This window comes from Zootoca vivipara, chromosome 12, assembly GCF_965207765.1.
Source record: "Zootoca vivipara chromosome 12, rZooViv2.hap1.1, whole genome shotgun sequence".
NCBI lineage: Eukaryota > Metazoa > Chordata > Lepidosauria > Squamata > Lacertidae > Zootoca > Zootoca vivipara.
Genome location: NC_142595.1, coordinates 16,290,116 through 16,362,204, shown reverse-complemented (window position 1 = coordinate 16,362,204; position 72,089 = coordinate 16,290,116). Strand labels below are relative to the sequence as shown.

The 72,089-nt window shown below is 45.6% G+C and overlaps 2 protein-coding genes across 2 annotated transcripts; both read right to left on the bottom strand.

The window, feature by feature from the left end:
• Positions 1 to 4,061: 4,061 nt before the first annotated feature.
• On the bottom strand, positions 4,062 to 13,375 carry LOC148683803 (uncharacterized). Its single transcript, XM_088655807.1, is given in 4 exon segments — positions 4,062 to 4,390; positions 4,393 to 4,735; positions 5,306 to 5,469; positions 13,351 to 13,375. Coding segments are annotated over 4 exon segments (861 nt in total).
• Positions 13,376 to 44,023: 30,648 nt separating this feature from the next.
• Positions 44,024 to 69,779, bottom strand: KCNA7 (potassium voltage-gated channel subfamily A member 7). The gene is made up of 2 exons (XM_035135946.3): positions 68,668 to 69,779; positions 44,024 to 47,128 (listed from the first exon to the last, which is right to left on the bottom strand). Exons 1-2 carry the CDS (start codon positions 69,244 to 69,246, stop codon positions 46,247 to 46,249), a joined length of 1,461 nt encoding a protein of 486 aa, XP_034991837.1. The 5' UTR covers positions 69,247 to 69,779; the 3' UTR covers positions 44,024 to 46,246.
• Between the last annotated feature and the right edge of the window lie 2,310 nt (positions 69,780 to 72,089).

Sequence of the window (72,089 nt, the reverse complement as noted above, 5' to 3'; positions counted from 1 at the left end):
ACACACACATGCATGCAGGCTGTGGAGGAAAGGAGGAAAGGGGATGAGCAACGAGAAGCGGGTCATATACCGTAGTAGGACCTGCAAGTAGTACTCCAGGGGGTGACAAGCAGCAGCATGCAAAGTGCTGAAGCACTTCCGTATGACTACTGTCCACAAACCAAGCCCTGATTCTGCAGCTTGTGCATGAGGACTAGAAACTTGCATTTGCTAAAGTGAAAGCCAGGATTCTAAGGACTGTGTGAATCCTGTATCTGCCTCGGCGCAGGCACCCTAAGACCTGGTGGAATGCAGACTGCCCGGATTTCAATTCTCACCACCCCCACAAACCTCTACGCTGAAGCCACCTTTCCACCCCATCTCCCCCCCAGGAGATTTTAGAGCATTGCCTAGTTTGCAGCCCTGAGCCATAAAGCGCCCGGGAGTGCGAAAACATCGCAGCACCTGCCCCCATTCCTCTCTCCTACTGAAAGGGAGGGATCTGGCTTCCTCATCTGCGTTAGCAACACTTGGATGCCTTGCCCTGTCAATCAAGCAGCTCTGAATTCACCCTGAAGTGAAAGCAGATGCCTTGGTGCAATTGCTGCCCCAGGAAACCAAGTCTTGAAGCTGGAGGGAACCGGAGTAATTCAGAACCTGAGGGTGCTCTTGGGACAAAAGGCCGCGGAGAGGAAGGCCTCTCAGCCTTTGGATCGCGTGACTAAAGAATCTCCGAGAGACTTGGGCTAAGACGAGATGCAATTTGTTCCAGAGAACCCAGGCGTCCTGACATCTTTTTGACCCTCGAAAAGAATTCAAATAGCTTCTACCTACTAAGCTGGTGACTGTGGACAACCATTTTTCCTCCGGAGGGTTGTTTTCTTGTGTGTGTGTGTGTGTAGCAGGTAAGCTACTACTAGGTGAAGCCAAGGCTGGTGACGGGTGGAGCCAGAGCTGATGATGAGCACAGACAAAAGTGTTCTGGATTAACTAATCCACAATAAAAACAGCTCAGCTACTCTTCTGGAAAGCCAGTGAAAGTAATTCCTTTCTTAACTTTGATCTGCAACACACACAAACATAGATATATGGCAGAAACCTACTAATCCGTTGTCAGACAGCTGGGGTGGAGAGCTTCTTTCCCCCAAGCCATACAACAAGGGTTTTGTGTGTGTGTGTGGTTGTTGCTTTTTATTTATTGTCTTGTTTTATCAAATAAAATACTGCCTCTTCCAAATGTTCCCAAAGGAGGGAACAGGAAGGAAGGAATTCGGGGAGGAGAACGGAGGCTGCAGGTTGCCTGGCTGGGGTTTAAGGAGGGCGTATTTTTTCAGCCGGAACTCGCTGGAACTCAGTGCTGGCACAACAAGGGAGGCATTAGTGGCGAGTTCGAGCACCTCTTTTTCTAGAAAAACAGCGCTGGCTTTAAGCTATGAGGTTGGGCACCCAGGAATCTAAGCCACTCGGCATAGTAATTCACAGGTGCCAACTCTTAGGAGCCGAGCTCCCTTCAGCCCCCCTCCGCCATAAAATATTTAAGGGGCAAGGGCCCCCCCCCAAAGTTGATGGCCATTGCCATTCACATGCTATGTGCGCTGGTCGATTATGTGGGGCCTCCAATATTTTATTCAAGTTGGGATCCCTGCTAGGTGTCCTCCTGCTCTCACTCAGAGCAAATTAACCCACAAGCCATTGGGGCTGTGTAGACTTTTAACAGCTGAAAGCACAGCTCGATGGCTTGCTTTCCCCTCCATTTCTATCAAAGCTGCTTGGGCGGGAAAACACACCAAAAGGCAGCATTTCGTAAGAAACTGCAGGGCAGTTACCGGATGGATATAGAGTGTGGCTAACACCACGTGTACTATTAGGATTGCCACATTTTCCAGGACCTTTCAGCGATTTCCACCCCGGACACTGTTTCCGACTGCCATCTTCCGGCTATGTCGAGGAAATTCTGGAAGTCTTGACAGCTCTTATGTACTACGCTTCCCAAACCAGTGATGGGAGGGCACTGGTAAACAGGACTGGGTACACAGCCTGGTTCTCAACTGATGTATCAGGATCCAGTCTTCCATCCCAGCTTGACCTAAGCTGGATTGCAACAGCAGCATTGCCCCCTAACAAAGATATGGTAAAACAACAACAATAACAAGAAAAAATGCATGTTTTGGGCTAAATGTGGTGCTGGGACCTGACCTACTGGAGACTAGGCCTTATTCAGGAAAAAAAATCATAATGAGTCATAATACTCAGTTCCCACCCTGTTGTGACCTGGGTGGGACCCCTTTTAGGACGAGAAGATAATTGTTACACTATTATTGATTGATTGATTGATTGAATTTATATACTGCCCTATACCCGGGGGTCTCAGGGAGGTTCACAAAATAAAATCAAGATATAAAACCACAAGATACATAATAAAAATTAAAAAAACAACCCAATAGCGCCCCCCCCCAAAAACCCACATTTTAAAAGGGCATAGGATGCAAATCAGATCAACCAAAGGCCTGGGTAAAAAGGAACGTTTTTGCCTGGTGCCTAAAGGTGTATAATTAAGGTGCCAGGCGAACTTCCCTGGGGAGAGCATTCCATGTGTTTATTCCCCATGAGCATCTATTTTCTCAGACAACTGACTGATTCTACAATATACAAGAAAAGGAGTCTACAAAGATACAAATCCTCCTGTGCATCTCTGCATGGGAGAGATGTTCAAACTCTTGTACGGCATCTGCTCTAAGTCCTGTCCCATTCACAAAAGCTTGGGTCTTGCCTGTGTAACTCTGGGAAACAGGAGGGAGGGTAGAGGAAACTTTAGGCCCGAAGGCACAAAATGTAGCCACCTTGCTGAAGCTAAGCAGGGCCAGGCCAGGTCAGTACCTGGGTGGGAGACTGCGTGAGAATAGCATGTTGGTCAGGGATGCAAGCGTAATGCAAAATAACCAAGCTGTTATTTTGTAATTCTTGCCTCTACAGTCCAAGAGTAAATCTTAGTTAAATGGAATATGAAACCACTACCTTGCTGAAGCTAAGCAGGTCTGGTCTGTTCCTGGATAGGAGATACCCTACATGTATGTCTTGGGATCCGCAACGGGAGAATTGTTAGAAAATTAACCGAATAGTGCAATGATATCTGGAGATTGTTCTTCAGCATTTCTCTAGCCCACCTTGCTCTGGAGCTGCAGCAATCAAACAGTATTTGATTGCACCAGGAGCCTGCCTCTTCCCAGGTAAGCCCTGGACGGAGATTGCTGAGATCCGAACACGCTGGCCTTTAACCCCCCTCCCAATGCTAGCAATCTGGGTGGTTCCTTCCTAGTTCCTTCCTAGGGGGATTTCTGGTTTTCAAAGGCTAATCCACCTTTCCTGGGTTCTGCTGCTCTGGGAGAAAAGGGGCGAGATTGTGTGTGTGTGTGTGTGTGTTTGTGTGTGTGTGTGTGTGTGTAAGGGGGTGACCCTGGCTTCCCTGAGCTGTTGCACCACCCTCTTTTCCAGGGAACCCAGGCGTCCTGCTTTCCATCACCAGCAGGTAATCCAAACCAGGCGGGTGAAGGGGCGAACATGCAAGGGATATTTCCGCCTTTCCGTTCGTCTTCTCTCCAGCTGGTTTCCATCTAGCCCAACTCGTAGGCAAACGTGTGTGTGTGTGTGCGTGTGTGTCTATAAGGTGGCATATTTCCCTTGACCATGAACTTGTCCTCCCCTCCCCCTTTACCTGGGTGGGATGGACGGGCAGCAAAGTGGGGGCCCAAAACCCCTGAAAGGCTTCAGAGCTGTCCGGACTCCTGGGTTCTTTCAGAGGGGAGTGAGGTCTAATGTTGGGTGGGTTGTTGGGGTGTGTGTGTGTTAGGGCAATCCTGGATGCCTGGGTTCTCTGGAGTAACAGTCCATTGCGCGTGGGAGGCTCCGGGAGAGCATGGTGGGATCCCGGACGCCTGAGTCCTAGGCAGAAAGGTGCATGCGTGTTGTGCTGGGAGGGGGAGGGCTGGGATCTCGGGCGCCTGGGTTCTTTGAGAGGGAAGTCAAGTCTAGTGAGGGAGTGGGACCTTTAAACTGGATTCCCCCAGCTTAGGAAGCTGGGTTCTTTACGAGTAACCGAGGGACTGGCTAGCTCTCTCTCGCCCATTTGCCTCCTTACCTTTACGCCCTCGCTGTGCCCCGGGCCATCGTCCTCCTGCCCCCTGCCCTCCTGCCCCTCTTCCAGCCAGACGGGCGCCTTCAGGTTTCCACACGCCCAAGGGGAGCCACTGGCCGTCGGGATCCCATTCCCCGCTTTGCTGTTCAAGCGAGCGCAAAGGCTGCTGGAGACGACTTGGAGATTGGAAGGGGGGGTGGAGAGAGGGAGAGGGAGGCTCCTCCGCTCCCCAAACAGGAGTGTGGTGGGGGGAGAAGGGGACGGGACGGCGCGGAGAGCAGGGAAAGACCCAGGTGGAGGAGGACCGGAGGAACTGGTTTGGAGGTGCCGGAGAAGGAAGGAAGGAAGGAAAGAATGAAAGAAAGTGAAGATCGGCAGAAGGAGGGAGCGGGGTGTTGGAATCTGGACGGAGGGCAGACCGTCGAGGCTGCGCTGCGCTCTTCTTCCCGCTTCTGGAGGCTTCCCTCCTCCCTGCAGCTTGCCCGGTCTTGCCCTCCCCGACGCCCGCCTCTCCCGCCGCGCCGCGCTCGCTCTCCGAAAGGGCCCGCCAGGCGCCCGTCGAGTCCCAGACGTGACCTGGCCCCGCGCACGCCCGCCTTCCAAGACTGCGTCTTTCACCGCGGACTAGTCTCCCGCCCAGAGGGTTTCCTCGAACTCCCGGCGCCAGGGCTGAGCGGGGGCCGGTGCGGGGGAGGAAGTCCGAGAAGAACCCCCCCCCCCCGGGGACCCCGCCGAGGCATCTAAGCTAATGTCTTCCTTCATCTTTCGTCGCCCCATCGGGGCTCGGCTTTCCGAGAGAGAGCCCGTGAAATCTCTGCAAGAGGAAGAGGGCGAAGGAAGGAGGGGGGGGGGGGAAACCAGCCTGGGGAGCGCCGTCGGTTAGAGCATCATGGTGCTGAAAACGCCAAGGTTGCAGGTTCGATCCCCACCTGGGACTGCTGCATGTTCCTGCATTGCAGGAAGTTGGGTCCTTTCCAACGCTACAATTCTGTGGTCCAGAAGAGGAGCTGAGGCAGGCAACAGCCTTGAAGACGACGAGAAGTGGCACAGTGGCACCCAAACCCCAATTTGTGAATGCCAGCCCGGTGTTGATAGCAATTAAGGTTTCGGATTAGGAGCCTGAGGACCAAGGTTCGAATCCCCACTCAGCCATGGGTTTGTGCCGGCCGCTTGCTATCATCCTGACCTACCTACCTCACAGGGTTGTTGTGAGAATGAAATGGGGAGAATGACTATGCCGCCTTGAGGTCCTTTTGGGGGTACAAATGTAAATGAATACAGTGAAGCCTGTAATGCTGGTCGTTTGGGCCCCCTCAGGGACAGCTGTGGGCAGGATTCCTGCAGTGCAGGGGGTTGGACTAGATGACCCCAGGGATCCCTTACAATTCTATGAATTCTGTGGATTCGAATATAATGTGCAACCTAGGCAGCGGCTGCTTCCTCGCAACCAAATCTAAGAAAGGAAGGATAAGGAAGACGGACTGGTTTATTACAAAGTGAGCTTTTGTGGGCCAGCATTGACTTCATCCGATGTGTGGAGCGATATATACTCAGTTAGGAAACAGAGTTTGTGTAAGCAGCGGGCCCATGTGCCCCTGAAATGTACAGGGCACAATCGGTGCGAGTTCTGTGTAAAGCATGTTCTGTGCGTATCTTGTATGCATTCAAGCTTCACATTAGAAATGACGCAGCCCGTGCCTTGTGCATTTCAGGGCCATTTAACCTCCGCAGTTGACAATGTTTGCCTCTGTTCCCAAGTGATGTGCAGCACATAGCTAGGGACACACTTTATGCCAGGGCTGGGGAGCCTGTGGCTTTCCAGGTTTTGCTGGACGACAACTGCCATAATCTCCAATCTTTGGCCACAAGTTCCTGCACCCTCATGCTTAATGCATCTGAGGCAGAATGGCCGGCCCTACCATTGGGGTGAGACAGCCGCCTCAGGCAGCTGGCTGATTTTGGGTGCCTATGAAAAGGCTGCATATAGTTATTTACAGTGCTTATCGTAGGCAGAAACAAGTGTCACTGAGTTCAATTAGGCTTACTTCCAAATGAGTGTGTATAGGTTTGCAGCCTGAATTTATTATTGCTGCATTTGTACTCCCAGGGAGAGGTGTGGTTTTCTGCCCCAGGGGTCAACATAACTTGGCCACCCAGGGGTATTATGCAATATTGCTAGGGGACTGTGCAGTTGGGGGGGGGATTTGGGAAGAGAGATTGCCATCCTCCTGCCAAAGTACAGCAAAATGTCTCTGATCAGTCCTGTTAGAAGGGGCAGTGGTTCTTGACATTTTATGGCCCATTTGAGCTCTCTCCATTCCTCATTTTTCCAATCTGAAATTCAGTTCTTTACATTTTGCAGCAGTTACCCATCCCCAAAAGTTTTCATGCCACTCTCTTTTCATAAACACGTTTCCGTATGCCGTCTTCATTCAATATACTCATTTGCATGCACACTTCCCCCCAACATATTCATTTTTGTAAACGTTGGCTGGTCGGAGAACTGCATCACAAAATGCAGTCATGTGCAATTTTTTAAAAGGTGGTGGTGTTTCGGTCTTCAAATTATTTCAGAAAGTGTGAATTGGATCGATTCGGCTTCAAATACAGATGGAATCGAATTTGTCCTCCATTCCGTTGTAGGGAGTAAGGCTGCAATCCTAAACCCACAAACCTTGGAAGCAAATTCTTCTTCCTCTTCTTCTTCTTCTTCTTCTTCTTCTTCTTCTTCTTCTTCTTCTTCTTCTTCTTAAAATCTTTATTAATTTTCAAAATATACATTACATAAATAAAAACAAAACAATATTTAAACATCAATGAATAAATAAAACTTCAATACATATTGTGTGTTCATTGTTTGAGTCTTTATTTACCTCCCACCTCCCCCCCCCCAAGTACTGTCTCCCCCTCTACTTCTCAGCCTTCACTATGCTATGCAGTAAATTTTCTATTTCCATCTACGCACTATGATTTTTTGATTATTGGTAATTTTGATCCTCCTTGATTCTTAATCCTCAATTTCTTTTCTTTTTTCTTTCTCCCCCCACCCCCCTTTCTAGCTCTCATTTATTTGAGCCTTTAATATTCTGGAAAGAGATTGGGCTTTTCCACCTGGCACTTAATATATTCTATAAACAATTTCCAATTTTCCCCGCTTTCTTCTTTCTTTATTCCTTTTACTTCCTCCAATTTTATTGCCATATTGTGATACATTAATAATTTGGTTTGCCAATCCTCTTTACTCGGTATTTTTTGGGACTTCCAATCCTTCACTATTAATTGTCTGGCTGCTGCCATAACATATCTTTTGGTTTAATATCTTCTCCCAACATTCCTAAAAGAAAGATCTCCGGATTTTTCTTAAAGGAATATTTCAGCATTTTCTTTAATTCTCTATATATCTCTTCCCAGAACTTCCATAGGTACTTCTGAGTAGGCATGGCTACGATTGCGCAGCATACTTAAGTCACCAGATAATAAAGATAACAATACTGTATATGAGCGTACCAGAGCAATTCTAAGCATATTTTATTCAGAAGCTTTGCTGTGTTCAATGAGATTTGACTCCTGCAATAAGGGTGTTTAGGCTTGTAGCCTATATCTGTTAGTCTTAAAGTGCCAGAAGATTGCGTGTTTGATGTAACAACTCAAACATGGCTACCCTCTGGAATTTGATACCTAAAGAAGTTTCTCAGCTTCTGTAATATGAATGTAACATTTACAAAAGCTGCCATGTGCATTTGATTAGAACATTGGCTTTCTTTTCTCACTTCCATAAAAAAAAATTCAAGGTAGTGAAAAAGCACTCAAACAGAAGGGATGGGAACTGGGGGGGGCAGTGGCCTCGCTGCAAATCAGGTGACGGCTAAGTGATTTTTCAAGTGATCATCCCAGGGCTGGCCCTATCATTGGACAGAGTGAGGCCGTTGCCTCAGGCAACTGATTTAGAGTATCACAAAAAAGGCATCATGTGGTGTAGTGGTTAAGAGCGGTAGACTCGTAATCTGGGGAACCGGGTTCGCGTCTCCGCTCCTCCACATGCAGCTGCTGGGTGACCTTGGGCTAGTCACACTTCTCTGAAGTCTCTCAGCCTCACTCGCCTCACAGCCTCACTCGCCTCACAGCCTCACTCGCCTCACAGGGTGTCTGTTGTGGGGGAGGAGGGGAAAGGAGATTGTTAGCCGCTTTGAGACTCCTTCGGGTGGTGATAAAGCGGGATATCAAATCCAAACTCTTCTTCTAACGTATTTTTTTTCTTTCCTTCTTTTGTAAAGGGTGTTAAATTTATTCTGATTGGCCCTGGTGGGACTTCGTTCCACCTTAGGCAGCCAAAATCTCGAGCGTTCGTAAAATATGTCACACTTTTAATCTTCCTCATCACACCTTGCTCTCATTTTAACCGATGTGCTATCTTGGCACATGATGCATGATTTAGGGATTGCCCTTGCTGTGGAACCATCTGCAAAGAGCTATCTTCAGTCATTATAGCCTGATATAAGAAATTGACCCATTGAGTTGCAATTATTGACATCTGAATCTTCACCTCCTCCCACTCACAACGTTGCCATTCATTCATTCATTCATTCATTCATTCATAGCAATGTCCTCCCTTTTCTCCAAAGAGTTCAAGTTCTACTACTCCCCCCCCCAGCCACATTTTATTCTCACAACAGCCCTGTGCAGTAGACTTGACAGATAATTATTGACCCGGTTATTTTCATGGCCAAGTGGGTCTCCCCTGCCCTAACCACTATACCACACTGTCTCTCAACTTAAAACCACCACCCTCTTTGATTTACAACTTCTTGTAAGTCACCCAGAGCTGCCACCCTCGTTTCTAGCTCTGCCCCAAGACCTGCTAGTCACCTAGCAAAATTGTGATAGAGGCACAATTTGATAACAGGACTTCTTGGCGCTTCCGAACGACCTGTTTATTGAGCATTCATTTGCAGGGAGATTAGATGATGTTTTGCATCACTGTTACCTGCGTTGAACCATAGGCGGAATGTTCCGGAAGGCCTGCAGATGCCATCTTGGTAGCCAAAGTAACCCTAAAACTAATTGGTAGCTGCTGAAGGAATTAACTCATATACGTTTGTATTCATTTGCTTCGATATGTGCTAATTGGCATGCTTTGATGCTGTGCTTATCTGTGTGGGGTGCTACGCTGTTGGCCCAGAGAAGGGAGCTATCTGTAAACTTTGGATAGTTGCCAACTATACTCTCATGGGTGAGGAGAACTGATAAGAGGTTCTGGCCAAGTTGGCGTAAGATGCTTTTTGTATATGTAATGAATACGCATTTGAATACCCTCCAAGTGTCCCTCTTTTCCAGGGACAGTCCCAGATTTACACAGACTGTCCCGGTTTCTGGTTTGATCCCAGAATGTCCCGGTTTTCCTTAGGACAGGGGTGCCCAAATTTTTTCAAAGAGAGCCAGATTTGATGAAGTGAACATGCGTGAGGGACGATCAAAGTTGTTGCCCTCTTTTTTAGGATTGAAGTTGTTGAGCTTTTGGGGGGATTTTACCCCAGGAAATAGGGACGTGGGTGGCGCTGTGGGTTAAACCACAGAGCCTAGGGTTTGCCGATCAGAAGGTGAGCTCCCGTTGTTCAGTCCCTGCTCCTGCCAACCTAGCAGTTTGAAAGCACGTCAAAGTGCAAGTAGACAAATAGGTACCGCTCCGGCAGGAAGGTAAACGGCGTTTCCGTGCACTGCTCTGGTTCACCAGAAAGTGGCTTAGTCATGCTGGCCACATGACCTGGAAGCTGTCTGCTGACAAACGTCGGCTCCATTGGCCAGTAAAGTGAGATGAGCGCCGCAACCCCAGAGTCATCCGCGACTGGACCTAACGGTCAGGGGTCCCTTTACCTTTACCTTTACCCCAGGAAATAAACTGCCACGGGGGCCAGATTAAACCAACCGGCAGGCCGGATAAGGCCCCGAAACAGACTTTGGACATGCCTGCCTTATGCCTGAGAAATTTTGGAGGGTATAGAGCAGGGGTCCCCAGACTTACGGAGCGGCGGGCCGGTGCCCGCCGCGCCGACCGCGCGGTGGGCCGGACTGCAGGGGAGTGCGCGCGCAGCGGGCCGGAGGGCGGGGGAGTGCTCGCCCGTGCGCATGCGCACACGCACACGGGCAGAAAAAAAATCGGCGAAAATCGCTTGTGCGCATGCGTATGGGCCTCCCCCGACCCGGAAGTGCACCAGAAATGACCTCTTCCGGGTCGGGAGAGGCCCGTACGCATGCGCACAAAGGATTTTCGGCGATTTTTTGCCGATTTTTCAGATCGCCGCTGCGCCGCGCGCCGTGAGAGCGGGCGGCGGCAGCGGGCGGCGGGGGTCGTCGCGGGCCGGATTGGAAGGCCGATTGGGCCGCATCCGGCCCGGGGGCCGTAGTTTGGGGACCCCTGGTATAGAGTTATGCAACCTCTGAGCCAAGGAGATAGGTAACTATACAACCTTTAGAAGACATTTGAAGGCAGCTATGTATAGGGAAGTTTTTAAATGTTTAATATATATTTTTTTGATATGTTGGAAGCCGCCCAGAGTGGCTGGGGCAACCCAATCAGATGGCCGGGTATTATTATTATTATTATTTTATTAGTATTCTTAATATGCAATAGGACATCCCTATTTTCATTGGAGAAATGTTGGAGGCATTTGCCTCTCATTATTGTGGTGTCCATTGTGCATCTGTAAAGGCTGTGCTGCAAGTTTGCTCTTGCTTATAATAAGGCACTAGAATTGATCTCCATCCATGTGCTATGCTAGGGAGTCTCAGCAGGACATGGCTGGTTTCATAATGCTTTTGCCTATCTCTGGGGCCCAAGTCCAACCTTTTCTCACCTTTTGGGAGTCAGAATTCCACCCCACCCACCCCCCATCCCTCTTCCTTGGGCTGGGTCCTCCTGCCACAGAAAGGCACTGCGCTTTTGTCATGACAACAAAGCCAGCTGCTCCCTTTCAGCACCTCACTTCAAACAGGGCCGAGCAAATCCCAGACCTGTCTCTCCCTGGCTTTTGTTAGCATGAATAGGCGGCCTTGTCTGAGTCAAAGAAGAGGACAGAGACACAAGCAATTATCCGCGATGGGCTTCTCCAGTTACCCAGGACAATATCGAAGGGAGGAAAAAAGACATATTCCTCGCCTCCCCTCCGCTTCTCCAAAAACGGTTTCATTCCAGGTGGAAACAAAACCTGCTGGAAAGAGGGTTTTAATAATAATAATAATAATAATAATAATAATAATAATAATAATAATAATGAAAGGCTTCAAAGGAGGCCTACCCAATGCTTTCTTTTGAAGCACTTCTCTACATTCAAAAACCGGAATGTCCCACACAGAGAAGTTTGTGAAAAGAACTTTCTGACACCCAATGGGAAAGCCACCTCGGTTTTTTTTTTTGCATAAGCTGACTACGTTGGTTTGTGGATACAGAGGGGGCTACAAAGACCCTTGAGCTGATCCCTAATTCAAAGGCAAACCCATACACTGCTGCCCAGTTCAACTGCAGCTCAGACAAGAATTTGCCACAAAAAGAACAGGTGCAGACCCTCCAAGTGTCCTTAATTTCCAGGGACAGTCCCAGTTTATAAAAGCCGCCCCAGTTGTGATTTGATCCCGGAATGTCTCGCTTTTCCTTGGGACGTCCCTATTTTCATCAGAGAAATGTTGGAGGGTATGGAGTTATGCGACCCCTTTAGCCAAGGAGATACATAACTACTGTGGTACCTCGGTTTATGAACACAATTGATTCCGGAAGTCTGTTCATAAACTGAAGCGTTCATAAACTGAAGCGAACTTTCCCATTGAAAGTAATGGAAAGTGGATTAATCCGTTCCAGACGGGTCCGCGGAGTACTCAACCTGAAGCGTACTTAACCCGAAGCATGGGTGTAATTGGTTCCGGAAGTCTGTTCATAAACTGAAGCGTTCATAAACTGAAGCGAACTTTCCCATTGAAAGTAATGGAAAGTGAATTAATCTGTTCCAGATGGGTCCGCGGAGTTCGGAAACCGAAAATTCGTAAACCGAGGTGTTCATAAACTGAGGTTCCACAGTATACAACCTTTAGAAGACATCTGAAGACAGCCCTGTATAGGGAAGGTTTTTTTAAAATTAATGTTTAATGTTTAATTATGTTTTTCCATATGTTCAAAGGCCGCCCAGAGTGTCTGGGTATATCTAACCTAGTCCGATGGGCGGGATATAAATCATGAAATTATTCGGATGGTTATGGAATAGGACGTCCCTATTTGGAAGAAAAGCGATGACAAACCTAGACAGCAACTTAAAAAGCAGAGATATCACCTTGCCGACAATGGTCCATATACTTAAAGCTATGGTTTTGCCAGTCGTGATGTATGGAAGTGAGAGCTGGACCATAAAGAAGGCTGATCGCCAAAGAATTGATGCTTTTGAATTATGGAGCTGGAGGAGACTCTCGAGAGTCCCATGGACTGCAAGAAGTTCAAACCTATCCATTCTGAAGGAAATCAGCCCTGAGTGCTCCCTGGAAGGACAGATCGTGAAGCTGAGGCTCCAATACTTTGGCCACCTCATGAGAAGAGAAGACTCCCTGGAAAAGACCCTGATGTTGGGAAATATTGAGGGCACAAGGAGAAGGGGACGACAGAGGATGAGGTGGTTGGACAGTGTTCTCGAAGCCACCAACATGAGTCTGACCAAACTGCGGGAGACAGTGGAAGACAGGAGTGCCTGGCATGCTATGGTCCATGGGGTCATGAAGAGTCGGACACGACTAAACGACTAAACAACAACAATTTTCATCAGAGAAATGTTGGAGGGTATGCTGAATGTTATGGGAGCAGGGACAACAGAAAATGTTAGAATGGAATAGAGTGGCTGCACTCCTGACACACCACGCTGCAACATTTTATTGTAGGTCCCTGCCTCCCTTCTATAAAACCAGCAGACATTTGTCATATAGACACTCCTGAGGGCCCTGAACTCAAGCAAAAAACCATCAAAGTCTTCCCAAATAAAGTTTTATTGGGTACAACTCCAATTCTCTCCCAACATTTCACAGATGCTAATATTTGGGGCAGATAATAATATCCCAATTTCAAAACAAACATCGCTTTACGAGCCTCATTTCCTCCACTATTACGGATTGAAGGCTCTTGCCTGGCTGGCAGGCGTATTCTTTTACTCTGCAGTCTTCCCCCCCCCCCTTTTTTTTGGTGAAAGATAGTAGAATAACATGCTACCTACAGGCCTTGTGCTCATATGCCGTCATGTTGCCTTTTGTTCATGTGTGTGCATGCTTACATCTGTGTTAGGCGTGTCCACCACACAAAGATTTAGGACACAATCCTTTCCTTTAATTACACTAGCTGAGGAGCTGCAAGACGGCGTGGGCAACCTCCTTTTTTTTAAAGCCCAAAAGCCACATTCCCTTCTTTGCAACTATGCAAGGCCCTGGATAGCTCAGTTGGTTAGAGTGTGGTACTGATAATGCCAAGGTTTGCAGGTTCAGCTCCCGTAAGGGAGAGCTGCATATTCCTGAATCACAGTGGGTTGGACTACATGATCCTCAGGGACCCTTCCAATTGTTATAAGAAAAACTGCTCCCTTTCCCTTATGGGGTATTCCAGAGCCCAGTGGCGCTGTGGTCTAAAGAAACCACAGATCCTAGGGCTTGCTGATCGGAAGGTTGGTGGTTCGAATCCCCAAGCATTCTCAGAGTTTGATGGCAAATTTCAGCTAGGCAAAAACATGCCAGGAGGGTGAAATGTAGGGCCAGTGAAGAGTGTGGCCTGGAGAGAGTTTCGAGGGCCGCATGGAGTGGCCCAGGGGGCTGCATTCAGATCCTAGGCCTGCAGCCCTCCATCGCCGCTAGAGGATATGGCGAATGTTGCGCTAGTGTGGTTTTGCTGCCGTATCTCTCTTGCTATTTGGCGTATTTGCAGTGTGCGAACTGACTGCTTTGTTCACTTGTAGAAAGGGAGGGAGCTGAACCCTAGAGAGTAACAATTAAAGCAAATCACACCAACATAAATTTAAGAAGACATCTCCCCCCACCCCACCCTGCAAAGGGGTGGGTGCAGAGGTAGGGATAGTGATACCCTAGGGGTGGGTGCCAGGAAATAGGGACTGTCCCTAGAAATTCGGGACCGATGTAGGATTTGAACTCAATGCCACCTTGACATTCTGCCTATAATGGTGGAAAGAGTTAACACCCCCAAAGTAAAGGACACAAGCAAATCATATCCATGCTAAGGGCCTCCTGACCCCAGCAAGCCATAATACAAATTAGAAGATTGGGGGGGCATGTTTGTCAAACACCTTTGCAAGAGAATCTACTGTATTTGTAACTTGCTTCTTTTGCCTTTGCTGTGATTTATGTGAAACTCCCCCCCCCCTCGAGCCAAGGAGAGACAACCATTTGGGTCTCAGCTACATTTGTAAAGATAAAGCGCTTTATATGCGTTATAACAATGTGACACCAGATGGCGCTGTGGAGTCCCCTTTTTGCCAACGGGATTTCCCTGTATAAAGTTTACAACACATTTAACTGAATTGCTTCTTTGATGTGTCAAGATCAGGCATCCCCAAACTTCGGCCTTCCAGATGTTTTGGGACTACAATTCCCATCATCCCTGACCACTGGTCCTGTTAACTAGGGATCATGGGAGTTGTAGGCCAAAACATCTGGAGGGCCGCAGTTTGGGGATGCCCCTGGTCAAGATCATAGCTGTCAAGTTTTCCCTTTTCTCGCGAGGAAGCCTATTCAGCATAAGGGAATTTCCCTTTTAAAAAAGGGAGAACTTGACAGCTATGGTCTAGATCAGGCATCCCCAAACTTTGGCCCTCCAGATGTTTTGAGACTACAATTCCCATCATCCCTGACCACTGGTCCTGTTAGCTAGGGATCATGGGAGTTGTGGGCCAAAACATCTGGAGGGCCGCAGTTTGGGGATGCCTGGTCTAGATCCAGCCCTGAAGTCAGCCCTGTGCAGGAAAGTTTTTTTAAAAAATGTTTTATTATGTTTTTATATACAGTGGAACCTCAGTTTATGAACACCTCGGTTTATGAATTTTCGGTTTATGAACGCCGCGGACCCATCTGGAACGGATTAATTCATTTTCCATTACTTTCAATGGGAAAGTTCGCTTCAGTTTATGAACAGACTTCCGGAACCAATTACACCCATGCTTCAGTTTATGAACACTTCAGTTTAAGTACTCTGCGGACCCGTCTGGAACGGATTAATCCACTTTCCATTACTGTCAATGGGAAAGTTTGCTTCAGTTTATGAACGCTTACTCCGCGGACCGTCTGGAACGGATTAATTCACTTTCCATTACTTTCAATGGGAAAGTTCGCTTCAGTTTATGAATGCTTCAGTTTATGAATAGACTTCCGGAACCAATTGTGTTCATAAACAGAGGTACCACTGTATGTTGGAAGCCTCCCAAGGTCGCTGGGGCAGCCCAGTCAGATGGGTGGCATATAAATTAAGGTTACCAGATTTTTTTCAATGAATCCAGGGACATTTTTCAACTTCCTACTAAATAGATGGATTTTGTCTGGGGACTGATTTGTAAATCCGGGGATTGCCCCCGGGAAACAGGGACATCTGGTAACCTTAGTATAAGTAATAAAATTATTATTATCATCATCATTAATGTATTATTATTATTATTGAATAGGACACCCCTATTTTCATTGGAGAAACGTCGGAGGGTATGTTCACATCGTCTCTTTGCCATTCATGTGTATGGTATATAGTGGAATATATTGCTATCAGTGCAATAGTCCTGATCGTTTAGGAAGCCCGCTGCAATTCTGCTTGCAGTTTACTGTGGAAAAGCAATGATTAATAGCATGCCAGCAACCTCCCATCTGGAAACAGCCTGTTTGAAGTAGTGGAAAGGCATCTCTGAGCTCTGCTGCAAAAGGTGATGGTGTCTTTTGTGCTAGGATGAAGGAAACGTTGCAGCTGGTAGCGTTTCAAACGCCCTGTTTAGTATTTCGACATGCCAGCACGCACCAGGATTATAACCTCCATGGGTGTAGCCAGAGGGGGTACAGGGGCAGCTTCCCCCCCCCCTCAGATCTAGTAAATAAATAAAAATACTTAACTAACAGACCAATCGCATTACAGATAGCTCGGCTCTTTCCACTTCCAACAAAAGTTCTGCCCCCCCCCCCAACAAAATTCCTGGCTATTGCCCATCAGTCCTCCATGGTATCAGAGAGAGAAATTCTTATATTTCAGCAGAATCACTAAGGCATTAGCAATCCGTTTTCAGGCAAGTTATTGTCTGGCAAACCCCATTTTAACTGTATTTAGTTACATCGGGACAGGGTAGGGGCAATCACAGGGATTAGCCACAGCAACGCGTGGCAGGGCCAGCTAGTTATTTAATAAAATTTATACACCGCTTGATAGTAAATAATCATCATCATCAAAGAAAACTCTTATTTATTTATTATTTAGATATCACATTCTTGACTATTTTGTCCTCACCAAATCGTGTGTATCTGAAGGCACTTCCAGGCTCCCTTTATTTTCGGGTAGAATTCAATCACATACCAACTAGATCGGTTTGTGCCGTTAAAAGTTTATTTTGAGCCTTTTGTGCTTCCATCCCTTGCCCTCTCAAAAGGAACTTTTTGCACGAAGGAAATTGATGGGTAAATGCTTCGGAAAAGGTGGAATAAGAACACTTGCAAACGAATCAGAATGAACGCTCGGGAAATAATAGCTGACGTTGCCCAACTAAGCTCCTGCAAATGAAATCAGGGCAAATGTTTAACACACAGCTCATCTCGACGTGACCTAAATACTATACAGTTCAGGATTTCAAAATTTCGTATGTGCCAGCGGCCAGAGAGCTGAGACGGTCCTTGAGGTATTGTGGTCCTGAGCCGTTTAAGGTTTCATAGGTCAAAACCAAACCAGCACTTTGAATTGGGCCCAGAAACTAATTGACGGCCAGCGCAGTCAGCCCAGGATCAGTGGAATATGCTCAAACCGTCCTGCTCCGATGAGCAACCTGGCCACTGAATTCTGCACCAGCTGAAGTTTCCAAACCGACTTCGTATAACTTGTGGTACCTCAGTTTTCGAACGTCTCCATTGACGAACGTTTCTGAACTTGAAACACCCTAAACCCGGAAGTAAATGCTTCCATTTTTGAACGCACCTCAGAAGTCAAACTTCCAAGGCGGCTTGCTTCCTCTTTGAGTTTTCCGTATTGAGTTTTCAGTTTTCAATCGTTTTGGAACTCGAACAGTCTTCCGGAACGGATTACATTCGAAAACCGAGGTACCATTGCTTGAGCTTGCTTTTATTTCCTTCCTCCCTTTCTTTTTTCCTCATTCGTCATGTCCTTTTAGATCAGGGGTCAGCAAAGTTTTTCAGCAGGGGGCCGGTCCACTGTCCCTCAGACCTTGTGGGGGGCCGGACTATATTTTGAAGAGGGAAAAAAGGAACGGATTCCTAAGCCCCACAAATAACCCAGAGATGCATTTTAAATAAAAGCACAATTCTACTCATGTAAAAACACCAGGCAGGCCCCACAAATAACCCAGAGATGCATTTTAAATAAAAGGGCACATTCTACTCATGTAAAAACATGCTGATTCCTGGACCGTCTGCGGGCTGCATTTAGAAGGCGATTGGGCCAGATCCAGCCCCCAGGCCTTAGTTTGCCTACCCATTTTTTAGATTGTAATCTGGAGGGCAGGGCGTATACTAACACTGGTTTGCCAGCAAGCCACTTGAGGCTTTGGAGCTAAAGCGCAGGGAATGGATGCTGTAGTGTACACAATGAAAAATAGGTGGATAATATTGGATAAACTTTGGCAGAAAAGTTTCATGGTCTCCAGCCTGGTGTCCCTAACCACTTGCCACCCTCATCCTGCAAAAGAACTCAGGATTCCTGGCTTGGCACACCCTGTTCCATTCAAGTTTGAATCCCCGCCTCCCTCCGTTTTGTCTCAAGCACAAACAGAAACACACCATTTGGACAAAGAATGTGAAATAATGGGTCAAATCATATGTTTTTAAGGGGTTTGCATGGAGGGAGGGGGGAAGGATGAATGAACCAATCAAGAGCATTGCTGAGGTGGGAGGGAGAGGAAATTGCGGGGGGTGGGGGGGGTTTGTCCCACATTTGGTAAATATTAGTGCCCTAATCCGCCAGTGCACAGCCATATGAACAATTCTTTTATTGTTCATTTTGCCCTTTTAAAAAACCATTTTCCAAATTAATAAAAGGGATGCTGGGAATGAATGTGCTTGAAGGGATATGCTTGCGAGGGCTTTGAAGTCTTCCCTTCCAGCCCTCTTAGATGGATGGATAGACGATTGGATGGATGAGGAAAAGGGAAGAACAGAGCAGGCAAGTAAATTAAAAATAACTGATGGCCTGGTTGTAACATCTGCTGAGCAAGCGAGTGAAACCCGATAACTCTTGAGCCCTCTTGTAATTCACGGGGACCAAAGAAATGCAAAAAAGAGAGAAACCCCTGACAGTTAAGTCCAGTCGCAGACCGATGGAGGCAACGTTTGTCCGCAGATAGTTTTTCCAGGTCTTGTGGCCAGCGTGACTAAGCTGCTTCTGGTGAAACCAGAGCAGCGCACGTAAACGCTGTTTACCTTCCCGCCGGAGCGGTACCTATTTATCTACTTGCGCATTGACATGCTTTCGAACTGCTAGTTTGGCAGGACCAGGGACCGAGCAATGGGAGCTCCCCCCGTCGCGGGGATTCAAACTGCCGACCTTCTGATCGGCAAGCCCTAGGCCAGGCATCCCCAAACTGCGGCCCTCCAGATGTTTTGGCCTACAACTCCCATGATCCCTAGCTAACAGGACCAGTGGTTGGGGAAGATGGGAATTGTAGTCCAAAACATCTGGAGGGCCGAAGTTTGGGGATGCCTGCCCTAGGCTCACAGCGCCACATTTGTACCTAACAATAAATTCTACAAGAATAGATGGATGGATGGATGGATGGATGTGGGGGAAATGGATGGAGGGAAACTGGGGGAAGGAGGAGGGAATGGGTGTGAACAATGAGGACTAGGGCCTTGCACAGAAGTAAGTACATAGGAAGTGGCCTTATATCACCGGCCCATTAAGCTCAGTTTTGTCAATATACCGACTGCTGCTAGGCTTCCTGACTGTGGTTTCCCAGTTTGACCTGGAGATGTCAGGGACTGCGAGCATAACCTGAGTGTAGGGGAGTTAGGGAGAAAGAGGAGGAAGAAGGCTTGTTCGGCATAGCCAGACAGACCATAGCTGCCAAGTCTCCTGCTGAAAAATGCGGGATCAGCAGCGGCGTGGCACCGGAAGTCGCTTCTATGCATGTCCGGACATGCGTAGAAGCGACTTCCGGTGCTGCACTACCCATGTATGGGCACCGGAAAGCGGGCGGCGCCAGGACCCAAAATGGAGCCTCCCGCAGGTAGGAAATCCGGGGGCTTTATGGGATTTTTCCCAATCCGGGCTGCCAGCGGGAAACGGTTTAAAATACGGAGGTTTCCAGCGAAATATGGGAGACTTGGCAGCTATGAGACAGACAGATGAATCTCTGTGTGGGGATGTATTTGGGCTGCTCGGTCAAAACGAAAATTGCAACAGCAGCCCATCCAGTTTGCACGATAAGGGACATCTGTTGCCGCCTGTAGGCCAAGGCTATTTCCCAGAAATAAGGGAAGCCTGTTAAAATGATTGCATAATCCCCCTGCCTTAAGAAGGGTGGGGTAGGTGGTGATTCAGATAGGGTTGCCACATTTCAAAAAGTGAAGATCCGAACACAAGAGTTGAGCTTTTTCATTTTCTTCCCAAAATAAAATAAAACGAAGTTCTGAGCTATTTTTAAGGAAATTGGCCAAAATCTACACTTCCCGGATTTTCCCGGACATTTAAGCAATTTCTGCCAAAATGCTGTTCACAAGGGCTGAATCCTGGCTACATCCAGGAAATTCCAGAGGCACATATGAGGAAGGTGGATGGGTGGATGGGTGAACAAATAGAAAGGACGTACCGTAAGTGGTGTAGTAAGCTGTGGACCAAGATATTTGGGGACATGTACCCTCCTATACCTGCACCACCACGGGGAGCGAAAATGTTGTGTCTGTGTGTTTGCTATTAAGTCTACCCCCCCCCTTTCTGAGTCTATATGTGCAGACCCACCAAGTCTCCCTATTTTCCAGGGACAGTCTTGGATTCATATAAGCCAGGGGTGGCCAACTCCCGAGAGACCGCCATCTACTCACACAGTTAAAAACTGGCAGTGATCTACCCCCCCCCCCCTTGCAGGGTTCAGGTCAAAGTTGTTGAGATTTTTTTTAGGGAGAAGGAAAACCCTGTTTTTTTAGGGGTGATGGGGAAAGTTGTTGAGCTTTTTTAGGGGAGCCATAGTTGATGAGCTTCTTTGGGGGGAGCCAGTGATCTACTGGTGATCTACCACAGACATCCAGTGATCTACCGGTAGATCACGATCTACTGTTGGACATGCCTGATATAAGCCATCCCCGTTTCTGATTTGATCCTGCAATGTCCCGCTTTTCCTTAGGATGTCCCTGTTTTCATTGGAGGGTATGGAGTTCTGCAACCCTTGAGCCAAGTAACTATACAACCTTTAGAAGACATCTGAAGGCAGCCCTAGATAGGGAAGTTTTGTTTTTTTAAATAATGTTTAATGTTTTGTTGTTTTTTTATATATATGTTGGAAGCCACCCAGAGTGGCAGGGGCAAGATGGGTGTGGTATAATGATAAATAAATACCATAGGAGAGTTGCTCCAACACCCTTGAGCATTTTGGTTACTGATTTATTTAATGCATTTAAATACCTCCCATCGTGCTATTTATCCCAAGGTGGTTTGCAATGGAAATGAAAGCAAATGAACGTTATGCAATAAATTGATATCTAAACAGCACATTTATTTGTTTAATAGGCATTTAAAATGCTTTTAAAGCCAAAATTGCCTCCCAAAGTGGTTTACAACCACATACAAATAAGTTCTCCATAAAATGCAACAATAAAACCATTTAAAATGGTTAAAATATAAGATTTTATACCATAAACATACATAACAGGATATCATACAGACAATTACTATCATTGCTTATATTTTTAAGTCACCCTTCCATCCATAATTTATAATCTAACTCTGAAAAACAAATAACACAATGGGATAGCAAGGAGAGCAGCAGTGAAAATATGATTCCTGGTGTTTAAAGTACAGCACCTAAAATGCAAGCTGTTAGAAAGCCGGGGAAATAAAAAGTACCTAAAACTGATGCCTAAAAGATAATTGTTGTTGTGTATTATTATTATTATTATTATTATTATTATTATTATTATTATTATTATTACAGTCATACCTTGGTTTAAGTACGCTTCGGTTTGAGTACTTTCAGTTTAAGTACTCTGCGGACCCATCTGGAACGGATTAATCCACTTTCCATTACTTTCAATGGGAAAGTTCGCTTCAGGTTAAGTATGCTTCAGGGTAAGTACAGACTCCCAGAACCAATTATTATTATTATTATTATTATTATTATTATTATTATTAAGGGTAAAGGGGACCCCTGACCATTAGGTCCAGTCGTGACCAACTCTGGGGTTGTGGCGCTCATCTCGCTTTACTGGCCGAGGGAGCCGGCGTACAGCTTCTGGATCATGTGGCCAGCAAGACTAAGCCACTTCTGGCGAACCAGAGCAGCGCACGGAAATGCCATTTACCATCCCGCCAGAGCGGTAACAGTTTATCTACTTGCACTTTGACGTGCTTTCGAACTGCTAGTAGGTTGGCAGGAGCAGGGACTGAACAACTGGAGCTCACCCCGTCGCGGGGATTCGAACCACCAACCTTCTGAGCGGCAAGCCCTAGGCTCTGTGGTTTAACCCACAGCGCCACCCGTGCCCCTCATATCTGCATATACTGCTTTGATTAATGCCAAATTGACTTTTGTGTGTACCACCATAATATTTATTAGAACGATGGAAAGTGGGCATCATGTTTATATTAGCTAAACAGTACTACGTTGAAATTTTATAAGTGATTACTGCTATCTATGATTTCTCTTCTCCTCAACCCATTATGAATAAACTAAATCTAGCTGTCCATAGTTGCCAAATATACTGAACTATGAAAGGTGAAATGTCAGAGGTCCTAAGTTGCCAGGCCTGGGTGAGAGTGCTTGACTAAATGAACCTCCTGGTTTTTAAGGGCTTCCGTTCTCTCTGAAGGAAGACAAGGTCATCTCCACAAAGAAGGGGGCAATGGGTGCTCTTTTAGCAGGTAATGCAAACCACCCTTTTTCAAACCCAGAGGCATCGGTGAGCTGGCAAAGAGAGAAGTGGGAGGGAACAGGAAACACTCTTGACGGTGCTACATCCTGACCCCAGGTTCGCCCTCCTGCAACTTTTGGCTATACAGTGGTACCTCGGTTTAAGTACACAATTGGTTCCGGAAGTCTGTACTTAACCTGAAGCATACTTAACCTGAAGCGAACTTTCCCATTGAAAGTAATGGAAAGTGGATTAATCCGTTCCAGACGGGTCCGCGGAGTACTCAACCTGAAGCGTACTTAACCCAAAGTATGAGTGTAATTGGTTCTGGAAGTCCGTACTTAACCTGAAGCATACTTAACCTGAAGCGAACTTTCCCAAGTACAGTGATCCCTCGACTTACAAATTACTTGACATCCGTAGTTTTCGACTTATGAACGGGACAAATGGTCGAATGTTTACAAATTTTTCTACATCCGAATGGAAACCGTTGGCGGTTTTAAATGTGGTTTCCTCAATTTATGAATTTTAAATGCGGTTTTCTCGACTTACGAATTTTTCCGAATATTTTTTTCCCTATGGGAAACCACTTTTCGACCTACGAATGTGCATTCGGAACAGATTAAGTTCGTAAGTCGAGGGACCACTGTAATGGAAAGTGGATTAATCCATTCCAGACGGGTCCGCGGAGTACTTAAACTGAAAGTACTCAAACCGAAGCGTACTTAAACCGAGGTATGACTGTAATAATAATAATAATAATAATAATAATAATAATAATAATAATAATAATAATAATAATTTATTATTTATACCCCGCCCATCTGGCCGGGTCTCCCCAGCCACTCTGGGCGGCTTCCAACAGAAGAATAAAACACAACAATCTATTAAACATTAAAAGCCTCCCTGAACAGGGCTGCCTTCAGATGTCTTCTAAAAGTCTGGTAGATGTTTTCCTTTTTGACATCTGATGGGAGGGTGTTCCACAGGGCGGGTGCCACTACCGAGAAGGCCCTCTGCCTAGTTCCCTGCAACTTGGCTTCTCGCAACGAGGGAACTGCCAGAAGGCCCTCGGTGCTGGACCCCAGTGTCCGGGCAGAATGATGGAGGTGGAGATGCTCCTTCAGGTATACTGGACCGAGGCCATTTAGGGCTTTAAAGGTCAGCACCAACACTTTGAATTGTGCTCGGAAACGTACTGGGAGCCAATGTAGATCTTTCAAGACCTGTGTTATGTGGTCTCGGCGGCCGCTCCCAGTCACCAGTCTAGCTGCCGCATTCTGGATTAGTTGTAGTTTCCGAGTCACCTTCAAAGGTAGCCCCACGTAGAGCGCATTGCAGTAGTCCAAGCGGGAGATAACTAGAGCATGCACCACTCTGGCTAGACAGTCTGCAGGCAGGTAGGGTCTCAGCCTGCGTACCAGATGGAGCTGTACTGTAGATACCATCCTTAAGGATCATAATACCTTTCAATTAAAGGGACACAGGTGGCACTGTGGTCTAACCACTGAGCCTCATGAGCTTGCTGATCAGACAGTCGGCGGTTCAAATCCCCCAATGGGGTGAGCTCCTGTTGCTCTGTCCCAGCTCCTGCCAACCTAGCAGTTTGAAAGCACCCCAGTGCAAGTCGATAAATATGTCGATAAATAGGGAAGGTAAACGGCGTTTCTGTGCGCTCTGGTTTCCGTCATGGTGTTCCGTTGCGCCAAAAGTGGTTTTGTCATGCTGGCCCATGACCCGGAAAGCTGTCTGTGGACAAATGCCGGCTCCCTTGGCCTGAAAGCAAGATGAGCTCTGCAACCCTATAGTTGCCTTTGACTGGACTTAACTGTCCAGAGGTCCTTTACCTTTTTTTTCTTTTACTTTTCAATTGCAATAATGAGGAATTCAGTAGTGTTTCCCTAAAACATTTTGTAAGGGGTCTCCAAATACTCCAAACATTTTGTGGAGCTCACAGTTCTTCATACCAAAAGGGATCTTATTATGCAGGCGACTCCCGATTTACATGGAGGGTGACTGTTCTTGGGGATCCTGCTATCTTCCATTCTGTGGATACGACCAGGCCAGTGTAGAGGTCGCTGAGACAGGATTTGCGAACATGCTGGGAATGTGGGCTTGGGAAAGCACATCTTTGCCAGCCTTTTGCCTGTTGACGCCTCCTTCAAGTCTGCTTGCCGACTCTCTGGTAGGCAGGGGATGAAGGAACCTGCTCCCGAAGCAGGTATGGATTTCGGATTGACCTGACTTTTCCTGCCACTGCCAAATTATTTAATACCTGACGTCTGAGAGGAGCAAAACAGAGAGAGAGCTGAGGAAGCGAGAGGTGAAGAATCCAGATGGCATTGGAGAGAGTTGGGAGGCACTGCGACTGTGGGAAGAAGAACTGGTGATCATCAAAGGGCATGCCAGGGAGAAGACGCTTCGCCCTGGCCCCCACCGCATCCCTGGCGGAGATCACCAGGAAGGTGCCCTAATGATCATTAAAGGGGTGTGCTGGCATGAAGGTCCCTTCAACACTGAGGGGGCCAGACCCCCTGCCCACAAATATTTAGGAAATTAGAACACCTGACTCTCAGCACCTTTAACAGATGACAGCTCCAGGGCTGGCTCTAAGGCAAGCCTGGGTGGCGTAGGACGCCAGGGCACCGGGCCACCAGGGGGGCGCCGCGCGGCTGCGCCCGCCAGACAGTCATGGTGAGAAATGGGGCGGGGGGACGGACGCTGGAGCGATCATCGCACCATGGAGCCAGGGCGCCTGATATGCTTAAGACCAGTGTTTCTCAACCTTTTTTGGGCCACGGCACACTTGTTCTGTGAAAAAAATCACGAGGCACACCACCATTAAAAAAGTTAAAAAATTTAACTCTGTGCCACCCTATATTATAATTATGACTGTAAGAAACACTTGCCAAATATTGCTTTCCGGTGGGTCAGTGTTGCGTATTGGCGGCCGCCAGGCTCGTTTGCACTGAGCTTTGGGAAAGAGGAGGAGAAATATTGCTTTCCGGCGTGTCAGTGTTGATCATTGGCGGCCGCCAGGCACGTGACAATGCAAATCGCCCTTCTCGTCGCCGCACATCGCGGCACACCAGCCAGCGTCTCGCGGCACACTAGTGTGCCGCGGAACAGCGGTTGAGAAACGCTGCTTAAGACAGCCCTGGACAGCTCCCAGAATCCTTTGGGGAAAGCTGTGACTGTTTCTAGTAAAGGTAAAGGTAAAAGGACCCCTGACCATTAAGTCCAGTCACGGACGACTCTGGGGTTGTGGCGCTCATCTCGCTTTATTGGCCGAGGGAGCCAGCGTACACCTTCCGAGTCATGTGGCCAGCATGACTAAGCCGCTTCTGGAGAACCAGAGCAGCTCACGGAAACGCCGTTTACCTTCCCGCTGGAGTGGTACCTATTTATCTACATGCACTTTGACGTGCTTTCGAACTGCTAGGTTGGCAGGAGCAGGGACTGAGCAGCGGGAGCTCACCCTGTCTCGGGGATTCAAACCGCCGACCTTCTGATCGGCAAGCCCCAGGCTCTGTGGTTTAACCCACAGCGCCACCAGCGTCCCAACTGTTTCTAGTGGCATGCTGTAAATATGTGGTGTGTATGTGGCCTGACTGAAAAATGCACATGGAAGTGCCATTGTGGCTCAAGAGCTTTCTCCACTGGCCAAAAGAGAGGCACACTCCTCCTATAGGCAAGAACATTGCCTTGTTGGCCTAGTGTTGCTAATCGAGTCGTCTTCCCCACACGCAATCCATCACAGAGACACCCGATGACGTAAATCACATTAGCACTCCAGCGTGTGGCGAAGTTCCCTCAGTGTACATTTCTTCTTGTCTAATGGCCTGTGGAAGCACAGCTTCCCGGTGGTTTGTTTGAAACAGACCCAGTAGCCACCTGGGAAATGACCTTATAAAGACGTTCCAGAGGAGAACGTGTGTGAGTCTGATGCGTCTGACAAAGCAAATGCTACAATAAATTAGTTAGCCTTTAAGATGCCGCAATACTTGAGCCTGAAAACAGTTGCTGAACGGGGTTAGGCCAGATGTTGTTTCCCCCCCTTCTCATGTCTTTTAAAAAGCGATTGGTGCCTTCGCTCGTCGTAAATGAGTCGTACAACACACCCAGATGACGAAAACCGATAGCCTGTGAAAGAGGCTAATGGATATGGCAGCGTTCGGTTTATTAGCAACATTAATGTTTGTTTAGGCATACTCTGATATTTTATAGCCATCACTGATATTTTATAGGAAGATTCACCGGTTATCTTGAAATACATTGTGTATGCTGGTAGGCCATGTTAGCGCTTTTTGGCCCGATTGTTCTTATTCTTTTCCAGCTGCTAAGTAGAGCTTTTCTCTCCGTTTACTTAGGTTTCAAATAAAGTAAGATTGTGTTTGGGCTGTGTCTTGTGCTCTCTCCAAACTCCAACACAGTTATGCTGCACATTTTAGAGCTTCAAGAATTGGCCATCATTTTCAGCACTGTGTTGAGGTCCACTTCTGGATTGCTTTCGAATTTGTCATGATTTCCAGGGAGGGATTTGAGAGCACAATCCAGAAACTTGCGTTTCTGCAATTAAGGTGGATTAAAGGGCTCTGTGGCCTAGCACAATAAATCCGCTTTTAAAAAGAACCAGGGTTATTGCGGTTTGGAAGCGTGGGAGGAATGAATGGCCACTAACAGGAAGTTGTGTGAATACCTCGCAAGCTATGCATCAATACCCAATCTTTTTTCCCTATGCTATCCTCGCCTGTGAGGTAGGTTAGGCTTAAGCACTGTGAGTGCTTAAGCACTCCCAAGGTCACCCAGGGAGTTTCAGGGCTGAGCAAGGATTTGAACCATAGTGGATTTGATTTAAATCAAATCAATTTAAATCACAATTTAAATCACTAGTTAGTAAGACTTGATCTCACTAGTCAGTAAGACTTGATTTAAATCACTAGTCAGTAAGGCTTGATTTAATTTATTTACCAGTATTTATTTTTACAGAAAGACTCATTCTTGGTGGTATAATCTTAATATTTACAACCAGGTGAAGGTTTCATTTTTGGCATAATCAATTTTCAGAGTAGTTTTTACATTTATATCAAAAATCACTGATTTGGTTATACTATCAGAATCACCAAGACAGGTAATTATGAAATTATTGTTTATATTTGGACAACTTTTCTGCTGTACTTTATTGGAAGGAGAAAAATAATCATTTCCTTAATAACAATTTATTTAACTAAAACAATAATGTTATAGAATATGTACCCATGTTTGTTAACTGATGTGGTGAAACAATTAAAAAAAACCACACACCCTTAGATTGAGTTTTAGCAGACATGAAAAACTTAAAACAAATCCTTATTTCCTGATGAATAGCCTTTGGACTATAATGTAACTTAAATAGAAAACTATCTTTAAAAAGTTTTTTTTTCAAAAGCATTTTATTTTAAAAATCTGATTTAAATAAAAAAATCTGATTTAATTTTTTTAAAAAAATAATAATTAATCATTGATTTTTATCCACCCTGATTTGAACCATGATTCTATGGTCGGCACTGTGGTTACATAGTAGTAGAAATAAATGGAGCAGTGTGAAACTATGAGCTGCAGGGGGCAGCAGGGAGAAAGAAAAGAAAACATAAGGGACACAGACAGGCTGCAAAAAGGTTTACTGGGCGTTACATCACATTTGAACCACCCCCATCCAAGTCATTGCTGAGTTGCTCCTTTTTGTCTAGGAGGTGTACAAGGAGTGAACACATGTCTTCCTTCTCAGGGGAGGGAGTCTCTTCTGTCTCCCCTCTTTTCCACCCAGATGTGCCCCTGCATTGCTGCCCTGCTTGCCTAACTTCCTGCTTTCCCCAGATGCTGAGAAGATGCTTTATGGCGGGTGGAGTGGGGGCGAATCTTGCTCTCCTAATCCCAGATTGACACTTGTTTTCTAACTAATAGGATCAAAAACAGACCAGAGAGAGCTAGATCTGGAAGGGAAAACGTACAGCGGCAGAGTGCCTAACCAAGGGATCGTCTTTCCCTAGGACTGTGTTAAAATAGAAAGGTTTCTGGGTTCCTACTCTCTGCAAGCTTGCTTATAAATTATTATTATTGTAGAAGAAAAATTGGGCTTTTTGATGCTTCGTTTCATCGTTATTCAGTGTGCTTGAATTGAAAGCAGAATCTAAAATCATAGAATCATAAAATAGAATCATAGAATCATAGAGTTGGAAGAGACCACAAGGGCCATCCAGTCCAACCCCCTGCCAAGCAGGAAACACCATCAAAGCATTCTTGACATATGCCTGTCAAGCCTCTGCTTAAAGACCTCCAAAGAAGGAGACTCCACCACACTCCTTGGCAGCAAATTCCACTGTCGAACAGCTCTTACTGTCAGGAAGTTCTCCCTAATGTTTAGGTGGAATCTTCTTTCTTGTAGTTTGAATCCATTGCTCTGTGTCCGCTTCTCTGGAGCAGCAGAAAACAATCTTTCTCCCTCCTCCATATGACATCCTTTTATATAATTGAAAATGGCTATCATATCACCCCTTAACCTTCTCTTCTCCAGGCTAAACATACCCAGCTCCCTAAGCCGTTCCTCATAAGGCATCGTTTCCAGGCCTTGTGTGAAATAATTCACACAAGGCTATCTGAAAGACCACCTGTCCCCTGTATAGAAATGTAGTTTGCAAACGGCGCTGGGAATTGTAGCTCGGTGAGGGGTAAACTAGCATCCTTTGGAGGGGAAGTCATGGACTTTAAATATACGGTATGTATGTAGCCAATAGGTCTCCCACTCTTCCTTCCCATCCTGCTATATGAACTTTCCAAAGGAGATCTCTCTCAGAATGAAGCCCTCCTGCAACTCCTTTTTTCTGTGGGGAGGTGTCAATTGTCTGCCCAGCTAGATGGGCTCCAAACAGCTGTTGGAATGGGAGGATTGCTAATCCCCTCCCCTTTTTGTTCTCTTTTATGGGCGGAAATTGCATTCTGGTCAGTAAAAGCCAGATGCAACAGATGTAGGGAAATGAGACTTGTTGGAGGCTGGTGCGGGGGAAGAGCAAACTTGAAAATGGGCACGGTTGGTTGCTGCTGAAGTTGTCTGCCCATAAAAGGCTGAGTTAGTTAGCAGATGGCTCTCCGTAGTAGTAGGATGTGTAATGCTAAGGCAGGCTCTTACTAAGTACAAAATCCAAGATCAGGAAAAGAGATAACTCTTTGTTACACAGGACATCACCTTCTGAGGCAGTCCATTCGCACTGTTGAACAGGTCTTACCATCGGAACATTCTTCCTAATGTTTAGCTGGAAACTCCTTTCTTGTAATTTGAATCCTTTGGTTTGGGTCCTCCCTTCCGGAGTAGCAAAAAACAAGCTTGCTCTATCTTCCATGTGGCAGACGACCTTCAGATATTTGAAGATGACTATCATATCACCTCTCAGACAATCAAGATATGCTACTTCTATAATTATTATAATTATTTATTTATTTATACCCCGCCCATCTGGCTGGGTTTCCCCAGCCACTCTGGGTGGCTTCCAACAGAAATATTAAAATACACTAATTTCTTAAAGATTAAAAGCTTCCCTAAACAGGGCTGCCTTCAGATGTCCTCTAAAAGTCTGGCAGTTGTTTTTTTCTTTTTGACATCTGGTGGGAGGGCGTTCCACAGGGCGGGTGCCACTACCGAGAAGGCCCTCTGCCTGGTTCCCTGTAACTTGGCTTCTTGCAGCGAGGGAACCTCCAGAAGGCCCTCGGTGCTGGACCTCAGTGTCCGTGTACAGCGATGGAGGTGGAGACGCTCTTTCAGGTATACGGACCGAGGCTGTTTAGGGCTTTATAGGTCAGCACCAACACTTTGAATTGTGCTCGGAAATGTACTGGGAGCCAATGCAGGTCTTTCAAGGCCGGTGTTATGTGGTCTCGGAGGCTGCTCCCAGTCACCAGTCTAGCTGCCGCATTCTGGATTAATTGCAGTTTCCGGGTCACCTTCAAAGGTAGCCCCACATAGCGCGCATTGCAGTAGTCCAAGCGAGAGATAACTAGAGCATGCACCACTCTCGCGAGACAGTCTGCAGGCAGGTAGGGTCTCAGCCTACGTACCAGATGGAGCTGATAAACAGCTGCCCTGGGCACAGAATTGACCTGCGCCTCCATGGACAGCTGTGAGTCCAAAATGACTCCCAGGCTGCACAGCTGGTCCTTCAGGGGCACAGTTACCCCATTCAGGACCAGGGAGTCCCCCACACCTGCCCGCCTCCTGTCCCCCACAAACAGTACTTCTGTCTTGTCAGGATTCAACCTCAGCATTCCCCTGATCAACAAAGCTTGTAACACTATGGGAAAAAAAGATTAGTCTGGAAATGGCATGAATGCCCTCAGTGTACCTGGCCAAAGAGGAAAGGACCCTGCCCCCATGGAGCTTACAATCTAAAATATGGCCTAGGACAATAAAAAAGTGGGTATGAGGACCCTTTGGCCTGCCAGATTGGCTAAACTACAGCTCCCATAATCCCTGTCCATGTTTGCTGGGGCTGATGAGAAGTGTAGTTCAATAAATATAGAGAGGACCAAAGGTTCCCCACATAAAGGAAGCAGTAAACAGAAAAAGATTATTAGGATTTTTTTATTATACTGTGCATTATGATATATGGGGGAATAATAATAATAGGGACCCAGGTGGCGCTGTGGTTAAACCACTGAGCCTAGGGCTTGCTGATCAGAAGGTCGGCGGTTCGAATCCCTGTGACGGGGTGAGCTCCCGTTGCTTGGTCCCAGCTCCTGCCAACCTAGCAGTTCGAAAGCACATCAAAGTGCAAGTAGATAAATAGGAACCGCTACAGCGGGAAGGTAAATGGCGTTTCCATGTGCTGCTCTGGTTTGCCAGAAGCGGCTTTGTCATGCTGGCCACATGACCTGGAAGCTATACGCCGGCTCCCTCGGCCAATAATGCGAGATGAGCGCGCAACCCCAGAGTCGGTCACGACTGGACCTAATGGTCAGGGGTCCCTTTACCTTTTTAAATAATAATAGTAATAAATTGTTGGTAGCCATGCTGGACCAAAAGGACCTTTATAAAGGCCATTGAAAATGCTGCAAACAAGTCAAATGTTTACTTACATCAGAACTGCTCATCAAGGGCGTATGACTAAGAGTTTTGATGAACCTAAAAGCTTGCACGCTTCTTTGTAAGCTTTTTACTTGGTACTTATGATCAAAAAGGCAGGTGACGACAGGTGATGCACCTGGGCAGAACCTCCTGTGCAACTTTTAAAGGTACAGCTGCTCTCTCCGCCTGCAAATATCGAGCCTGTGCTGTCATAAGGGCAAACTCCCTGTGTCAACACACTTCACTCTCTCACCTGGTAGGGGTGCATCTGAGGCTGGCTGTCAGGGCTGAGATTAGCAGCACAAAACAACTGGTGAAAAAAGATCGTGCGGCTGGCCTCATCCTCTTCCCACTTTTAGGCCCTGGAGGGATATGGGAAGTTGGCAATCTCCTTCCTTGGTCACGAACATGTCCAGGAGAAAAAGGGATTGACAGAGCTAACTATAAAACAGACAGGAGTTTATTTGACCTAGGGCTGGGGAGAGGTAACAGCATGGAGGAGAAGGTGGAGCCAGGGGTCCTTGGGTAAGATCAAAGCGAGGGATGTATCTCATATCCTTCCAAGACAGGTCTAGTTCCTTGGGAGACTAAAATGGTCGACCCGTGGTCCTGGGAGATGGATCGTTGTGTCTTTAAGAGCTGCATGCATGCCAGGCTGATGTTCAACAGATGAAGCTTTCCAGGAACTGAGATGGTGGCAGAAAGCGCTCTCGTGTTGAATTTCCGACTCTGTTAATGGCACAGGGATCCTGAAGTGAGGCACGTCAACAGCCCTATTTGTGAGGTTGGATTCCTGGCAGGATGAGCTCCATCCAGTTTTGTAGAGGCCTGGGACAAACTCTCTCCTGGTAGGCCCCTTCTCTGCCAGTGAGCCCTGATTGGCTTATTTGGTTGCAGCGGTCAAATTTCCCACAATGCCCAAGAATGACGCTAGGTTATAAATTTGAAGGATGGCTAGATCTGGCCTCTGGTGCTGCTTGGAGAGCTGGGAGAATGGAGGGAGGAGTAATGCAGGCCTCAGGTGTAGGCATGACCAAGGATGCCAGCATGGGTCCTCAAGAAATAAAAGAGTTTTGGCTGGAAGAGATGTGAGAAGAAGGAAGAACTGCCAGGGAAGGATGGCAAGCCCAACTTTCTCTAGGAGGCTGCCTGGCACAGCTTGCAGGAGTATGGCAAGAATCTTCTACTTACATTGACTATATATTTTGGAAAGTGATTTGGCTGTCAGTCTCTCTAGCTGTACACCTGTTCTCTAGGTGTTTGTTCATGTGCTTCTCAAGATATTGTTGCCTGATTTGGCATGACGGTTCCTTATTTCAAGGAGAGGGTTTTGGTCTTCTTCTGGAAGCCATATTCAGTCAAGATGATGGACTAGACTAAACTGGCACAAAGGTTTCTTATTTCTTGTGTAACTTATGTTTCTTATTTCTTATGTAACTTATTTTATATAGGTTCAACTACTCGGGCTGTGGGAATACGAATTGGTGAACACCGATCCCGCATTAGGAATGCAGTCCTGAACAAGAAATTTCAACTTAATTGGGACAAATTCGGGGATTACATGAAAAGGCAGTGCCCCACGGTAAAGTCCTGGGTTTATTTTTAGTTCTTGTATTGAACAACATAGATTTAATTAAAGATGATAAAGATGATAATTGTTGTATTTCTACTTATAAATCACTTTAAGGTATATATTGGTTGATATATGGGGAAGCAGTAATGTTATATAGTATTCAATGAACCTGAGAGAGAGATGAGGGGAAGTCAACTAGGAGGGATGGAGATTAAGGAAAATGTAAGTATATGAAATTAATTTCTAATTTACATGTAATTTGTGGATATTGCTAATCTGAGATTTATTATTTATTATGATTTTGTATTTTTCGTATTATTATTATTCCAAATGTGTGGATGAGTTTTATGTATGTATTTTTTAATTAGAATTTCAATAAAGTTTATTTTAATTTTTTTTATAAAAAGGAATGCAGTCCTGGAAGCACCCCTGGTTGAGCATTTTTTTAGCAAACAATCATTCAGACTCGGACTTGCTGTACACTGTCTTGTGGATCAATAGGAGGAAGGGGAGTGCTAAACGAGATTATGTCAGATTATTAAGACAGAAAGAATCAGTTTATTTTCATGTTTAAAATGCTTCATCCAGAAGGATTGAACTCTGAGTTTGATTTGAGTTGTTTTATTTAATTAGATTACTTTCAGGATCTTGAGGTGCATGTTACTTTAAAATTTCATTAGCCTTGGTTGACTAGGGTGTGACCTGTTTTGCTATTGTATATTAAGCTCTTTATTCCTTGCATCAGGCAGCAGGGGTTACATATGAGTATGACCCCGGTTCTGCAGAGTACACGCAAGTACTAGGTATGTTGTATGTTTGTTTTATTGTCTTATTGCTGTATCTTCCTGTATTTTTGCATTGTGAAAATAATATGGACTGTATAGATTTGTGTCCATGCCGGCTATTGACCTGATTATAATGTATGATTTATAGTATGTATGACATGATTATTGACTTATATTTATTTGATTTATTTTAGTTATAAAACTGAAGAAGCATTAACCAAAAGAGATGATTACCCTGGATCACTGTCTGATTTATGGTTAACTACAGATTAAAACAGTTATTTTTTGCCCAAGAACTGGTCGATGTGTTGCCTCCTTTTCTCAGCATTTTGACTTTAATTTGCAACACAGGGGTTGTTTTATCAGCATGTTAAATCAAGATGGCGGAGTGAACCGTTCTAAATCGCACTGATTTGTATATCTCTGAAGATATTGCTGCCCAATTTGGCATGAAGATTCCTGAGATCGGGGAGCCTATGCTTGAATGTGGGACCTAATTTTGAATCAAGATGGTGGAATGAAACGTTCCAAATGGCACTAATTTGGACACCTCTGAAGATTTTGCCAACCAATGTGGTCCGATAGTTTCCAAGACCGAGGAGTGGGTTTAGGTGTGTATGTTCGAATACCATTGGGTGCCATTTTGAATCAAGATAGTGGACTGAACTGTTCCAAATGACATACATTTGCACACCTCATAAAAAATAAGATTTTGAATCAAGCTTTTGGACTGAACCTTTCAAAACTGCATTGATTTTAACCAACTTTTGCAGGAAATGTATGGGACTGTCCACTAGATTCAGCCAAAGCTGCAACTCTAAATTGAATCAGGTCAATTCAGCTGTTCAGTGGTGGAACGGACTCCCTCAAATGGTGGGTTCTCCTTCACTGGAGGTTTTAAGCAGAGGCTGGATGTCCACCTGTCAGGGATTCTTCAACGGAGATTCCTGCATTGTGAGGCATTGTACTCTTTTGAGTTCCTTCCACCTGTTAGGGCAAAATTCTGGGTGCGAGAATGCTCAGCCACCCAGCTCATCAGGCACTTTTAAAAGTTCCCACCACCATCCCATAATGCACATCGAAAGCATCATACATACATCACTTGTGACAGGGTAAAACGTCAGAAAAGGGGAAGGTGCAAGGGGCATTAGCATACAGGTAAATAGGAGGTAAACAGGGTTAACATAAGGTAACAATGCACGATGTCCCAGGTCATTGATAAGCAAGTACCAGTAAGTATCTGGGAGGGGATCCTTGAGTACCTGGTGGGGGAAAACAATGGGTCCAGGTGTGTGCATTGCCTCTGGCTTCAGAGGGTCGGGAATGGCAGGAGATGGTACCTGAATGGATTATGGATATGCAGAGGAGCACCACCCTGGCTACGTGACCTCTCACGTAAAGGATTATGGCTGTTCCCTGCATCCCTGAGAGCCCTTGGCCAGAGTCGCAAAAGGAGGTTTCATTTATAAATACAGATACACGGTATTCATTCATAAAGAAATATGGTTACATAGAGTCTCAGGCAACAGAGAAAGGGTAGGAAAGGGAGCCTATGAAGCCTCGTTTGGGTGCCCCCCCCCTATAAAATTCCCTAACACACCTCTACAATTCTGTGATTCAGTTCAGGTGGATCTGAGTCAGGTTGCTCTAGGTTGGGCAGCCTGGAGCAACCGTGAGAGTGCAGGGCATCAGACAGGAAGAAGGAGAGGTAGACAGTGTCTGCCAAGCGCAGTGTGGGGCTGTTTTCAAGAAGGCCTTTGAACAGCCCTTATACTGCACTTTGGCTGCTTGTTTCCAGCAGAGGAACACACACACACGAGCCAATCTGAGCTGAGCTGAACCCTCGGCTCTGTTATCGCTGCAAGGGCCTGTTTTGCCAGCATTCTCCTTTCAGGGAATTCTACACCCAGCAGACTTGAACCCTCCTGCCCTCTGCAGGGCAGTCAGGGAGGAGGGGGAAAGAGTTTTGGAGTTTTTGTTGACTGTACAGTGGTAGCTCTACTTATGAATGATTTGACTTACGAATGTTTCTACTTACGAATGGAGCTCCGTCTGCCATCTTGGATGCTGTTTAGATAGGATTTTTTCTACTTGCGAATTTTTAGATAGGGTTGCTTCGACTTACGAATTTTTTCTCCCAATGCATTCCTATGGGATTTGACTTACAATTTTTTCCGACTTACGAATGTGCATTCAGAACGCATTAAATTCGTAAGTACAGTGGTACCTCGGTTTATGAACACAATTGGTTCCGGAAGTCTGTTAATAAACTGAAGAGTTCATAAACTGAAGCGAACTTTCCCATTGAAAGTAATGGAAAGTGGATTAATCTGTTCCAGACGGGTCCGCAGAGTGTACTCAACCTGAAGCGTACTTAACCCGAAGTATGGGTGTAATTGGTTCCGGAAGTCTGTTCATTAACTGAAGCGTTCATAAACTGAAGCGAACTTTCCCATTGAATGTAATGGAAAATGAATTAATCCGTTCCAGATGGGTCCGCGGCGTTCGTAAACCGAAAATTCATAAACCGAGGTGTTCATAAACCGAGGTTCCACTGTAGAGGTACCACTGTACAGGGTTTTTCTTTAAAAAAAACACCCTCTTATTAGTAGACATTAGCTCTGCCCTCACCCCCGCCTGACTCCAGATCCAGGTCATGTGTTCCCCAGATCCCTGGCTTGATCCAGCAGGAAAACAGCGGCAGCCCTAGAAGCTAACAGAAAACACTATTTATAACTCTCATTAATTTTTGTTTCTTAGAATTCCTGTGTGATACCTGGGACTTTCAACTGCTACCCTATATATACTGCATGGGTAGGCAACCTAAGGCCCGGGGGCCGAATCTGGCCCAATCACCTTCTAAATCCGGCCCGTGGACGGTCCGGGAATCAGCGTGTTTTTACATGAGTAGAATGTGTGCTTTTATTTAAAATGCATCTCTGGGTTATTTGTGGGGCATAGGAATTCGTTCATTTTTACCCCCCCCCCAAAAAAAATATATAGTCCAGCCCCACCACAAGGTCTGAGGGACAGTGGACCGGCCCCCTGCTGAAAAAGTTTGCTGACCCCTGCTCTACTGTATTTTGGGTTTGCTCATTCCCTTTGTAGGCACTGCCTCCTGGTGTACGCAATAGGGATCACTCCTCTTTCTTGTCACCGGGCTCTAGAATTCCCCCCCCCCCAAGCATTGCCTCGTGGGCCTGGGATTACCTGAATTAAGGTCGGGGTGGGGGCTCCTGTGGGCTAGGAAGGCTGCTTGTTGAGACATCTTTCCTCAGCCTCTTGCGCAGCATTAAGTGGCATGGGAGCCCCTCTGGGGGCAAAGAAGGTGGTGAAGTTTCCCCGTCAGGAATTACTGCCCCTCAGCGGGACATTCCTTTCCCCTCTGGGCTTTTCCCACTTCAAGGCCAAGGAGGAGGTAAACCCCGTTTCTCTCCTCCGCTGATCTCTCATGTTACCAGGACAGGCTATTCTTAGCTACATGGAGATGCAGCATGTTTATGTTGGAGACAGAAGTTTGCCCTCAGCTGACGGGGAACCACGTGTGACTCCCTGGTCCCAAAGTTAGCACAAGGCATATGGGGTGGGGCGTGTGACATCTGCCACTGCTTGCCTCTAGTGACCCTGCTCTCAGATGCTTGCTTGCCTCCAGAATTACATATCCCTCCATCCCTCCATCCCCTCACTTGGAACAAACATTACCTTTAATACCATGCATACAAGTGTTTTCGAACCTTTCTGGATCCAGGAGTCATACCTTCTACTTTTAGCAAGGGATCTACTTTTTATGCTTCTTCTTATTAGTAGTAGTAGTAGAAGCAGCACCTTTCTCCTCCATCTTTCCTCATCCTTCTTTCTGTGGTTTTTTGCTTCAAAGTTACTTGGGCAACTGAGACAGATACACCCCCCTCCCAAAAAAACCCACCTCTCTTTCGATGTAGGCAAGTAAATAAAAAAGGCAGGGGAATCCATTTCCTGCCTTTCATGATACCCAGAATTAGCTACCTGAGGCACATGTTTCACTCTGCTTAATAGTAGGGCCCGCCCCGGCAGCCATTTTAGATGGACTTGTGGTCTATCAGCCATGATGGCAGAAAGCGAGGAGGAATTAAAGAACCTTTTAATGAGGGTGAAAAAGGAGAGCGCAAAATATGGTCTGAAGCTCAACATAAAAAAAACCCCGAGATCATGGCCACTGGTCCCATCACCTCCTGGCAAACAGAAGGGGAAGAAATGGAGGCAGTGAGAGATTTTACTTTCTTGGGCTCCTTGATCACTGCAGATGGTGACAGATCCTGAAGCTGAGGCTCCAACACTTTGGCCACCTCATGAGAAGAGAAGACTCTCTGGAAAAGACCCTGATGTTGGGAAAGATTGAGGGCACAAGGAGAAGGGGACGACAGAGGACGAGATGGTTGGACAGTGTTCTTGAAGCTGCGAACATGAGTTTGACCAAACTGTGGGAGGCAGTGGAAGACAGGAGTGCCTGGCGTGCTATGGTCCATGGGGTCACGAAGAGTCGGACACGACTAAACGACTAAACAACAACAACAACAACGTATAACAGGAATAGCTTTCCCCTTATATCACAGACAGAATAATATTTACCATGTCATGGTCCCACTATGTAGCTCTAGAAAAAAGCCCATGAGCCCGGGGTGTGTGTGTGGTGAGATAAAGGTGGAAACCCACCATAGGTGATCTGACGCTGGGAGGTGCACAAAGGGCACCGCCATTGTCTGCCCCATATAAATTGTTGCCCTTGCCCCGTTCTTAGGCTCCCTTCAAAACTTCCCTGCCCCTTCTCTGGTTGTGTACAGTATCGTACAAATGTGGTTCGAAACGCAGCGAGGAAAAATGACCTCCTTGCATTTTAGGCTGCTAATGTGTACACATGGCCAAATTTCTGGAGGGTTAAGAGACTATCAATGGCTTCTAGCCGCCATGGCTATTTTGCTCTGCCTCCACAGTCCCAGGCAGTAGTGGTTCTGCTGGGAACAGCAGGAGGGGAGAGGGCTCTTGTTCTCGGGTCCTGCTTACGGGCTTCCCACAGGTATCATCTGGCTGGCCACTGTGAGAACAGGATGCTGGACAAATGGGCCACTGGTCTGATCTAGCAGAGTTCTTATTGGGTTGTTAGAGAGGGCACCTGGCTGGAAAAAGGCCCCGTTCTGCAGTTCTTAAATTTTGGGGCAGGTACTACTCCTCTTCTATCCCTTGATGCTACAGACAAGAGGGGACAGATTGGAGGAATTCTGTGATGGTAGGTGGTGGTGTGTGGATTGTCAGACATCCATCCAAACATGAAACCCTGTCCCAAAGCCCTAAACATACAAACTGCGATGGTGGTATGTCTGTTTTCTTGTAAATCTGTACAAAGGGGAGGAGAATTCGTTTTTTGTGTGTGTGTGTGTGCATGCACCCTGAAGCTTTACAGTGCAAAATTTCAAACTCTTCTGTCGCCACGTACATTGCTTTCTATGTGCTAGCCAAGCTGAACTCAAATTAGCTGAATAATGCAGTCTTTCCCTCTCTAGGATTTGATCCAAGGTAACCTCTTGCCAAGGCTTCTTCTGGGCAACTGGTTTCCACAAGGGGACGCCCTCAGAGATGTCATTCCCACATTATGCCTTTAAAAAAAAAAAAAGTGTTTGGCTCCCCTAAAGTCTTGCTTCTCCAGCCAATTTTTTGTTGCCTGAGCCTTGTTGGAATCCAGGCTGTTCTGGAAGCCTATATTTAAAGTTTGCCACCTCAGCGGGGCAGAGGTGATGACTGGGCCTCCCAAGACAGGGATGGAACTGGGCTTATGTGAAGGAGAAGCTGAGAGGAGGGGCTAGCAGGGGGTTCATTCCGGGTTACTCTTGAGCTAATCGAAGGCCTCTTAACCTCAACCTGGGTTTTGTTGACACAATCTGAAGAGGATCCCCAGTGGGGGAAGGGAATAGGAAACTCGTAGTTCTCCGTTCTCAACAAATAATAAGTGCCGTGTACTTTATTGTAGATAAATGAAACGGGATGAGAGACCCTTTCTCTTTACGGCAACATACAAGATGGCAGCTGGGAAGCTATTCTATGAGAGGGGAGAGACTTCTCTATGGGGACTATGGGGGAAAGCAAAAGCAGTGTTCTGTTAAAAAAAAAAAACACCTCTTACACCAGGTGGAAATCCAGAACCCCAGCAATCCATTTGTGTCGGTCACTGGATTCATCAGTGTGTGATGTCTGGTTGAGAGTCCGCTTGAACGTCAAGTGTGAGTTTTTCAAAACGGCACTTGGCAAGCAAATCTGCAACTTCTCCAAATGTTGAAACTTGTCCAAATATTCCCCCGGAAGAGGGGGCCTCATCACGAGGCTGTCATTGCTGGCAGAAGCCAGTTGCCTATGTACATAGGAAGATTGTTTCTTTGATAGAGGCCCAACCTAACTTCCGCTGGAAGGCGACGTACTGTAACTTCTGATGAGCAACCATGGGGGGGCTAGTAAGTCAGAGGTTCATTTGCTCGGCAATTATCTTTGTGAAGGGCCGATCAAGCTGGAGGAGCCAGGAAGCGTTTCCACTTCCACAATACGGGGTAGAGGCATTATCAGAGAGCAGACCTTGTGCCACTGCTGAAAGGTGTGATGGCATCAGAAGCAAAACATCGGGTGGGGTCCACTTGAAGCCCCCTTTCTTCTGAAGTTTCAAGACGAGGATGGGGAGATTCCATGTATGGAGAAGGTCAGAAGACCCCCTTGCCAAAGGTATTTTAAACCCCGCCTTGGAAATATGATGGGGTATTGTATCACAGAATTGAGCAACTGCTATGTATAGTTCACTTTTACAAATTAGCTTTCATGGGAGTTCCACAGTAATCCTTGTGTGTGCGCGCTGCTACATACCTGAGCACAACCAAACTGCCAATCTCTTACTCTGAAGCATTCCCACACCCACACCCCAATAATTTCCATGTTTACTCAGAAATATGTCCCGCTGGGCTCACTGGTGCTTACTTTCCTGGAAGCATGTATACCACTGCAGCCTTAATGGTGCTGCTATGGGAGGAGTGAGGAACCTGTAGCTCTCCATAAATTGTTGGACTACAACTCCCATCATCCCAGGCTGGCTGGGGTTGATGGGAATTGGAGTCTAATAACATCTGGTGGGGCACAGTGTTTCCCTATCCCTTCACTATGGAGTGAATCACGTGCGTATTATTGTTCCATGCACAACAGTTACGATGTATGAATAGCACTAGCAACTAACGGCAACTCTGGCAACTTACATGGCTCAGGACGTTAACACCTTAAAGACTGCCTCTCCCCAGATGAACCGACCCAGACCCTGCACATGTCATCTGAGGCCTTTCTCTCTGTATCTTTAACAGGTGCAGCTTGGGCTGTGGGATTTCTACCTGTGGTACAGCTGTTAAAAGACCCAGAACCTCGGGGTGGGGGGTGGGGTGGCTGTCAGTCTTATTTACTACTACACTATGCACTCAACAGTAGCGCCAATTCAGAGAGTCATTCTCAGCAATTTACATGTCATTTTTACTTTTAACATGACAGCGCCCATCTCTAATGCCGTTTTTCTGCAGGTACACATAAGGCATTTATAAAATTCACCATAATTGCAGTTCTGCAATGGTAATGGAAGACTTAGAACTGAGCTACTCATGCAGCAGAATCACATGGTAGCCTTTCCTGGACAAGATTGCAAGAGAAGAGCAGCATCTCTGAAGATTCCCCTAAAACGGGGTTGTAATCTGCACATAGAAAACTAGCAATTAAGGGGAAAGCAAGTCTATGGTATCTTCTGCACAGGCAAGGAAAATGTGTATGGGAAAGCATGTATCTGAGGGCAACAGATGACTACTTTCCTATATGATAAGTTTATGCAGTACAGTGGTGCCTCGCTAAACGAATTTAATTCGTTCCACGGGTCTTTTCTTATAACGAAAAATTCGTCTAGCGAATCCCATAGGAATGCATTGAATTTTTTTGATTTTTTTTTTGCCCATAGGAACGCATTAATTGAATTTCAATGCATTCCTATGGGAAACCGCGAATCGCTAGACGAATCTTTCATAAAATGAATTCGTCTAGCGAGGCAGCCTCCGCTCGAAAAATCCTTTCATTAAGCGGAAATTTCGTTAAGCAGGGCATTCGTTAAGCGAGGCACCACTGTAGTTTCCATGTGGCTTCCAGCTTTCTGGATCCACACAATAACAAGCCCCTCCTTCTAAACTATAACTTCTGAATTGTAACTTTTCCTTAAACAGTGACTTGTGTGTCCACAACAGCAGAGTCATAATTGCAAGGTAACTGAATATCAACAGCGACGCAGCCAGCGCGAGTTTGGTTAGCAACGACAGTGCAGCTATTCTGTACACAAATCACACTGCGGTTACTGGATTACACAGAGAAATTACATGCTACTCGGATGTTTGAAAAAATGCAGCATACATGCGAGGTCACAGCTGTTACAGAGATGGTTGCCACCTATATTTGTGGTCCTGGTTGTTAAACAGCTACAATGCAGCCACTATGAGATTGAAGGTTTGCCTAGTGTGCAGCTATGAAGATCTCCTCTATTAAAGGCACAGAGCAGCAATCAGAAAAGAAGGGGGCAACCTAAATAAGAGTCACCTTTTCTTCTTCTTCTTCTTAGCTGTGTACACTGGCTTAAAAGGCAGCTTTCTTTTCTCAATTCAGATTGAAGCTTGGGTTTGGGGAACCATCAGGACACACTATTTCATAAGGAATTATGGGATAGATCAGGATTGTTGCTAATGTTGTACAGTACACCGCTTCCCAAACCAGCAGTGGGAGCATGCTGGGTGCAAAATAAATGGGAGTTTACTCCATTCACTCCAGTTCCAGTGTGCTCCCACCAATGGTTCGTGAGGCTGAGTACACAGGACTGCAACGCATACTGTATGAATCTTGCATTCTTGAAAAACGTTCCTCTGTGATGTGCTTTCCCTGATGATAAGAGCTGCTTGACAGTGGAACAGACTGCCTTGGAAGGTAGAGGACTTCACTGGAGATTTTTAAATAGAGATGGCCATCTGTCAGGGATTCTTTAGCTGTGAATCCTGCATTGCAAGGGGTTGGACTAGATGACCATTTGGGCCCGCTTACAACTCTACAGTTCTATGATTCTATAAAACCAGCTTCCATCCAATCAGAAAACAGAAGCTGCAGCGAAGCTGAGGTTGTATACTTTGGAGACCAGCTATCATGCCTGTGCAGATGTCAGCACATGCACAGATATCAGCTTCAGCGAATTGGAGATCGGCGCGGGGAAACAAGTCAGGTAATGTGCTCTGGGGTGATAAACATCCCTGCCCTCTCTCTGATGTGTAAAGCAATGTAAAAAAGAGACTTGAAACACACTGCGTTTCAAGCTGCTAATGTGTACATACCCTGACACCTAGTTTCGTTGTAATAAGTGCACATGCACAGTTTGGAGAATGTGGAAATAATTTCTCCCTCTCCCTTTCTCATAAAACTGGAACCCAGGGCAAGCCACTGAAACCATTCGGCAGGACATTTGACCATAGGCAAAAAGGAATCAGCAACTTTGTGCAGCAAGCAATTTGTGGCATTAATCTACATTGCCCTAAGATAAAAGTGGATGATGCGCAACTAAGTATTACCCAGAGTAGACTCGCTGAAGTAAATGGGCCTAAGTTATTCATAGAGGGCAATTCTGTCCGTGGATGCTGGTCACAATGGCTGCTTGCAGCATCAAGTGAGGCAGTGTGCCGCTGAAGACCATGGCAGTGTGCCACTGCTAGGATTACAACTGCTTATAGGCTTCCCAGAGTTATCTAGTTGCCCATTGTGGGAAATATGATGCTGGATTAGATGGGCTTTTGATCTTACCCAGCGGAGCTCTGCTGGAGCCATACATGCATGGATGGAACAGCACCACAATGATCACAGGGTCCTGTCTTGTCCCTGCACACCAGTTACAATCTTCATCTGCTGTGGTTTGCGACGTAAGTTAACACTCTGACATAACTTACAATTACCCTGCAAACCAAAATCTGATTGAAGAAGTGGGGGTGGGGGGGGACAGTATTAGCAAAACTGTAGCTACCCTTTTATTTATACAGTAGGTACTATAATCACCCTTTTCTTAGGTAATTGCACTGCTCTTCATTTCCATCCAGACACCTTCAGCTTACTCACACACATTACTCACACAGTAGCTTTTATTCTCTTACGGCATAAGTCTTACGCGCATCCTAATGAAGCCCAAGTAGCTATGGATTTCTTCTTCTTCATTTGTAAAGCATTTCTGCTCCGCATTCTCTCTGCAGCCAGCCAGGGCAAAAATGTCACTGTGGATGAATGAATGTAAACTTCCCCTTAGGTCTTGCTCTACCCAGCCCGTAAGACCAATGGAGCAGGAAACAATATATATATTAAGACAAGAAAGGTGGCTGGGAGAGTAGGGATCGTTTGCTGGATACTTGCTGGGTTAAGACTTTTGAGAAACGCTTCACTGTCCCCTCCTGTGCAAATATCTCAGGCTAGATCATAGGGGTTAACTTTGAAAGAGACATCACTTATCAGAGCAGAGATTCCCTGGAGGGAGTGAAGGGTGCTCTTCAGCTGGCAGAAGACCAAACTGAGTTCACGTGGCTAAGTGTTTTGTAGCTAGCCAGATTGGGGTTGGAAGAGGGCTGTGCTCTGGCTTGAGTGGGTTTGAAAATGAGTGAACTGAAGCAGAAGGCGATTTTTTTGCCCAAGGATGCCAGAGAATTGTGTCTGGGCTGGGAAGAACGGTCAACTCAGAGGGAGCAATAAGGCAATCCTCCTGGAGTTATGCAGGTGGGAAGGGTGTAGCTCAGTGGTAGAGTATCTGCTTTGAATGCAGAAGGTCCGAGTTTCAACCCCTGGTGTCTCAAAGTAAGGCTGGGAAGATTTCTACCTGCTAGTTATGTAAGATTTCCTGGGAAAGCCACTGCCAGCCAGGGCAGATAGTACTGAGCTAGATGAACCAATGGTTTGACTCAGTGGGAGGCAGAATTCTAAGCTTAAGACATTCTGGTGCCAGAAGCAGAATGTTCAAGCAGTATTCTTTGCTCTCCCCCTTTCCATGGCAGTAAACATTTAATGCTATCCAATTGGGGTGGCTGCCATGTGGTTCTCCCTGCCCCATTGGCTGTGCTAGCTGGGGCTGATGGGAGTTGTAGTTTAAAAGCATCTAGAGGGCCACCCATGAACTCGGTAACTGATCAGCTGCTGCCCTTTCATGGGTATTATCACCAATATCTGAAGCATGATCTAGGCTGCCCTGCCAGTAGGGAGTCAGTCCTAGAGATGGGGGGGAAAGGTTTGGCTGTGCTGCACTCAACTGCCCTCTTGGGAGGGACACAGAAGCAGAAGAAGAGGACAGGCTTGGCATTTACCGCCTTGTGATTAATGGAAGAATGGCTTGGGGCTGAGTCTTGGAAGAAAAGGGAGAGCTCTCATAGGATCTGCATGCAAGGCAGATGCTCTACCAGTGAGCTATTGCTCACAACAAAACAAAAGTTATGCAAGCATTTACACCTTTGTTGTAGCCTAAGAAATTAACATGTGTCTGCCCCCATCCCTTTCACTGTGGATTGTCAGCAAAATGAAATATAGCCACCTAATGAAAGGGGATCCTATAAAGAGGGGCAAGATGGATGCTGACAACTCCTTTGCTTCTGCCAGTTGTATCCTGGAGATGTATTTACAGTCCCCACCCCCTCAATGCGCTAACAGTGTTCCCTATGATACCCTGATTCAGAAGTGGGTGGCTGATGGCGTTCCCTTATTTATCCCCTGCTCTTGCCATTTGGGACCGGGCCGCTCTGGGTATGTTCCACTGTGTGCTCCAACAGATGTAACCCAAGAACGCATTGCTGTGATTTCATGGGGGCATCTTCATGCCAGGGCCTCTTTGACTCACAGAAGGGTAGCGGCGTGTGACAAGGCAGAGGGAGAGGGGAGTAAAAAGGAGCACAGGAGGGTAGGGGGGGGGACTGTTTCTTCCTGGACGGACTGCGCCCTCAGCCAACCAAGCAAGGAGCAGGGCAAAAGGGTGTGTCTGTTTGTCTAGCTGTCTCCTTGCGACCGAGTTCACGTGATGCCCCCTTATTTTCTGCCCTGCCATGTGCTCCACCGGCAACCCACTGTGACTTGCCCCATCCCAGATTTAACCACAGCTGTCTTTCTCCTCCAGTCTCCTCTCTAAAAGTGATGCGAAAGGTTCTCTCTGTACCCAGTGTACTGTCTTTGGGTTCGAAAGCCAAACCAGAGACCGGCGTTTGGGCTAATTGGTATTTTGGGTTTTGCTTTTGCAGAGCCTTCCAGTTAAGACAATGAGGTGCAGGGCTGAGTCAGGTCGGGGTGTGGGGATCGGTCACTTGGATAGGTAAGGTGGGTCACACTTGGGTTACGAGACGTTTGCTGGGGTTTTCCGAGTTGCCCATAGGCCCCACGCCATCTAGCAGTTCCGAATTGGGCACAGTATGGGGGGTATCCCCATGGTGATGATTCTCCTTGAGGTGGGCTTTCTCCCGGATAGCGGCAGGGGCAGGGGAGGGCGGTGGGCTGTATGGGCAGGTGGTTATGTGAATGTACTGCCCTGTCTCCTCGCACTCTGTCTCACGGTGGTAGAAATAGCTGAAGTTGGAGACAATGACAGGCACCGGAAGGGAGATGGTGAGCACTCCAGCGATGGCACACAAGGAGCCTACAATTTTGCCACCTACAGTCTCAGGGTACATGTCGCCATACCCCACGGTCGTCATGCTGACCACGGCCCACCAGAAGGCCGCAGGGATGCTGGTGAAGCTTGTGCCTTCGTGGTCAGCTTCTGCAAAGTAGACAGAGCTGGAGAACAGGATGACTCCAATGAAGAGGAAGAAGATAAGCAAGCCAAGCTCCCTCATGCTGGCCTTGAGTGTCTGTCCTAGGATCTGCAAGCCTTTGGAGTGCCTGGAGAGCTTGAAGATCCGGAAGACCCTCACCAACCGGATGACCCTGAGGATTGCCAAGGACATGGCAGGCTGGCCCACGCCCCGCTGGCGGGCAAATTCCGTGCCAAGGGCTACAAAGTAGGGGATGATGGCCACGAAATCAATCATGTTCATGACGTTCTTGAAGAAGGCGGGCTTACTGGGACAGGCGATGAACCGCACGAGGAGCTCAAAGGAGAACCAGCAGATGCAAATGGTCTCAACGATAAAGAAAGGGTCTTCAGAATGGGACTTTTGTGGTGGCAGGTGATGTACTATGCTGCTGTTCAAACGGTGATGAACCATCTGTGGAAAGCAGGAAGGGGTGGGAGAAAGAGAGAGACGTTAAGGCATGAATGTGTCAATATGACTTATTAAATCAGAAAGTGTTCACAAAACTATCTATCTGCGGCACAGCGAGAAATCTGGCTGTCATGCTGGACTCAAATATGATGCTTATTACCAAGCTACACTGCTCATATGTTTTTTTCTGATTTTGGTTTTGTTTGAAATTCTTACTCTGTTTCAACAGAAATATAACAAAAAATATATGTATAGTACAAAGCATTAGGGTCAAGGGAAAGTGTTTAGTCCACTTCTTCAAAGTAAGATGCAAGTACTTGCATCTTGGATATCCAGGGTATATACAAAATATATCCAGGGTATATACAAAATATACCCTGGATATATTTTGTGCCATTCTGTCAGCCTTTCCCCAAAGACCACTGCATCGCCTCCTCAAACACAGAAAACTGAAACAAAGCCTTCCTGCCTTCTTCACAATTTCCAGTAACACAATCACAGCTAAAACATACAATTCACATCACTACCATAGCATTCACACTAGTTCTGTGACAAGGGCTGTGGTCGGTCTCCATTGGAGCAGATGGGGCATCTGTCCATGGTACTACTGAAGGATGCTGATGGGAGTGCCAAGGAAGCTGTATCTTACACTACAGCAGGCGTAGCCAACGTGATGCTCTCCAAAGGTGGTGGACTGCAATGCCCATCAGCCCCAACCAGCATGGTCAATGGTGAGGGAGATGATAGGAGTTGCAGGCTAAAGCACCACATTGCCTACCTCTGCCTGACAGGCTGTGCTGTTTGGGTGGCAGCAGCATGTTCACAGAGCCAGCCTACAAGCATTCACAGTTGTGCTGCTGCACTACGGTCTGTCTTGGTAGTGCCAGGCAAATCCTTCCACATAAGTATCATAGGTGATCTCCTGCTACTTTAAAGCCCTAAATGGCTTAGGCCCCAAATATCTGGAAGTCTCCCTTCTTCCAGCACTATTGGGTGTTAAGATCAACAGAGGGGCCTGTTTGGTAGTTTCACCATCCTCAGAAGTTCACGGGTTGGTGGCCCAAGAGGGAGCACTCTTTCGTAGCCCCCAAGCTATGGAATTCCCTCTCCACAGAGGTGCATCTGGCACCTTCATCTGTTGAAGACACACCTCTTTACCTTGCTTTTTGACACCTGAACATGGGCATAGCCAGGATTTATGTTAGGGGGACAGAACCTCAGGTTTTTTAAATGGATTTACTTGATTTGGGGGGGCAGCTTCCCCCCACCCCCTGGCTATGCTCATGTACTCAAGTAACAACAACAACAACAACATTATTTATACCCCGCCCATCTGGCTGGGTTTCCCCAGCCATTCTGGGTACCTCCCAACGGAATATTAAAAACATGATAAAACATCAAACATTAAAAACTTCCCTAAACAGAATTTGCCTTCAGATGCCTTCTAGAAGTCAGATAGTTGTTTATTTCCTTGACATATGATGGGAGGGCGTTTCACAGGGCAGGCGCCACTACCGAGAAAGCCCTCTGCTGAGATATATATTGTTAGAGGTTTGTAGGTGCTAGAGCAGGGGTCAGCAAACTTTTTCAAGCTGGTCAACTGTCCCTCAGACCTTGGTGGGGGGCTGGACTATATTTTGGAAAAAAATATGAACGAATTCCTATGCCCCACAAATAACCCAGAGATGCATTTTAAATAAAAGCACACATTCTACTCATGTAAAAACATGCTGATTCCAGGACCATCTGCAGGCCAGATTTAGAAGGCGATTAGGCCGGATCCGGCCCCTGGGCCTTAGTTTGCCTACCCATGTGCTAGAGTTTAATTAAGGCTTGGAGTACTAAAACTGGGAAATAGCCAGACTCATGTGTCCTTAGGATAGATCCATGCGTGTCCTTAGGATAGATCCATGCGTACTACAAGCTTCCAATCCTTTAATTAGCATATGTGCAAGACTAATGAAGTTAACTTCCTAAACTGTGTATTAGACACCTCGCCAATCCCTTAATGTTAAACATGTGTTAGAAAGTAATAACCCTTGAGATGATAGCCTGGAGTAATGGGTCGTTCACACAAGAAGATCAAAGGAAGTGGGGCCTCTGTTAAAATAGGCCAGTGCTTAGGTTAGGGAGGAGAGTAGGATGGGATGTGACTTTGGAAGCGAGGCAAGATGCAGAGCACAGAGCAATGCTGCTGCTGTGGCTTAGGGGAGAAGCAGGACCTGCATGGAATGCTGATGCTCTGAACCTCTCTATGGCAGGTTCAGGTTGTGTATATGGGTAAATAAAACATATAACATAAAGACACCACAGTCTCTGCTGTTCCTCATTGTCCAAAAGGAAACAGAGACCCTTGTAAGTGTGCTTGAAACTCCCTGGAATCTCAAACTGCTCAGAAATTGAGGGTGGCGTGTAGGAAACAATACTTACTACTACTACTACAGTACTAGCCTTTATTGGCACAAGGTGTTATCTTGCTCGAAATCCATTTTAACTGTGTTAAATTGTATTTTTGAAATTAATCTTGGACCTCATGCTGAAAGGCAGGTAAGAAATCTATTGTTGTTGTTCATTATTATTTTACTTGGAAACCATCCAAAGCTACTTCGGCAGGAGGAGAAAAGCAACAGGCGCAAGCTGATTTTGGGCGGCGGCAGCAAAAAAGAGCAACTTTGACCTATAAAAATAGGGAAAGCGGAAAGGAATGAAATCAGGAGGAATGAAAAATGTGGAGCTAGGTCTAGAACACTAAAAAAAAAAACTTTGCTCAGCAGATTTAATTATGTCACTGCCCCCTACCATCCTTTCTTCTTTTCCTAGTTTAGAAACTACATTCCACTGAATGCTTCATAATCCACCATATCAACACCGACTAAGTACACAAAATATAGCTCATGACTCCCTCCCCCCCCCCACACCAAGAATCCTGGAAATTGTAGTTCCCCCACATAGCTGCAATTCACAGCACCCTTTTAAAACTACAGTTCCCAGGGCTCTTGGAATGTGTGTGCATGGTGTGTATGCAGAAACTGAGAAAATCTCACTTCTCCCAAAAGACTTCCTCAACTCCCCCCCCCATATAATTCCTGTTCTGTACATGACACCACTGTTACACAATTTTTGCACCACAGAGAGCAGCTCAGGCTGTGCTTTCATGTTGTACTCCATGACATCTGACACACCCCATCCTGCAGATGACCTCTTCATGGTTGTTCAGAAGATCAAATAATGGGGAAGCCAGGAACAGAGGTGGGCATGTGCATGGTACAGAGATTGGTGGGTTACAGGCATTGATTCTTGGCCATCACTGTGAGGTGCTCATTCATACATGCAGAGATGACAGAGTATAGTAGCTAAGAGACTTGGCTGTGAATCAGGAAGGAGGAAAGGGGAAGGGGAATTCTGTTCAGATTTTAATCCAAACCTATCATTTAAATGGCATAATAATAATAATAATAATAATAATAATAATAATAATAATAATAAATTTATACCCCGCCCATCTGGCCGGGTTCCCCCAGCCACTCTGGGCGGCTTCCAACAAAATATTAAAATACAGAAATCCATCAAACATTAAAACCTTCTCTAAACAGGGCTGCCTTGAGATGCCTTCTAAAGGTCTGGTAATTGTTGTTCTCTTTGACCTCTGATGGGAGGGCATTCCACAGGGTGGGTGCCACTACCGAGAAGGCCCTCTGCCTGGTTCCCTGTAACTTGGCTTCTCGTAGCAAGGGAACCGCCAGAAGTCCCTCGGTGCTGGACCTCAGTGTCCGGGCAGAACGATGGGGGAGGAGACGCTCCTTCAGGTATACTGGACCAAGGCCGTTTAGGGCTTTAAAGGTCAGCACCAACACTTTGAATTGTGCTCGGAAACGTACTGGGAGCTAATGTAGGTCTTTCAGGACCGGTGTTATGTGGTCTCGGCGGCCGCTCCCAGTCACCAGTCTAGCTGCCGCATTCTGGGTTAGTTGTAGTTTCCGGGTCACCTTCAAAGGTAGCCCAACGTAGAGCGCATTGCAGTAGCCCAGGCAAGAGATAACTAGATTATGCACCACTCTGGCGAGACAGTCCGCGGGCAGGTAGGGTCTAAGCCTGCGTACCAGATGGAGCTGATAAACAGCTGCCCTGGACACAGGGCATAATAAACCTTCTCATATGCAAACCAAAACACAGCTAGCCTTCAAAATTTGCACTTCCTTGAATTTTGCATTGCACTTTTTCAACCAAATAGTGTGCATAAAAATTCATACATTAGTGAAAAGAAATACAAGAATGTTTACTTAAAGGTGTACATCAGGCAAAATTTAATACGAAAATGTGAATATCAAACAAATGTGGAAGATTGGAAAATGGGAAGCCAGAATGGGCAGATTCATTCTAACTGCAGGTCCCTGGTTGGAATCCTGCTACTGACACAAACCCATAGGCAAGCCACATTCTCAGCATTTACAACCCCCTCTCTCTGCATCTGTAATGTGGAAGACAATAACACTGACATGGCTTAAAGCAGGCATGGCCAAACCTGGCCCTCCAGCTGTTTTTGGGACTACAACTCCCATCATCCCTAGCTAACAGGACCAGTGGTCAGGGATGTTGGGAATTGTAGTCCCAAAACAGCTGGAGGGCCACGTTTGGCCATGCCTGCCTGAAAGGGTTGTTGTAAGGAATGTAGCTAGACACATACAGGAAGCACTTTGAACACTTACAAGTTGTATACTGGTGTTAAATATTATTTTATTAGTGTTCACCCTGAATGCTTCAATTGAATTAAGTTGAATGGACAGCACATATTGTTCTGAATGGATGGTATTTGGTTTCTAATGCTTTGGAATTGAAAAGCAATGCAGTATACAGAAACGGTACATTCCTTTACTGTAGTGATATGCATACACAAGAGAATGAGAAAGATGGAAATGCTATTTATTTTTGTTCTTTATAAGTTGGCAAGTGTTCTGTTAAACAACTGAGGTCTCCTGTTCTGCTTCCACAGCTGGCCATTTCCCATCCTTGCTGGAAACAAGCTATTTGAGGGAATCAAAGCAATTTGAGGGAATCTGTGAAGAACAGATGAAAGTAGTTCTGGATACGTTTAGCTCAGTGAAGAGAAAATTCTGGCTGTGTCACGATTCCTTTAAAACACGTTCAAAACACACACACACACCCTGCCCAACGGTTCTGGGCACTGTCATTTGTTAAGAGTTGCTGGGAATTGTAATTCTGTGAAGCGCAAATTAGAGTGCCCAGAATTCGGGAGGGGGGGCACAAATGTACTTTGAATGTGTTTTAAAGATATAGTATGTATGTAGCCACAGGGTAACTGTCTTCAAATATCTGAAGAGCTTTCAGACAGCAGATGGGAACAAACTTGTGGAAACTGCAAAGAAGCAGATTTTGGCTAAGCATTAGTAGAACATTCCTCACGGTAAGAGCTGTTTGACAGTGGGACAAACTGCCTCTGGAAATGGTGAGATCTGGTTTACTGGAGGTATTTAAGCAGAAGGTAAATACAGTGGTACCTCGGTTTATGAACACAATTGGTTCCGGAAGTCTGTTCATAAACTGAAGCGTTTATAAACTGAAGCGAACTTTCCCATTGAAAGTAATGGAAAGTGGATTAATCCGTTCCAGATGGGTCCGCGGCGTTCGTAAACTGAAAATTCGTAAACTGAGGTTCCACTGTAGCTGCATCTTACAATGTAAATCCTGAATTGAGCATGGGACTAGTGTAGATGGCCTCGACGGTCCCCTCTAAAGCTTTATGATTTAGACTCCTTCTGAAACTCTAAGATTCTGTTACTTGGGCTGCATACACACCATACATTTAAAGCACATGGCTTCTCTCAAAGAAACCTGGGAGTTTTGGCTTATTTAGATTGCTGGGAATTGCAGCACTGTGAGGGGTAAATTACCGTTCCCATGATCCTTTGTGGGAGCAAGTAATCTACTTTGGGGGAAACCACATGGATCCACAGTGGGGTAGGGAGAGAAGGGTAATATCAAAATGTATATATTGCCCATTGGGAGCAGGGGCACACACCAGCTTAGCCTATATATTCTCAGGGAGAATCAAAGCTGTTTCTAAAGTCTGGAGAAAGGCCGAATGTCAAGGTCAAACACCCCTCCCAGCTCTGTCCTCTGGTCAGCTCTAATTTCCTGGCTCGCTAATTTTGACTCCTGTTCACTATGTAAGAAGACTTATTTGCTTTGCAAGCAAGCGAGGTGTGTAGTGGGTTAACGGGAATTCTGTCTCAGATCTGTTCGGACTCAGAATAGCCTCTGGACTAGGTCAGTCTGTCTGATGCCCATGTGTAGAGAGCATACTTAAGAGCTGCATTCAATGTTAAGCATACTCAGAGCATGTTTTAATGAACATGACTACCATGCGTCCATTCATTTCAGTGGGCCTCCCCTGAATAGAACTTCGTTGCTTCACACTGGCTTAGATGCAAGCAAGGCTTCTTTACATTTGTGGTGGAGAGAACCCCGGCAGTCTCCAGAAAAATCCTTCATTTTCCATGCAACCTGTGTCGATTCCTTGGTGCCTACTGTTCTCTGGACAGCTCAGAGTGGAATCAGTTCAGCTGTCAAGTAATCTCTAATCCAGCTATTGGGGAGCCTCATATTTACTTCACTCTGGTCTACAGAGGGAACTGTATCATTTGTCTTTAGAGACCACTCTCTAAAACCCATAGCACATCCTACATACTAATAGTGAACGCATTCTCCAAGCTAGATCCTTATCCATCCAAAACAGCAGCACCCCCATGCAAGAGGGAGACATCAACCAGTTTAGGGCATCTCAACAGTTTGCAAAAGTACAAAAAAACTTTTGGGGGGGAATCCTAAAGGTGGAGAGAGAAAGCCCAGTTACAGCTTAATCTGTGGCAAATGTTGAAATTTTTCGTAGGGGAACAGTTAGGGCCAGAGGTGTCAGTTTGCGAGGGCAATGAGGGGGGTAATGTTGCACATGTGATGCCCCAACATTTTGACATCATGTGCATGAGCTTCCTGGGCTTTGGGAAGGAGGCACCAGTGTGTTGGAGGGCAGAGGGTACATGCAGCTAATACTTGGGAGGCTTGGCAATAGCCTGGTACTGTCCCAATTCACACCATACAGTATTTGGTCCAACAGGAAATTAATTAAATGACACAAGCCTTCTGCCCACATTTGCCCTGGAGGAAACAGGATTGAAGTTGCCTTTCTTCTGCAATTTTATTATCCATTCTAACTCCTTAGAAGGCACAGACTTAAGGCTTAAATAAAACAAATAATCTGTGTTAGGCTTCATGTAGAGGATCAAATCCTGCTGCTATTATGAGATTATACAGACATATTGATCCTACTGATTTCCACCAGGGGAGTTCCACTGCATTTAGCCTCTCCTTGATTGCAATGCACATATTTCTATACTAATTTAGAGTGTAGAAACTGTGCACAGCATTTATGGGCCTGATTTAAGGTGCTCACCCTAGTGTTTAAAACTCTGGATGATTTAGGTCCCGAATATCTGAAAGACCGCCTCCTTCCCTACAAATGCTCTCAGAGGTTAAGATCAACAGAGGTTCACCAGACACATTAATTTTAGAGCTTTTGTGGTGTGCTGAATTCATGGGAGGGGGAAGTGATGTACTTTAAAGGTATGGTGTGTATGCAGCAATTTGATGTCATTTAAATGATGCCATAGGTGGGCTGCCTCACCCTTTCTGAATTGTAGGGCTGGTCTAGTTTGCCCTATAGCCACACCAGCAAGCCAAATGCTGGTTCCCATCATGCCTGAGGTGTTCTGCCTGCATTTAAAAACATGAACAGTATTTTAAACAGCCATATAATATCGATCCTAATATTATGAAAACAGTTGAAAACTCCTCTGGGAACTGGGATAGGGATTTTTCAGAGCTTATTATGTGACAGAGAAAAGTCTATTGAGTATTTAATGCTAAGGGCATCCTTGAACTGGCCTCAGAATACTTAAGACATTAAATATTGTCTTCCTGGGCTCTTGACGGTTTAAGTCAATAGTTACAACATGAAAAGGGTAATTCACAAAGCTCCTTCCAGATCTGGAAAAAGGGTGCTTCAGCCAAGGTGAGAGGAGGGTGAAACTGAAGGCGCTTCCAGACTGTCAGCATTTGGGGATGAGATTCAATTGCATATCAGCACATTCAGATTCAGCGATTAAAGTTGAATTGCAGCTCTTGCGCAACAAAACCCCTTCCTCTCCCCCCCCCCATCAGACTTTTTGCAGGAAGGAAAGTGATAAGGAAATGTACTGGAGAGTGTGGGGTAACATTTGCTTGTTGCAATGTTGCCTAACCTCTCCACAGACAAAACTGAATGAATGCTCAATAAACAGATGACATCACCTCATCTCCCAACACAAACTTTCTGCAAACAAATCAGGATGAAGGCTTGATAAACAGGTCATCTAGGAAGCAACTTTAGCCTCAAACATATGGAAGTCCTTCACATTTCAGAGGTCATCATGGCCTCACGAGAAAAGAGGCGAAACAAACTAAGGAGACTTCCAGATTGTCACCATTTTCAGGTAGTATTCAATCACGTCCAGGTAAATTCAGGTTGCGGAATTATAGTTGATTGGGAGGTCTTGTGCAGCAAACCTGTTTCCTCGAGAGATTTGACTTTTGGGGGAATGCACTGATGGGGGAATGCACTGGAAATTGTGGAGTAACACTAGCATTGACACAATATCATTTAACTTCCTCGTAAACAAATCAGAATGAATGCTCCATAAATAGCCAACTTTCTCTAATCTCTACTGCAAACAAATCACGATGAATGTTCAATAAACAATTAACCTAACTGCAATCCAAACTGAGGCCACTGCAACAAGCCTCATCATGGCACAAAATCAGAGAAGCAAAGGATGCAACAGAGGCATGTATACACTGTACACAGAAAACACATTGAAAGCACATTACTTCCACCCAAGACTCCTGGGAACTGTAGTTTGTAAAGGGTGGTTGGAATTATTATTATTATTATATTTAAATCCCACCTTTTCTCTTGACCAGGACTCAAGGCAACCTACGGATTAAGTAGAAATATCTAAAACGTTTGGGGGGGGGGTGGGAGAACCATCATTAAAAAGAATTAAACATTAATAGAATTAAAACAATACATACGATCCATTAAAATTAGTAGTTCTGTGAGGGAATAAACTACAGTTCCCAGGATTTATTGGTGGGTCATGTGCTTTAAATGTACGGTGTGTACATAGCCATAGAACTGAAACAAAAATCAAACTGAGCTGAATTTTCAATTCCAGATCACCAACCTCAACATTTGAGTTTTAGGGATGCTTTTGAATGTTAATCACACACCAGTAAATGTTAATTGCACTGGTTTTAGGTATGAGCTTGCTAAATTTACTATGCCTTATTTTTGTTTGAGTGGCTCAAAAGAACTGCTTTGGTCCTGCTCAGGTTCACCTTAACAACTAAATATACATTGCTCTTCAGTTAGCTATGTGTATATATGTGTATATTAGGGGTGTGGGAAACTCCTACTCAAGGGAACTAGCTTGGCACAGCAATAACTGTACCTTAGTTTAACCCCCCCGCCGGCTGCCATCAGGGCATTACATAAAACGGCTCTGCTGAATATAGTTCCAAGTAATTAGCCTGTGGTGTTGATGGCTTTCTAGACAGTGGTGCTGACCAAAATAAGACAACAAACGCCACAAGATATGTCAGCTTCTCAGTTTCCGAGGGGATGGGGGAGTGCTGGGCTTAAGACTGTGAAAGGAATATCTTGTGAGTGACCTGTATAAGGGTTAACTGTGTCTTGTGCAGGGAAAACAGCCACCTACTGGCTCTGTGTACCCCTTCAGGAGAAGGAGTCCCACAATGGGCACACAGAGAACCCTATATTAAATTTGCAGGAGAGGGCTTTGGTCCAAGCAGTTATGAAACACCACTTTTTAAGTATAACTTAAACCTCGTGTCCCCGTCCCTTCGCTCAAGCTACTTACATTTTGCATAGCTGATCCCATACTACATAAAACAGTAACAGAAGACTTCTGGAACTTTACAAACTTTAAGATATCGCACTCACACACACTTTCCCCCTGTCAATAATAGGAAAAGCCTTGCGGATGTTTTAAAAAGTTTATCACAATTTTATACTTGTTCTAATCCTCTTCCCCCTTCCGAAAGGCCTGTATTTGATACATTTTGCTATATTACACTGTGACTAAATCAGTAATAAATACCGGTAGCTACTCCATTTTTTAAACAGGCTGCGTAAATATGAGCTAGTTACTTGTGTTCGGTCTTACCTACTTCTTCAGGTTGTTGTGAACCTAAAATGGAGATGGGGAAAGAACCACGAATGCTGCCCTGAGCTCCTTGGAGCAACCGGTTTGGTTGCGCTGGGTGCAGAGCCTTGGGGGCACTGCAACATTGATGTGGAATGGAAGGCAAGAGGAGTGGGGGGCATCAAATTTTGGCATCACTGAAATTTGAGAACCCAAGGTCCACCACTGCTTGGAGGAAGGGTATGTGGAAACATATATATGAAATAAAAATAATCTTATAAGATAGGGCTCTAAAAGAGAGTGGGTTGGATCCAGACTAAGTTAGTCACACTTTAGTTTTGTTGAAAACATTGGGAGGTTTGTCATGTCCAATGCCCCACTGATTTCAGTGAGACAGGGATGGGCAACCTGCAGCTCTCTTGATGTTGCTGGACTCCAACTCCCATCAACCCTATGCTGATGCGAGTTGGAATCCAACAACATCTGGCGGGCCACAGGCTCCCCATCACTAGACTCAAGCTTGACTAACATTGTCTGGATCAACCCCAGTTATTCACCTGGGTAAATGTCTCTGGGTTTCCTGCAGCTCAGTTCCCAAGAGACTGTGGTCGTATTCTGATTTTCCAAACCCACATGCAGGCCAATGTGTTCTCACAAGCAATCACAGAAACAGTCTCAACCCCCACAACTCACCTAAACCCCTGCTCTGTTTTTTTCCACCACACCAGGCACTGTACAAGCCTGTTTTTTATCCCCCAGTTCAGTCCATAAACCCAGAAGAACCCCCAACCCTGAGCCCCCCAGTTTAGACAGCTGCTCCACCAACACCCCCACCATGGGGTTCTCCAGGGACTTTCTCAGCCCTGGCACCTGAGATCCTTTAACTGGGGATGCCAGGATGGGTTGCGGGACACCCTGCATGAAAAGCATGTGCTCTACCACCAGGATCCAGCCCCTCCCTGCATTAGTCAGGGGGTGGACAGGGCCCTCTGAGTTACCAGATGCATATATATGTATGATGAGCATCTCTCAACACTCAGTCTGTTCACTTCCTTGAAATTCAGATCTTTAAATTGCCCAAGATCAGCATGTGGCTCCAAAACCCTTGATTGTTTGCACATGTGACACTTAAATTGTTGGGCTGGGGTTTTCTTTTTGCATTTGCCACATCTGTCATTTGTATTTTCTCTACAGAACATGCATTTTTAAAGAAGTCTGTCTTCCCCTTTCCACCAAACAAAGTTATACATAGAGTAGACCCATTGAAAGCAATGGTCCTAAGTTAGAGACATGTCCATTGAGTTTAATGGGTGTACTCCCAACAACATCCCGATATGTACACTAATAATACAAAAGGCTCAAAAGTGATTTTAGTGTCATGTGCAAAACTACTTCAATTTAGCTATTCTTTCCATCCTGTTCATATAAGGTGCTGTATTGTACACACACTGGGTTGTATCCAAGTAAGTATCCTACTCAGAGTAAGTCCAGTGAAATTAATGAAACCACAGTAACTTAAAAAGATAAAGGTAAAGGACCCCTGGCAGTTAAGTCCAGTCACGAATGACTCTGGGGTTGTGGCGCTCATCTCGCTTTACTGGCAGAGGGAGCCAACGTTTCTCCGCAGACAGTTCTTCCGGGTCATGTGGCCAGCATGACTAAGCCGCTTCTGGCGAAACCAGAGCAGCGCACGGAAAGGCTGTTTACCTTCCCGCCGGAGCAGTACCTATTTATCTACTTGCATTTTGATGTGCTTTTGAACTGCTAGGTTGGCAGGAGCTGGGACCGAGCAACGGGAGCTCACCCCATCGCGGGGATTCGAACCGCCTCCCTTCTGATCGGCAAGCCCTAGGCTCAGTGGTTTAGACTACAGCGCCACCCGCATCCCTGAAACTAACTTAGTCATGCCCATTAGTTTAAATGGGTCTGCTCTGAGTTTGACTAAAGTTGGATGCAACCCATTTACCTAGAAAATTAAGCCCCACAGAACTGAGTGGGGCTAACTTCCAAGTTGACACGATAGCATTGCGCTGCATGAGCGAATATCTACCCTCTGTGAAATGTGTCTGTTCAACCTGCAGTTCATCTTGTAGTAAAGTAAGTGACCACGTGATTGCTCACAATGCAACTCAGTTACAGCTTGCCCCACATTTAAAATGTCACTGAAACCTTTGAAAGAGGTTGGTGTTATTGACACACTCAAGGCATGACAACCACATTCAAAGCACGTTCGTTGCCTTGAATAATTGTGGGCACCATAGGTTACCCCTCAGAGTCACAATTCTCAGCAACTCTTAACAAACAGCCACGCCCAGAAATCTTTCGGGGAAAGAATGTGCTATGGATGTGCTTTAAAGGTATTATAGTGTGTACATAGTAGTCTTTAGTCACATCCACACTGTGCATTTAATTTAAAGCAAGTCGCTCCCCACAGAGAATCCTGAGAACTGTAATTTGTCAAGGGTGCCAGGAATTGTAGCTCTCCCGGGGGGGGGGGGGTAAACTAATGTATGGTGTGAATACATTTGTGTTAAAGTACACAGCAATATAAGAAAGATGGGGACCAGAGGAAAGAAAAGGAGGGAGAAGGATAGGGGAAAGGGAACATATATAGGAGACTAGATTGCATATCTGTTTTTATTTTATTTATTTTAATCTTTTATCTTTCTCTCTATTTTTATTTTATTTTCTGTAAAGTAGGTGTGTGTGTAGTAAGTTTTGCAATGTGTGGTGTGTATATTGTACTGTTGTTTAAGTTAATGTTGATTGTTTAATAAAGGTTTTTCTAATAAAAAAATAGAATGCATTTCTGTAATTCCTCTTGGATATGAATAAGGTGTAAGGGAGGGATACATTGGCTGTGTTCACACCGTTACATGCTGTTTTATCATTTATTTTTGTTTGTTTTTACTTGATCTCATTGCTGTTGTGAAGCAGGTCATAGTCAATAAAAGGAAACATAGAACATAAAGGAAGCCAGCCGCCTTATACCAAGTCTGACCACTGGTTCATCCAGTTCAGCAATGGCCTGGTTCATACAACACAGTAAGTTAAACTATCGCTTGCAACTGTGTGGGCTCTTGGAGTGGAGCTCTTAGCTGCTTTGCTTCTCCCTAGACCTTTTTTAATGCCACACTCGGCTAAGGCAAGGTTTGCCTTTGCATGTCATCCAAACGAGGACTCGGGGTTAAGCTCTCTCACCAGTGTTCAAAATTCCCCAGGTGCCAGGCACGTTTTGCAACTGGCGCGGACCCAGTTGTGACCACGGGGAGTTCTCTGGATACCAGGTTGGCAACCGACATCTCTATCTGGCTGACCCCTTTTCTTAAGCAAGTATGCAAAAGAGCGTATTTATTGTATTTATATGCCACCTTTTCCTCCAAAGAGTACACGGTTCACCCCCCTCCTCAGTTATTCCCTACAATGACCCTGTGAGGTAGGTTAAGTGGCTTGTCCTTCCAGAAGACCCCTCAAACACCTATCCAGACATTCATTAATTTCTAGGTTAGATTTTCCTTTGATATCCATGAGGACTAGAAACAAATGGGTGTGGAGATGTTCAGGATTTTGCTTAAAGGTTTTAATCATAGCTGCTGTCTCAGAACAGAAAGCCAAATTTTCATTGGTAATTGAAATGAATGCTTACTTCCATTAAAAGGAGTCAAAACCTTTTTTGGCAAAGATGTATGATTTCTTGTTGGAGTGGTATACAAAAGATGAGTTGACAAAAGAAGTGATGATTAAATGGGCAAAAGATTTGGGGCATAATATTGAATATGATGCGTGGTTGAAATTATGGAATCAAACTTTAAGATTTACAGCATGTACTGCCTTGAAAGAAAATGTATATAAGATGATGTACAGATGGTATTTAACTCCAGTTAAATTAGCTAAAATGTATAGAATGAGTGACAAAAGTTGCTGGAAATGTAAAGAGAAAGATGGTGAATTTTATCATATGTGGTGGACATGCGAAAAAGTTAAAAGATTTTGGGAAAGTTTATATAACGAATTGAAAAAGATGTTTAGATATACTTTTCCAAAAAAACCAGAAGCATTTTTGTTAGGAATAATGGGAGGAGAGATTAGAAAAGAAGATCAAACATTGTTTATGTATGCAACAACCGCGGCTAGGACTTTGTTAGCCCAAAAATGGAAATTACAGGAATTACCTACAATTGTGGAGTGGCAGACAAAAATGATGGACTATGCTGAACTTGCTAGATTGACATGCAAGATTTGTGACCAGGGGGAGACAAGGTTTCAAAAGGACTGGAGTAAATATGTGGACTATATGGAGAAAAACTGTAGATCGTTAAAAACTCTCGCAGGATTAAAATAAACCTTACGAATTGACCAATATGTCAAAAAAGGAACTGCAAAAAGGGAATTAACAAGAAACCCGCATGAAGGGAGGGGGGGAAGTCATAGCTCGGCGGAGCAAGGTAAAAGATGTGAATATAAGATTTTGTATAAAAGATTGGTTTTGTTAATTTGTTGAATTTGGAAAATTGGAATAAAATGTATTTTAAAAAAATAATAAAAGGAGTCAAAACCTCACCTCAATGAAATATGGAACTGTTCTCAATTAATCACTTAAAAGCAAGAACACTAATGTAGTAAAAACTTTTCATCCAGGCAGAAGGGGAAGAAAAACCCTTCCAAGCTGCATTATGCACCAGGTATCTCATCTCCATGGCTAAAGAAGCTTTTGTCATTTGCAAATGATTGGCTCAGCTACCATATATAGCTGGTGACCATCAGCATTTTGGCATCTGAGGGGGCTGGTATCAGCAACAGAATATTCTCAAACATTGCAGCTGCTCTGCAAGGGATGTGAAAAGTCGGTTTGACTAGGCACTTCAGGACTGATGGAGAAAGCAGAGGTGGAGTGCTGGCTAATCAGACAGATTATAAAGACCAAGGGGTGGGGGAGCTAAACATAGGAAGCACAGAGGAAGGGTGAATGAAAGAAGAGATCATAGGAAACTGTCTTATATGAAGTCAGAGAGTCACTATTGGTCCATCTAGCTCAGCATTGCTTTTTTGATGCATGGCAATGGGTCTCTGGCATTTTAGACAGGGTTCTTCCCTAGTCCTATGTGGAGATGCTAGGAATTGAACCTGCAACCTTCTACATGAAAAGCAGGTGTTCTACCACTAAGCTATGGGCCTTCATGCAAAGAAAAAAGAAGTTTTCTGAGAAAGAGCGACCTGAAAGAAGTATAGATGGAGAAGACTGGAGCCTGAGAGAAAGGTGGTGGGGCAGGGAAGGAGGACAAAGAGAAGTATAGCTAGAGACCATACTGTAACTGTTCACAGGCTCCAAGGACAGAGGAGGCTGGGGCTGTTGAACCATGGGGGCAATCCTATGCAAGTATATTCAAAAGGAAGTCCCGCTAAGTTCAGTGGGGCTTACTGCCTACAAAGGCTGCAAGTCTATACAGCACAATTACCTGGGAGCAAGTTCCATTGCACTTAATGGGCTTGCTTCCGAGTAGACATGCATAGCATGTCAGTGTTAGTGCCCAATTACACCCATCTGCCAATTTTGACGGCTCCTTCCTTGCAAGTGGGTTGGGGGAAATGTACAAAACACCAAGTTTTATTGTAAAACTCCCCTAATTTAGGTTCCAGAATTTAAAAAGGGCCCAAAGAGAACAGGTTGCTCTGAAAGAAGAAAACGGCTTCTCTTTGCAAAATGTTATTGGAAGGTGGCATTGGGACGCAGCTGTTTCTATTGGTGATGTAGATGCTTCCATGCTTGCACCGAAACAGGTATCAGGTAAGGGTGATATCAGGTAAGGGTCTGTGTGATGCAGTCCATTGGGCTGTCAATGATGTGGAGGGGCAGTGGGGGCTCTGCATGGCAGCGTGCCCCATAGGGATTTCCCTCTTGGCCTCAGAAGCCAGGTCCTTTTGGCCTTTAAAGCTAGATACATCACATCAATTATCTCCTGTTGCCTCTGCTCATCCTGCTGCTGTCAGGATCCCTTGATAGTGAACACAGCGCCAAGGGTGTTAATCCAGCCCACCTGCTCATGCCCCCTCCCACCCACCCCCACCTCCCACTGCTGCGGAGCCAGCAGCAGGTTAACACCAGTCACACCAGCAGGAAGGCAGGCGCCAGAGAAATCTTGCTGGACAGCCAATTAGGGCACCTAGGCTATCTCTGAGGGGATGGGGATTTGCAAGGTATGAGCAGAAAGTTTTTAGGAACGGTGCATGGTGGTTATAAAGAGGATGGAGGTAGACAAATCAGTCAGATTCAGGCTGTGTACATGCTCCCATTTACTTTGTACCCAGTGTGCTCCCACCAATGATTTGGGAAGTGGTGTGCACAATGTCAGCCACAATCCATATCTATCCTGTCATTTCTTATGAAATACTGCATATAGATGTGTGCCCCCCCCCCCACAATCCAAACAAAATTTGCTCTGCATTGAGAAAAAGAACAAACTGGCTGCATTTTAAGCTGGTAACGTACATATGGCTGTTGTGTTGTCATTTTTTTAGTTGAAAAGGGGAAAAAATCATTTGGTACTATCAGTTGGATCCAGATTCAGTTAGCTGTACTTGGGTCCCATTAAAATCAATGGGACAAGTTAGTTACAAAGTCCCATAGATTTCACTGGGAATTAAACTTTCAGTACAACTAACTGTTGTAAACTGCCCCAAGTGATGTGTAAACACTAGAAGGGTGAGGTATAAATCCTTACGCAAATTAATCAATAAATGCTTCCAACCACAGCAACGGTGTTAGTTTTCATCACTGAACAGAGTCTTATGTTTTGAAATAAGCCATCATCTGCCTGATCATGTGAAGGAATTTGCTTAGATCAATTGAAGGACCAGAACTACCAGACACAGGACTGAAAAAGAGCACACTCCATTTGAGAAATTCATTTGCTGTGTTGTGCAATGTTCCAACAAGAAAACAAGAAGAGCATGAAGTTAGGAAAGAGGAACCTATGGCCCTCCAGATACCGTCAGATTCTAACTCCCATCAACTGCCAGCAACCATGGGCAATGGTCACGGATGATGGGAGTTGTAGTCTTGATGCAAATACAGATAACTCTAATTCAACCTTCTTCAGTTAAATCTAACTAAATAGTCACGGCTCCCTCTCCCACATGCTGCCATACAGCTGAGTCCACATTCATCAAGGGTGATGGGTCTAATCCCCCTGCAAAGTTAAACACCCACCACACATACACTCTATTTCAATTCCTGCAGAGAAATACGACAGCTGGGAGCCAGAACTCCAGAGTCCTCTTGGAAAGTGTCTAGTGGTTTAGAGTAAACTAACTGTGGGACACAAATGCATGTAACTATGACGACCTTTAGCAAATCATCTCAACTTTGACAGTGGACATTTTTTGCCTGGATAAATACCGTAATAGGGAGAATAGGAAGCTTAACCCTATCTCAGCCCAATGTTTTCCTGCCACAACTTCCCAGTTTTATCTGCCCACTACCAGTAATTTCCCTGCTGTGATTTCTCTCTGCCAAATACTTCTGCAGTGTTTTGAGTGCATGTTTCTGAAGGTCTAAGAGGTTTGAAATGGCTCCCTAGAAAGGAGGTTTAATGGGTCGAGAGAGAGTGGAAATCAGGAGTCTTACATTCCATCCCTATCACTTAACTTTTGTACAGCTACAAATTACACAGGCACACATGAACTTATTTTTTGGTCTCAGTGCTGGATGAGTGGTGATGGGAGGGCCTAGGTGGAAACATCTGGGAGAAGAGACTGTAAGGGAGAATTGGCAAGGAGAGGAAGAGTTAAGCACCCACTTCCTGTCCACCCATACTTGCTTCCAAACATCTCCCATCTCCATATTAATGATAAAGGGACAAATATAGGACTGGGAACTCCATGATATGCAGTCTTGGGGGAGGGGGAATAAATTTGTCACATCCATACCATACAATTAAAGTACTCTTATGCCACATTAACAAGTCATGGTTTCCCCCCCCCCCCAAATATCCGGGGAACTGTAGTTTGTTAAGGGTGCTGGGTATTGTAGCTCTGTGATGGTGAATCATTCCCATCATTATTTGGGGGATGCCGTGATTGTTAAAGTGCTTTAAGAATGATTTCAATCTATGGTATAGATGTGAGCAGAGAAGAGAGAGAGAGAAAGAGATCAGAAACAGGACTCAGCTATCTCTGGTACTTCCGTGTAAAATATTTTGTTATGGCCAAGCTCTCTAGTCAGCGGTTATTTCTAATAAGCTAAGATATTTTGCTGCCTGATGGGAAAAGCAGCAATTGGTGTTCTTCAGCTCAAGGTGTATAATGCCCAAAGCCAGTGAAGGTATTTTGGTACTTGAGGCACAAAATCCTAGAAGCGCACTCTTCCTGGGTGGCAAAAATACAACAGAGATAATGAAAGAATAATTTATATGATGCCCTTTCATGATGCCCCAAATCACTTGCCTGAGGTGGCTGCTTCACTCTACCTCAAAGCATAAACTGCTGAGCTCTGTTTGAAAGCCATATCTTCCAACCTGGAATCTCTTAGTCATAGAATCCATAGCTGCCAAGTTTTCCCTTTTCTCGCGAGGAAGCCTATTCAGCATAAGGGAAAATCCCTTAAAATAAGGGATAACTTGGCAGCTATGCATAGAATCATAGAATCATAGAGTTGGAAGAGACCACAAGGGCCATCCAGTCCAACCCCCTGCCAAGCAGGAAACACCATCAAAGCATCCTTGACATATGCCTGTCAAGCCTCTGCTTAAATACCTCCAAAGAAGGAGACTCCACCACACTCCTTGGTAGCAAATTTCACTGCCGAACAGCTCTTACTGTCAGGAAGTTCTTCCTAATGTTTAGGTGGAATCTTCTTTCTTGTAGTCCCTAGCACATAGGTTATGCTTGCTTATTGATGTGGGAAATGCATTCTACACAAGTTTTAGAGATGAGCCTTGGCTCAACATAGTCCCTCCCTATTCCCAGGATAATGGAATCTTTCTGTTCTTCCTAAGTCACCTGATCTAATCATAACACACAGGGATCTTACTAGCCACTGTTATAGGATTACTCACACCAAAAACCTGTAGCACCCAGCTTCCATCCACCACTGCAGTTCTTCTCTTTTGCAGGGTTCCTTAAAGATCCTACCACATGGATCCAATTTTTTTGACCAGTTTCACACTGGCATTCCTGATCTCCAGGTCTAAGGCTCCACCTGCACTATAAATGTAAAGCAGTATCATACACTTTAAACAGCCTTGGGTCATCATCGTCCCCGCCAGCCCCAAATCCTGGGTACTGTAATTTGCTACGGGTGCTGAGAATTGTTAGGAGACCCCTATTCCCTTCACACAGAGCTACAATTCCCATAGTCCCTTGGGGAAATGGATTGATTGTTAAATCACACTGGGAACTAGAGCTTTCTGAGGGGCATAGGGAATCTTCCAACAATTATCAGTACTGTACTCTTAACAAATGACAGTTCCCAGGATTCTTTTGGGGAAGCCATGGCTATTTAAAGTGATATGCTTTGAATGCACAGTGCAGATGGGACCTACATCCAATCAGCCAATATGTACTGAGTTACATTCGGTACAATGGATTTGTTGCTGCAAAGCAAATCCAGTGGTCATGGAAGATGAACAGGACATAGTCTAGTAAAGAGTGAAAACAGTGTGTCCATTCCACAGCATCAGAAGATTGATTAAAACCACCCAGCAGTGACTGGGGGTTGGAAATATCACACAGATGATGGAGGCACTGGAGATGGCAGGCAACATGATTTGGGGCTTCTGAAGATTTGCAGTTTGGGGCTGTAGACTAGAAAAAGCATCTTTTCATAACATTAAACCTCCAAGTGTGAATTCGTGCAAATGTTTCTCCCACTGCTACAGGATTGTTTCCGGTCACTTCCCAATAGACACACATGTGTAGGTGGTACATCGGAAGGGCCCAAGGTATGGTGAGGTTGTGGGCCCATCAACATTAATCTCCATCTGTATTGAAATGGGACCCTTCCCACTATCCTTTTCTACATGTATTTGTGGCTAGAGGATGGCAACCAAAGCTGTGTGAATCCACCTTTACTACCCTTCTCAAAGGTGTTCAGGTTGCCTCTAAAATAAAAAGAGAAAATGCTAATAATATGAAAGCATGGCACGCAGGGTTGTGGGATGTATTTTGTTGCTAAGACATTGTTCCACAATTCCAGGATGTCATAGCCTCACAGGAGATATACTTACCAATCCATAATATTATAGCTTGTGATTTATCCCTATTTCTGCGACTTTCATCTTAATGATGGCCCTGAGAGGTTCTAATATGGACATATATCTCTGAGGGATAGTAGGGGAGGGAGAAGAGAATGCTGAAGTTCTTCCCCAAGATTTCACTTATTTGACTCATCAGTAGTATTTTGAATTGCCTCCTGTTTCTTCCAATACTAGGCAGCAGCCCCCAATATTCACAGCAGGTCATATGCAACTCCCACTATAAAGCTTCTGCAATTACAGGTAAGAAACAGTTTATTAAGGGAATTTATATTATGTGATATTGGGGCCAAGATAGAACCTTGAGGGTCCATAGACTGAATACTTGCCCATTTCCCTATCACTCTTTACAACGAGACATCCTAAATCTCAGGTTTCCAAGTGAAGGTAGTGTGGTGAATGGGAAATAGAAAGAACGGTTCAAAAAATAAAATATGAAAGTCACTTTTGACATTTTTCACACGTAAAATTCAATATTTGCCATCATTTGATTCTCCCTCTCCTCTGCCTGTGAAAAAATACCCTTGAATTTTAGTGGAACTTTAGTGGAACACGACCTTGGTGGTAGTGGTGGTAGATGAGTATTTCCAAATCTCAGTGGTGAAATGTAGGTGATAAAACCTAAAAGCAGGACTCATATGAGAGTTGTACAAAATGTGGAAACTTTGAGAAGGCTTAGTTGTAATCTGACAATTTTGAGGGATAGGAAATGAGAACACCTTTTAATGCCACTGGCTCCAGGATGTTGGGCTCAGGAATGGCACCTTCAGTGCCCGCCCCACTGGGAGAGAACTCTCTGATACCTGACCTTCTTGGTTACTCTGCACAAATTGGAAATGGTAGCATTGCTAAGGTGGTGGGCCCTCTGCTGGACTTGGGGCCCTGGCAGAGGTCCACCCTCTGGACCTCACCCTGATTTGGAACCTACTAAAAATGTTATGGCAGTGCCACTAAGGGAAGACAAACATTGGAAGCAAGTGCAGAAAAAAAAATCAATGTAGAGCTAGTCACTCACCGGCAACGACATGTCCCTCTCATCTCGAAACTCAGGAAGGGTCTCCAGGCAGAAGATCACAATAGAGATGAGGATGACCATCACTGATATTATTGCGATGATGCGAGCAGCCTGGGAACTCTCTGGATGCTCAAAGAGCAGCCACACTTGCTTGAGAAACTCCCTTTCAGGCATGGGCTGCTCTTCTTCCTTAATGAAGCCCTCATCATCGCGGAATTTGGTGAGTGCCTCCTCCCCTAGCTGGTAGAACTTGAGTTCCTCCAGGAAAACATCAATGGGGACGTTGGCTGGTCGTCGGAGCCGCCCTCCCGATTGGTAATAATACAAGATGGAGTCAAAGCAGGGTCGGTTGCGGTCAAAGAAGTATTCACCACGCAGTGGGTCATAGTATCGCACACGGCGCCGTGGGTCACCTAGTAGGGTGTCGGGGAACCTGAGCAAGGTCTTCATTTGGGTTTCGAAGCGTAGGCCCGAAACATTTATCACCACCCGCTCACAGCAGTCCTTGTGCCGACACCCCCCGCCGTTGGCAATGGGTTCATTGTCCCCTGCTGTTGGTGGCAATAGCTTCTCCATCATGGCAGGTTTGCAGCTACAGTGATCCTAGCATGAGGTCAGGAGCCATGAGCTGGACTTCACCCTGATGCCCTCTCCCTCTCCAGAGAATGGTTTCTGGCTGTTGAGCTATTCTGCCCACTTCTCAATATCAGTTCGCTCACGCCGTTATCTGAATCTCAGATGGCATCTTCTCTCTCTTACTTTCCTGCTGTTCTAGCTCCCTTTCCTCTCCTTTCACTGATCCACTCCTTACTTCAAGCATATTTGACCTCGCTTCTGGCTTGATTCTCTCTCTCTCTCTCTCTTTCTCATTTGCTTATTACCCCTTCCCTACTTCACACCATCTCTTTCCTTTCTTGGCATGAACTTGCTTTCATAATGCCAGTCTCCTGCCACTGACACCCATGTGCCACCTCCCTTACTCTTCCCCTCTTGCTCCGCTGCATTCAAGCTTCCTCTGGCTTTCTCTCTGCAAAGGGGTTAGACCCACAATCTAGATCCCCCTCCCCACTGCCCTTCTCTATGTCCCCTTTCTGAGAACACCCCTGCCTACTAGTGCCAGCGTCCAAGGTTTCTGCCTGTAAACACTTTCCTTAGACCTAGAGGTATCAGGTTGCCCAGGACGGTACAGACTCTTGGTCCCCTTGCCAAAAAAAAACCAGCACCGCCCCCGTACACTGATGAGAGGAGGGGAGAGCTAAAAATAACTGGAATGGCGGTGACATAGGGGCAGGCAGAGTGCCCGGGGCAGAGAAGGGGGTGGGCAGGGCACCTTCAAGATGGTAGGGAGGCCTGCCAGCCAGAACTCTTGTGCTGTCTAGAAAGAAGGAGTGGTGCTTCTGCCAGAATGCCTGGGTCTCTGAGAACAGAGTGGGGTCTCTTGAGCTAGGCTGAGAAACTCGGGAGGACTCAAGGGTTGTCGTGAGCTTTGACTCAGCAGCCAAGGAGACGCCACACTAAATCATATTTAGTGCCCCAGGCTTCTCTGACAGCTAACCAGCTTGCCAATAATCATGCTCAAAGAAAATGCAGGCACACCAACACAGGGCTGGCCGGCCCTACCATAAGCCTGAGTGAGGCAACTGCCACAGGTGGCTGAGAGTCATGATAGGGCAACAAAGTTATATTTAATTATTACTGTAATGTCTTTTTACTGCACAGGGTGTGGGGGGAAGAGAAGCACTTGTAGGGCTTTCTGCCTCAGGTGCCAAAATAACTCAACTAGACTTGGGTTCTAGATGGGGGGGGGTTGCTGCTCTGACTCAAGTAGCAAGATGTCCTGGCCCTGCAAAAATGGCATTCCTCATCATTGTATTAAGTTTAAACTCCTTCTATGCCTCTTCATGATAGTTGTTCTTCTAATCTTTTTATTGCTTCTTCTGTATTCTTCTCATTTCACCAAAAATAAAGCTTCATCCTCAGCCTTCATTCCCTTTGTGTTATTTCTAATTTCCTTGCTTTTTTTTCTCCCACATACCCTTGTACATTGCTCTCTTGTTCTCAATATTTGACTGGCCTTTTCTTTATCTTCCTTTAAGAACTGGTTCAAAATGTGTCTCTCCCACACTTCATTCTGGATGTTCTATTTGATTTCTTCAATTATTTTCCTTCCTACTGCTAGGTTCATAACTGTTCACGATTTAACTCTTTAAAAAAAATAAATTGCTTTTCACTCAACCAATAAAAAGGTTTCCCATTCTCTCCAATGCCCCTCTCCTTAAGACTGTGTATACAACATACACGTATGGCACATTTGAAGCACCCCCTCCCCCCCGAATATTGGGAACTGTCCTTTATTAAAGGTGCTGGGAATTATAGCTCTGTGTGGGGTAAACTACAGTTTTCAGGGTTATTGGGGGTGGGAGATGTTCTGTAAATGTGCTTTAAATGTATGGTTCATACCAAATTGTCTCATGTGTTTTCAATTGTGAGTCAGCAAGCAGGAATCTGTTCATTTTATCCATGTACAACAGCCAGTATATTTTAGATGCATTTATCAATAATAAGCAATTATATATGCACCTCAAGCATTTTCCTCATGCTAGCCAGGGTACCCACAGTCAGGTATTTTCGCTAGCCGGCTCTTCCAGACAACCTATTTATTGAGCATTCACCCTGATTTGTTTGCACAAAGCATATACGGGACTCAGATTATATCTGTTCCTTATTGAGCAATGTCATAGCTGCCAAGTTTTCCCTTTTCTCGCGAGGAAGCCTATTCAGCATAATGGGAAATCCCTTAACAAAAGGGATAACTTGGCAGCTATGTTGAGCATTTATTCTGATTTGTTTGCCAGCGTGTGAGGGGTTTATATACGACATGTGTATTCAGCCTGCATTCATCCTGATTTGCTTGCCAAGTGTTTGCACATCTTCCTACACTTTCCCCACACTTCCCAATGCATTTCCCTATCACTTTCCAAACTGCAAAAAGTCTGGTTCTTTTTAAAGGAAAAATCGGAAAATGAGAAACTGAAAGAAGCTGAAATTGGCAGTTTTGCTTATCCCTACTACTGGTGCTTAGTGCAAACTGAGAATGCATCCTGGGACAATGACCAGCTCTCTCCCATGGTTGCACTTGGCATAGAAGATTGATGGTGGCGTGCAAGGCATGTTTCAAGGATACTGCCACCATTACCGATCTTCTAATTGAAGAGCTTGATAAACACTGAGGGAAGCCCAGGATTTTCTGGAAGGAAGTTTGAAAGCCACTGTCCCAGATAATGAAATAGTAGCAGTGCAGGGTAGGATGAGCTAATCAGTAGCTTACTAATCATAATAGTTATTCCAGCCGGCAAGGGATGGAATAACCTATAAGTTTCGGTTCTCTCAATTTCTAATTTTTCCAATCTAAAATTCAGTTC

Bases quoted from the DNA above. Each gene is read 5' to 3' on its own strand.
- KCNA7 (XM_035135946.3), bottom strand. From the start codon at position 69,246: ATGATGGAGAAGCTATTGCCACCAACAGCAGGGGACAATGAACCCATT. The intron at 47,129-68,667 runs GTGAGTGACTAG...TGCTTTCCACAG, and splicing joins AGAGGGACATGTCGTTGCCG to ATGGTTCATCACCGTTTGAA.